General features: G+C 44.5%; 1 protein-coding gene across 1 annotated transcript; it reads left to right on the top strand.

Moving 5' to 3' along the window:
* Positions 1–12,712: 12,712 nt before the first annotated feature.
* LOC114866888 (ephrin-A5-like) lies at positions 12,713–69,423 on the top strand. The gene is made up of 5 exons (XM_029169124.3): positions 12,713–13,526; positions 59,595–59,887; positions 64,718–64,783; positions 64,909–64,989; positions 65,726–69,423. Exons 1-5 carry the CDS (start codon positions 13,399–13,401, stop codon positions 65,848–65,850), a joined length of 693 nt encoding a protein of 230 aa, XP_029024957.1. The 5' UTR covers positions 12,713–13,398; the 3' UTR covers positions 65,851–69,423.
* Positions 69,424–72,089: the final 2,666 nt, after the last annotated feature.

Here is a 72,089-nt window from a genome sequence, read left to right as displayed (position 1 = left end):
GTGGAGGTTACTGAGGGTCCAAAAGTTTAAAAAAGCCATTTGTAAAGCTGATGGCTTGTTCAATCCCAGCCTGTTAGCCGCTAACAGATTGAGAGTAGCATCCTGTGATGAGTGTCGCTCATCAGTATGGAGCAGGTGATCTCTGCCGTCCTGTCTCATTCTCTCACCTTCCATCAATGCAGCGATGGGAACTATTAACTCCGGAGATCAATGTTGGTGTTCATGCTCCAGATGCATCCACTGTGTTGCTATGTGCATGTGATGTTCTGTTCTGGAGAGCAAGCTGAAATCCCCCGTTGTGTGTGTGTGTGTGTGTGTGTGTGTTTGTCATTCGATTACAGTTCACACTAACCTCATCATCCAGCTGTGCGCTGAGAGCCTGGTGGTGGTGAACACAGACCTCGGACTGTCACCACGTTACCTTTTGCTCAATGACAGCCTGTGTCTGGGCTCTGATGGCCTGCGCCTGTTTCCCAGACTGATTACTATGGGAGGGAGCCGCCTTTCAATTCAATTCAGCTGCTCCAGTTTGTATCTGTAAACAAGGGGATCACATCACATGGATCCTGCTGACATGTGGACTGTGTCCATGTTTGATGGAGGACGGAGGTGTCTTGAGGTATAGGTGTTATTAGAGTGACTTCCAGGACCGGGTGGGACACGTGACTCCGCTCCACTCCCTAAAACGATATTGACAGGAAACGTCGCCCCCTCACATGAACTCCCAGGCATTTGGCCTGGTTTATCATTCTTGGGCCCGCTTGTGAGGCCTGGCAGCTGATACAGATTTTCTCAGGTTCAATCAGCTGAGCGGCTTGATGTAAAGAAGATCAATACTTTTCATTTTTAACACAGAAGCAATATCGAGCGTCTGAAACAGGCTCTTCAGTGGCCATGGAGACGCTTTCTGCACTACGATAAGAGGCGTATTATTTTAATCATCATCATCTTTCATCTGCTCCCCCTCTTAACTGTCACCCATACACAGGAAGATGGTTGAAGAGGCGATATGAAAAGCTCCACAGAGCACTGTGCAGTTATAGTGGCAAAACCTGATTGAGTGACTCCTCTCTGAACCAGTGACAACTCTTTTTTTTACAGTGCTGCAATAAAAGGTGCAACTAATAAGATGACATGTGAATGTAAAGCTGTGACAAGCTGCTTTAAATTCTTTCCACCTGACAAATAGTAACACTACTAGTAATGAATTACTGGTGGCGGCAATGATATGATTACTCTCAGTTCACAAAAAGTATCAAAAAAACACCTACAGCAGGAAAATCTACACTAACCCTTGACTATGACAACACTCAAATAAACAACACTGAGTATGTGTGATTAAAAGACACACACAAACTATTCAGTAAAAATTTGATATAATAATGAGATAAAGCCAATAACAATCTGCTGGATGAGCCCTGTCACATACTGTAGGCGACTACACAGGCAGACAGGACTACAACTAGGACAAGACTGGAAGGAAAGACCCCAATGCACGAGCACTTAGACTAATTACGTTAGTAGTTTAAGTTAACTACTTAACTTAATAGTGAACTAATTAACTTAGTTAGTTTGATGAAACACAATTTGAATAACAGGGTACAAAGGATCAGGTAAACAAGTAGAACACAAAAAACAGACAGACAGACAGACAGACACGGCACCAAACACAGGACCTAGAAGACATGAAAGCACAAACTGCAACGCAGACAGACGGCCCCACGACAGACATCGTAACGCATCCAACAGCAGCTCCGTGTGAGAGGGGGCTCAAATAGGAGACTGTGGAACATGTGTCATGTGTGATTTTGTCTTTTGATTAGGACCATAGATGTTGATTATTAGCTCTCTATAGAAAGCTCAAATGTAACCAGAATAGTTTTCAATGGGTTGCAGTTTAACCTAGTTTAGCGTTTACCTTGTGTTTCAGATTCTAACACTAAACTGAACTTTTGTAGCCATCAGTTTCTAAAAGCTTGTGATGTAGTGGTTGTGTAACCTTTGTTTTTCCACAAAATTCAAGAAAATAAGTGGTCAAATGATGAGTGCATTAACTCTACGATGTAAATTGAAAACAAGAAGATCTGGACTTAATTGCATAGCCTTCCTATTACAGTAAGGTTAGCAACGTTGTTGTCATAGCAACAACAATGAATCAATGAATTTTATGCACAATAACTGAGATGCTTCTGGGAAGAAGATTTAGATTTCCTAAATCTAAGTACAGTTTGGTTTGAAGAACTGAAGCACCAACACTGACTGAATACTGATTAAAGTCCAGTTTGGGCACTTACTCTTTCACAGATAAATCTAGAGCTAAAAACTTCTGAACGTAGATATCACAATTCTCAAATGGTCATAAAACAAATGAAAAGCAATCAAATAGTGACACCTGCCCAACTTACACACTGCAGGTTTAGTCATAGATGTGAAGGTAACTTGTTTATAATCCTTTTTTATATTTGCCTTTTAGTTTTAGGTCACTTCAGATGTTAAATCCTACAAGAAACCGAAATCTGTGCTATTTTTTTAAATAAAACACAGAATGTCTCATATTCATTGGTAACCACACACACATCTATACACAATGAAGCAATGTGCCTTCATGCAGCCTGCAGGAGATCACAACAGCTGAGTTCCATCACTGTTTGTCTAGTGGCAGAAAATCAACAGAACTGCTTATTGTAATTTTATTCATTGAGCAAAGTGTCAGATGAAATACAAACCATATTCATAAAGCGGCAATAAGAGGCAGAGGCAATACGAGGCAAATGGCTCTGCCAGCTCAGCAGGGTTTATTGTTTCACCGCAGTAACAGACTCTCAAGGACGAACTACTATTTAGATCTGGCCTTAATGTTTGCAGACAATCACATAATTATTCTGATTTATGAAAGGCTTTGAACTCCAGCACTTGTCTGTAAAGTTTTCAAAGTCTTATAAGTACTACTACAAATACTTCTATGAAACTCATTCAAACCCATAACCTGTATTCAAATCATACCTTGTAAATGCACAAACTGGCCTTCCAAAATAATTCATGTGTCTGCACCAAAAATGTTCATTTTATCTATACTATTCATCTTGATCTGAAAACAAATTTCAAGAATAATTTAGTTATGCTCAGTGATAACTGACGCAGAAATATTTTTTCTACTGAGGACAGCCGACATTAAACATGCATCCATTGTGATAAACACTAATTATACACTTGTGTGTTTCCCTTTAGTCCCTTACAATAATAATACAGAGGAGATGAAAGAAGAAGATGCAAGCAAAGAAAGGAAGACATCAGCCCTGTTCTGAATCATGCATCGGCTGTGAGAAACTCTCAGTTGGACTTTCAAGTTTTCAATTAACATGTTTTTTCTGAATTTTTAATTATTAATATGTGCTGCAGTTTTCAACTCGAACGGCTGAGGCAGATGGTCACCCACCTTGGCTGCCTTGTGTCTGTCTAAAGTTATGCTATATGTGTGAACAGAACTGAACAGAACTAGTTCTTTCTAGCAAATATCCAATTTCTCAAGCTTAACACTTCCTCGGCTTTGGAACATACATGTGACCATGTATATCTTTTTTGTAAATAAATTAATTACATATAACAAAAATTGCTACTGCAATTAATAGTTGTAATCTTTGCAGATGATGATGTTCTGTTCAGCCACAGTATGCTGGTATTCCATGAAAGTAGCCATTTACATCGTTAATGTCTGTTGTGTCTACTCTATATATTATTCATTCTTTTAAAACATTAGCATTTTCAGTATTTTGCTGCTCTGAGGGTCTCATACAGCCAACATTCCTTTGGAGATGGGAAGAATCGTCTCTGTTCTCTTTAATGCAGCTCAGTTCAGTTCATTTTGAGAATCCTTTGTTTTTTCATGACAGGGTTACAATAACCAGGCACCTGAGCGCCACGAAACGCTGATTACCTTGAGCTATCAGCGCTGCTCCCATTCAACCTTTCTATGAATCACTTCAGCCACATCCATTGTGTGACACAAACCAGGGACCGAGAAGAATTTATCCACTTGCGTTCCCTCTGTCAGGTAAATGTCAGAGTGTCACTTTCTTTATAAAATGGAAAATGTGTTTTTATGTCTCTTTGAAAAACACGCTTTCTGGAGTAAGTGTGTGGAAGATACCTTTAACTCTAATGATCCTGTTTACACATGAAAAAACGTAATTACACCAGGAATCCCATCACAGATTTAACCCATAAGTCTTGATGATTGTGAAGGAGACTTACTAAACAAATACATCACCTGTAAAGGCTGAATCTGTCTTCAAGGAGACTGGTGAGGGATGAGGCACCGTGCAGCCGAATAAAGACGATGAATGAGATCAAGGTATCCATTTGTAAGAGCACAGTGATCTAATCGCCACTGAGGCCATCCGGCGGATGGTAAATCACACATTTCATCTATACAGCAGTCAATATATCAGTTACTGCTGAAGTGTCCTTGAGGAATTGTTGAATATTGCCTCCACTCTCTGACCCTCCTTGAGAAAAATATACAAGTCTCCAATTTGCTTTGTTAAGTGGTTTAAAACCACTGACAAATGCAAATAAATACATGTTTATACCTTTACGTTGAAAGGGAGCGCTGAGCTGCAAAGTAAAGACCATTTTGCTTCTGAAGCCTCAGTGACCATTTAGAGGAAGGCTGCTCAACAGGCTCTTGTGTAAATTCTTTAATACAGTCCTGACAGTCTGATCTTGTATTAGATTGGACTGATGGCACATAAAGGCCTGCTTAAATAAATACAGATATGCTGCAGCGTTGGTTATTTGTCTACCTGAACATCTGACCTTGTAACCATGTGTATATTGGTCCACACGTCCCAGTCTGACAATTATAGCACAAATCTGACACAAATGACTGAGGGCTAAATGAATTGACTTTGGTGGGCCAAGGTCAAAAGGTCAGGCTCACTGTACAGTAACATTCATTCAATGAGGTTGTACTGTAGCTCGGAACAGTGTTTTTTTTTTTACTTTAATTTATAAAAATCTTCAGTCTTCTGGCAAAATTTGCTCAATTACACATCTTCTTCCGCTTTGTCCTCATAAGGGCTGTACATACAGTATGCTGGAGCCTACACTCAAAAAATGATTCTTCTCATAAGACATTTTTGCAAATACCCTTTACTTAAAGCTATGAAACCTATTGTTGGTCAGAAAGGTTTTGCCATTATATTACTTAACTTAAGAATAAAGGATTACGTTAAGTTAATGAAATCTTACACATAAACCATATGTTATGTTCAAATATCTGATGTACAGGTAATAAGGAATTTCATATTAACATTAACTATTTTATCAGTTTCTGATTATGTGAAATATCTACATAAAATAGGATAAGACCTACTTTACTGATTTCCATGGGGAAGATTTGTTTCCTGATGGAATCAACTGGGCTCAAACTGACGACCTCATATTTCCCAGACTGAAGCTATCACTACTAAGCCACCATTTACAAAAGTGTGGAAGGAGTCATTATGTTATTGGAAAAGCAATAGTAATAAAGTACTAGCTGTATAAATGTTTATATATTTTATTTCAGTGTTAATAGGTAACCAATAAACCCTATATAGTTTTACTTATATTTACATATATAACATCTTAAAAATATCATGTATAGGTACTGGGAAGCAAGAGGTTGAGGAATGCTACTTCCAACATACATACTTTAACAACTGCCACAGTACATGCTGCATGAGTTGCCAGTCATTTAAAAGTAAATTTAAACAAATTATACTAAATTAAGTACAAGAGTACAATTATAAAAAAAACATTAAACTTTAAAACACTGCACTGTGATGATGTAGCCTTTTTTAAAAATCTTTAGACAATAATTTGTAAGAATCTTCATCTGCATCTGTATATAGAACACACACAGGTTATGAGTAAATTAGCACAATTAATAAAATAAAATAAAATGTGACATTAATTCTAGGTAATCATGATAGACTGTAGCCTTGCTGTTTACGTGTAAAGAGGCATTAAATTAAAAGTGTTTCCTTGCAGTTTGTCTGTTTGTTCCATCTTCACACAGACCTTCCCGGAGGGAGATCACATCTCTCTCTCTCAGAGCAATGGATTCTTTTTTGCGAGGTCAAGATATTGACCTGCTAATGTACTGTATGATTCCTCAGCCCCATACCTCCCACGTGGACACATGATCAGATAAATCACTTCGATCACCTGCGTCTGATCAGTTTTAAAGCTACTGAAGCCATTTTTGTTCTAGCAGTGTGATCCACTCCTCCCCGGCGTCCTGTTATGATCAAGTACCCACTTCAGCCTGAAATGTCTCAGATCAAAGGCTAATGAATAAAAGCTGGCTAAGCTACATTCCAGACCTTTTCATTGTACAAACTAAAAGGTGTAAGTGGTGCATGCATAATTAATCAGCCCGGCTTTAACGTTGTTGCCAGGCTTTTGTTTACCGGCTGCATGTTCAGTACTGTACAGGACGCTCTGTGAACCTGGGCTACATCCACCTCAGCGCAGTGTACAGCAGCTCCGGCAATTTTCCATTTTGTCTTTATTTCTCTCCACAAATCGAATCTCAACTCCAGCTGCTTTAGAAATAAGCTAATTTCAGGCTGACAAAATCATGTTATGAGAGCGAGAGTGAGTGGATTGATTGAGAGGGCAACAAGAGCCAATCAATGAGCAGATGAGTGCTGGACTTTCCGCTCCACCGCGTGTGACTCCCCGAGGCTGAATTGGCTTTGATTTAGTTGACACCCCCTCGTTTAATCTTCAGGCAAATCATCCACAACTGCAACTTTCCCTGACTTTTGAACGAGGCCTGCTGAGACGCGATCCATGCTGGTCCTGGGTGGCCTCTACATGAACTGGATCAGTCAGGGTCGTGCACACATACTGTGAAGGTCGGAGGGTAAAAACAGAGACACCTTGACCTCCTCGGGGTGAGGAGTTATTTTCAGCTCGTTTGAAACAAACACAGACTGAACAGAAGGTTAGCTTGATTTTTCCACAAAGACAATTACATAAAGACAGCAGAACTAAGGGGCACAGTGGTCGTCTAGAGGTGAGACACCTGGGCAGGTAATACTCGCAGAGCTGATCACAAAGTCAACCAATGAGCATTTTAGTCAAGGGGCCACATTTTTGATTCAGAATGGGGCCATGTTTTCTGACCAGAGGGAAACAGAAGCCGTAACCTGGACGCTGGGGGTCATTTGATGAAGCCCAGGAGCACGTTGGCTGAAAGGAAGGCAAAAGTTATGTTGCTTTTCCATTTGAAACAGGTACCGTCCTCCCTCCTGTCAACCCTTATTGTAAATGTACGAATGTGGTGAGAACCTTCCACCCTCCACATTGCTAGCATTCCACTGTCAGCAGGCCTCACTTTGAATGACTTTAAGCAGGGCCGACTCCACGGGTCACAGACATTACTTACCTACACGCAGCGAAACATCGCTGTGAAAACACGGACGGAGACACGTTTTCTTCCCTCCATAGAACCACGCGCAGCGTCCGTGTGCGTCTGTGTCAGCGGCCGCGCGCACACACACTCTCTGGCTCTGTGCGCAAGTGTGAGTTTGTGTATTTGTGTTTGCAGAGGTCATGTATACAGAAAGGGTTCACCCAGGTGCCACACGCGGATCTAAAAGTGCAGATTGGACGGGAATAACTCAGACCTCCCACATCTTGGGCTCTGGGTCGGCCTGTCATCATGCATCTTCCTCACACCCCCCCTCTGTCTCATCTCCTGTTTCACTTTGATTTGTATATATTTCACCGTGGCCAAATCTTTTATTAAAGACTGTTATTCTTCTGAACTCAGCATTCATGTCCTGTACGGGGCTTCACGCGCGGCCAGCTGGGAAGGGTCACACAGGAGTTCTAGACAGAGCGATGAAGAAAGAAGGACAGGGGGATAAACCGCTTCCTTGAGGGAGAGATAAACATTTACTTTTCCACAAGGGGATGGCTATAGCGTTACAGAAGGCTGGAAACGAGGGAAGGAAAAAAGGAGACAGTAAAAGGAAGCCAGAGGAACCGAGAGAATAAAATGCATATATTAAAATAAAAGCACATGACTCATTAACCCCAATGAAAAGCAGAATTTCTTCTAATAACAACATCTGACTTGACCTTTTTCCCCCTAAACCCTCTTGAAAACCTGCAGAGCAACAGCTTGTAGAATGTTAAGTGACCATTAAAGAGTTTGGCAGGTTACCAGCACCAGCTACTAGCTTTGATTAAAGGAGGGAAGAAGCACAGGTTTGATTTCTTTATGTAAAATTTGCTGTGTTACTTGTAATTACTGTGCTTTTTAGATTCAGCACCATTGTAACTATTCCCTGGGTGGTGAGTGTCCGCTTTATTCTTTGGCCTCGGGGACTGTATTTGGTCATGTTGGGTATTTGACAAACTCTTATTATGAAGACAAAACGCTTTGTCATTCATTTGTACTGTTTGCTCAAAAAACATCTTCTAGGGAAGGATTTTACAAAAGACAGTTTATGAGTCTGTGACAACAGGCTGCTCATCTTCATGTTTACGTCAGATGTAGATGACACAAAACAGAACAAACCAGTTCTTTCTGAGCGATGCCCTTCTCTTTTGCCTCTTCACATAGGTTCTCTTTGAGTTCTGGGAATGTGGGTGGTCACTAAAACTGCAGGCCTCTGTCTGTTTTTCCTTTTAAACCGACCTAGTGTAGCTACAGTCTAAGTAACAAACAAAGCATTAAATGCTTTAACACACGTCAAGGTACAGGATACAGGTTTTAGTGTTCGACTATAAAAGGGTCCACGTTTGGGCTCCAAGTTGCCCTGAATCCATCTGAAGCAAGTGGACCAATGTTTAAAACAGTGCACATCATATTAATAGTGTTGGCGTGCGATGTCGCACTAAAAACGCTGGTGGAATATTGATAAAACTTAATCAAACGAAATCCAAACAACTGCAGTGTTTACAGCAGATGTTTAATTTGCATGAGAAGAAGAAACCATTCGTCTAGTTCGCGGCGCAAAACAAGAAATATTAAAATGGATTTTTCTTTGCAGAGCAGAATGTGATTACAGCGTGTTTACCAGCTACTAATGGAAGACGACTGGAGGACTATAATGCCTGTGTCACAACATAAACACAGTGGCCCTTTGATGGCACTCTTTCATTACAGATTACATTCATAAACAATAAAAACCCCAACAATCTGCAGCTCTTGTTGCTGCTTCGCTCTGCACTGCAGCGAACGTGCGGTTCCACATCTCGGGGTAAAATCCACGGCTGATACATACGTCACCTAGAGATCTCATTCCTGTGTGACAGCCCGCTCATAAAGCCATGAGAAACATTAAGATGCAACACCGTGTGCTGTGCTGGCAGCCCCACTGACCCTAATTCATAATGACTCCATTGTCTTGGGGAACACAGACGTATATCAGCCGTAAATGAAGTAGGACAGGCACTTTAGCTGGCGAGATGAGGTGATTATGGCTCATGGATTAGTCTGCCTGGGCGAGGTGGATGATCACCCTGACGGGCACACAAACAGAGGAGATGGAGAACGCTCGCACCTGCAGGGTCGCGTGCACGCGTGGAAACGGCCCCGCGAGCAAACGACGCCCAGACAAAGACGCCAAGTGGATTTACTGTAAATAAAGTGCACAGGAACGTGATCCACATGCTGCGGAGTGTGTAGCGGTCATCTGAGGTCTGCTGGTGTTCCCCAGGTGCATGTCACTGTGATCAACTGTGATCAACTGTGCATGTGATGATCCTGTCAGGTTGCAGGTTGCAGGAGTCTGCTTTGTATTTCCCTAATTTGTATTCAGGTCAAATTATTTCAAGGAAACAAAATCTATTTTAGTTCAAGCTGTGGTTTTATGTGCAGTCTTTGTCACACAGTGAACATATGCTTGTTTGTTCTGAAAACAAACCCCCGCCCCCCCGCGCGACTGCTTGACTGGGGATTGTGTGTCATTGTCTGACAGTGATCCCGTTCAAATGTCGACGCTGTTTATTGCCATGTTGCATTTGTACCATAACGTTTCATGCACGCAGAGTCTGAGTTATTTCCAGCAATAACAGACTGAACATAAATTAGATCACCAATATACGTGTGTCGTAGCCTGACCTCAGAACCTTAAGTTCAGCGGTGCATTGTACATATTGTAGCTGCTCGTGTTTCGTTTTGCAGCTAATTCAACTAATTCTTGATGTTTCAAACTTATGAAGTCAACCATGCTTTGCTCTAGGCTTTTTACTTTCTCTATTTTGTGTATTTTTATTTTGGGGGGGGGGGGGGGGGGGGGGGGGGGGGGGGGGGGGGTGGGGGGGGGGTGGGGGGGGGGGGGGGGTGTGGGGGGGGGGGGGGTGATCAGCTGCCTTTGAGCTAGTCGACCTCTTCAGTGTCAGGAAGCTGACTGGCTCAACTGGAGTGGATCACCGTGGTAACCTGCTCCACAGCAGGTTAACGTGGCAGCATCACATCAAACCCGTCAGCTGTCGGAGCAGTGAGTGGATGTGGACAAGCTGTGGAGGTTCTGTGCAAAGTCCCTCGGAGCTCGGCGTTGTCTGTCTCTGACTGGAGCTCAGAGAAAAAAAAACGGCAAATAGAAAACTCTGAGATAAAAACAAAAACAAATAAACAAAAACAAAAAAAGCCCTGGTGTCTTTTATGGGAAAAATAATCCATGGGCTGTTAATTAGCTCCTGGGATTAGAAATACAACATTGGAGTCAGATAAACCTCATCGGGCTTCTCCTGTTGGCAGCAGACAGTTACTTTTCATTTTTTATGAGTAATTCATAATTGATTACCCGTCATCCATAAAAAGCATAAAACGCACAGGCTTACAACATGTTTATCTTCAGACTTACTTTGGATTTGCATTTATTTAATTCTAGCTCTGTATTGTTTGGTTGATGAATAATTTCATGTTTGGTAGATCAGACTGACATGAACTTCCTTGCATGATCCTCAGCTCTGTAGTGTCTTTGTGAAACCGTTGGATCAGGTTTTGGCTACCAGTCATGTGAGCCAGCTTTAATGGAAACCCCTCAGCGTTTCTTGAAAACCCCAGTTTTTTTGTTTTTCTATTAGCCTCTGTGAACTTTTACTTGCATAGTGAACGTGCAACGAGAGCTCTTGAGAAAACATGAAGATATTGATTTAACTGCTGAAGTCCTTGGATGCGAATTTAGCGAAGTTAGCTGCTGGAGGTGGCTTTGAGGGGCATTAAGCCACTGTGCTGCTCATTCACAGCCAATAAAACATGTGATATGTTGTATAGAAAGGTTCTGGTGTGATGCGATATCTGCACTGTGGCCTTTTCTACTCCCCTTCATTTCGTGGGTGCAGTCCTGCGCCGCTTGCATCATGTGAAAACATATTTCTACATTGATTAAACTGTTAAAGTAAGTGGTTTATCGGGGGTCAAACGGATGGAGAGGACCCCTGAACCGTGGGAGATGGAGGTCATGAGGCCTGTTGGGGAGAAATAAATCAGGCTTTTGGGAACAGAAGCCACCGTCTGAGCGCTGTTCAGTGTCTCTGTGAAGTTTCCAGCCTCCCTCTGAGCCCAGAGGAGCTTCCTCAGTGGTACTGTTGTTCTGAGGAGGATTAGTCCAACGGCCAGACTGAGCTCTGTCTGTCTGTGCTGACTCACTAATGGACGGTCTCCACCCTCCTTCTGCTCGTGTTTATGCAGCCTGGATATCTTGCTCCGCTTCACACAACCTCGTTCCTCCTGCACAGAGTGATAAGAACAATATATTCACGCTGGAGACACAATGGATCCTCCACGCTGGAGTCAACCGTTGTGACCTTCCAGTTTCCGCCACTACGCGGCGCATGCGTCATGCGCTGCGAACATTCAGTACTCGTGCGTTTTATCAGTAAATTGCTGAGAATAAACTGTAAATTCCGAACGCTCACGTGAACGGTGCAAAACAGGAAACCTTGTTGCCCAGAATTTATAGAAAGTCCGGCAGCGGAGGCGTTTCCTCTTTAAAGCAACTGCGCCAGTTCAAAAACTGCCTTGGAACTAGTTTGCGCCCGTTGTGCTGCTGACGAGACAACTCGGCTGAACGTTTGTTGTCGCGAATTTCAATGGATGCGTCGTTTAGCTGCAGGACATGTGTTCGTCAGCGAAACTTGGCCAGACTGACGAGTGCTCGCTGAATATGGTTAAACCTGTGAATGGGGGCTTGTTGAGCAGCATGTTTGCGAACTGATCTGGGACGTGTGTGCCGGCTGCAAGGCACAGATACCCCCCAAGGTGCAGGGATGTTGTTTTTGTAAGCGAAACGCCCGTCATTCAAAATCCGAGCCAATGAGACCGAGCGCGACCGTGAAACTGTAACCTGCGCGCTGCAAGAAATAACGCGACGGGCCGCGGCGGCGCACTGAAGTCGCGGCAGTCAATAACAGCGTGCTCGTGCGTGAGGAAACATGTCGCTTTCTAGTTGAATTCAATAAAGCTGCTGTGGTTTCACATTGTGGTCTGTAGCGAGGAGACTTTTAATAAATCGGAGACGCGGTGAATCCATACGTCCGTTTAAATCAGCTCCACGGATAAAACGGACCCTGATCAGATTCATCAATTTCCAAAAAACACTTGTCGAGACGAACACTTTTTACAGTGTAGCCGGCTGGCACAGTAGGAGGGAGGAAGAGAGAGAGAGAGCGAGAGAGAGAGGGGGGGGGTGGAGGAGTTGGAGGAGGGGGTGTTGGTCCTGGAGAGCATGGCCGCAGGAGCCGCAGCGCCGCTGACTCGCTTCGCTCCCTCCGGATTGATAACACCGCTTCTCGTGCGCTCTCGGCTTGTGCGGCGCGTTTCACCCGGAGGCTGCGAGCGTCCACGCGCGCCGGAGAGCTCCGCTTCAGTCGCGCGCGCTGTCGTTGTTGTCGTCCCGCTGGTCAGAACCGCTCGGGCTGCCGCGGGTCGAGCCGCAGCTGAAGCCGCTGCTTGGAGTCCTGTTCTGGGCGTCTCTTGCTGATTCACGCGGGGACAGGAGAAGAGATCCCGTGGACCGTGGATCCGCTGTCTTCAATTGTGAGTCGCGGGAACGTTCATTGAGCGGTCGCTAGAGTTCCACGCACAGAACTGCCTCCCGTCTGGAAAATCCAAGGCGAGTTGGAGAAAGAGTTGGCTGAGCTGCGCGGAGTTGAGCAGGAGATCGCTGGAGGCTGGAGAAGAAATACTGTGGATTTCAAGTGTTTGTTGCTTCTTGAAATAGAACTTCATTCGATTTGACTGAGAAAAAGTGAACCACCTGACTGTTTAAAACCGCTGACTGAACATAAACGGGAACTGAAACTCTAATTGTTTCAAAGCAACAAAGTTAAAGAGGACGGGCGAACTCTCGCCTTCTTCCCGAACCTTTAACCCGAACCGGAGCGAACATGCCGCAGGTGGAAATGCACCTCCTCTTCCTCATCCTTGTCATCGGGATGTGCGCGTACGGCCAGGACCCGGCTTCCAAGGTGGTGTCGGACCGATACGCCGTCTACTGGAACCGCACCAACCCCAAGTAAGTGCGCAAAGTGGGCCGTCCCCCGTCGTTCCCGCAGCGACGCACCGGCTGCACGCGGGAGCTGCTGCACGCGGGGACTTCACCAAACGCTGCCCGGTTCGAGGTGCGCTCGAAGCGGGCTGCACCTTTAATTATTCTTCCTGCAGTTTGCAGGGAGAATTCAGGCTTATAACCCGTGTAAAGCCTCACACAGTGGACAAAGTGATCAACTTTCTGACGCAAATATAAAACTGTTTATGTATAACAATTAAACCGTAACCGCGCATATTTTGATGGACCTTTTTAACTGAACGCTCATCGCGCTAAATGCAAGGATGACAAACTGAGCGACTGTCATTCTTTTCCTTCTCCTTAATGGATTCCAGCTTTGAATCGTTTTTTTTTACAGTCTGTGCGCAATTAGGCGTCATTACGCGCAGCCACACGTACTATGCCGAGTGTTTTTCGCACGTTCGCGTTGAAAATGAAATAAGCTGAGGAGCGTCACAGGCTCTGCTGACGCTGAGTCGCTCTCAGCCGCCGGCCTCTGACGGGGCTGGACACGGTAATAGTTTGGTCTAAATCAAGATTCACTTAGTTGGAGTTGGGATTTATTTGAAAGTTCTGAGATTTATGTCTTACTGATACATGCGTTGATTTGCTAAAAGTGGCATAAACCTTCATCTGCTGTTTTGGTTGTGATTGTCACAAGTTCTCCAAGCTTTTTCAGCTCTTTCTTGTAGTTTGGAGGTTTCTCTTCCCGTGTGTGTGTCGTGGCACATCCCTTGGTGACTCAGTGCTTCACTCCAGGCACACAAGTGCCCTGTGACATTATGACCTTATGTATCACTTAGTTTCATTCACAATGTTCTCGGCCGCTTCATCCAGCTTTACAGTAGTCAAAAATGATTTCTAACAACACGTACAGTGGGATGAGGAACTGGTTTGTTGGGCTTAGTAGTCCAAACACACAACAGGGCTGCTGTGTGTTTTTTTTTAATTGTTGACCCGGAGCCAAATTGTGTGCGGAGACTTTGGTGGAGAGGAGCTGAACTGACAAGATGTTAACGACACAAATGCAAATGTTGTGGCTGTTACATCAAAGGCCGGTGCAGTTCCTGCTCCTCCAACGCACAGATACCGCGGCCCGATAACAGCTTTACCGTTCAACTCGCAGGCTGCAGGTTGTTTTTTTCTCCTCCTTGGCATCCAAACCGTTCCCAGTTCCCAAAGTCTGGCGTCTTAGCTGCCATGCCCCCCCCCCCCCCCCCTCCCCCCTCCTGTCTTCTCATGCCCTCCTCCTCCTGGCCCACGCTGGGGCGGACAATGGGGGGGTGCACAGGGGTACCTCGGCAGTGGCCAAGACGCAGCGTGGTGCTGGATCTTATGAGAGATCCACACATGCTGAGGTCACACATTCAGCAGTAACCGGGCCATTTGCGGGTTAAGCAGCACAGAGGGGACCGTTGTCAGGGTCAAAACCGGGGCAGTACCGTCGGCAAAGGGGGCCGGTTAGAGCTGTGGCATGGCACCCCGCCTGGGCTTTGTTCTTGCAGAATAGGGGCTAAATAAATGAGTAACTCTAAATGACTGTCTCTTTTTCTCATTCATGACTTTAATCTAAACCTGACCCAGGCAGTATAATGTTGAGCGAGGGCCATGCTCGAAGTAAAGGGGGGCAGACCTGCAGAAAATCCTAAACGTATTCCATACAAGCTCACGGCCCTTGATCCCTGCTGTTTAATGTAACCACACGCAGGATAGGAGCCCTGGGAACCTGCTGAGGAACAGTCCTAACTTCCAGATGAGCTTTCATACCCCCCCGCTCTGCCTTCCCCGCCGCATATTTGACCAAAGTGGGGAAAAATCGCATCCGGAACAGCAGTCCATACTCAGCCATTCATGAAATCCCCTACAGGAGCTCTGCAATTGAAAAGGGAAGTGAGTCGTGAAAAATGGAAATGCGATGACATGATGATGTGTTCCTATTGTTTTAAAGAGGGCAAAAGGAGGCATGTGAGTAATTGGCATAAAGATGAGCTCATGTTTGCTGTGCTTTCATCTCAGAGAAATCTTGCTTCGCCGATGGTTGTTGCTGATTAGGCTCAGACTGCTGGAGGATGGAGTTCGAAGAAGCTTCTACGACGACAGGAGCTGTGCTCGTATGAACCACTTAATGAAATTAAACAAATTCTTAGTATTAGAGAGCTTTGTTAGAAAGACAGTTGTGCGACAGATCTGACGTAATGAGCGCTGCTTGTTTTTTTATGCTAAATCCCCAAATCAGAACCAAAATGGCCCGAGATCATTTGTAAGTAAAGTGTAATTATCCTGCCGTCGAGGCTGCATGAAATATTTTCCACAGTTCGGTCGCTCCATTAATGAGAGGGTGACGTGCGCATGTTGTGCACGTAGCTGCCAGGTCTCAAAATGACGGGAATGATCCTTATTTGGATAAAATACAATTTTGCAAAAAAGGGAGTAATTTCGCATCAATCTGATAAGAATATGCTGCAAAGCACTGATGGCGTTTTCTCTCGGAGTTTCTGTCTGACGAGTTTGAGCCGCAGACTCAAAGTGGTTTCAGATGTTGTCATCAAAGTATCATGACTAATGTCTGTTACCATATCACAATTTCCCTGTCACAATGCCAGCGCATTAGCAGGAGGGTTCCAAAGTTGTTTGCGTTCGGTTTCACTTGGCAGTGAGGCACGCAGCACTTCACAGAGCTTTGTTTATAGTAATTACAGTAAGCGCTTAATAATGCTGGTAGTAACACAGTAACTAGTTGTGTCGGATGCCCGGCTGCATGACGACGGATCCATTGACTTATTACTGTAAAAGACAAACTGGAAATATGTTGAAAATGTTGAAATGCCGGCATGTGTGTAGCAAAACACAGACCAGCATGAGGCGTGTAAATAAATAATGGAGCCTAATGTGTAATTAATGTTATATTACCAGGACATTATCATGTAGTCAGATAAACAAGTTAACAAACCTTTAAAAATAAGCAAACCATACAATCCTTTATACGATCTATAACGCATTAATAACATTAGATTCAGGCGTATAACCTAGAACGGTTCTATTAACAAACATCAGTGATGTCGTTACATAAAAATGCTTGTTGTTTGTACAAAATGGATCAAAACAACCCACTTGTCCTTCCTGTGTGGGCTCATTAATACAGTCCTAGTGACAAGGTATAAATGCGTTTAGTGCACATTGTAAGAAAGTGGAACTAAGACAAAAGCGTCCCAGTGAAGGCGAGGAATCAAAGGCTGGAACAGAAAGGCGGCGTTTCACGGTGGAAAAGGCTCATGTAAGAAAAATGAGCCACAGATGTTCCCTGTCAGCCACGCCGTCTGTGTTGGTAAGCGAATGATGGAATAAAATGTATGAGCGGGGCATTTACTGCTGCTCTGACAAGGAGCTATTAGCAAATTCCCCACTCACGAGCTATTTAGCTGCTTCATTAAAAGCCACCCGGGCCCAGATGGCCCGTGCGCAGGCGCTGCCGCGGCCCTAGGTGTTTATTTGTTGCTGATAGGTGGGATCAGCGGAGAATCAGGGCCGAGTTCCGTCCCTAATCTCCCGAGCTGTTTGTGTCCCCGATGCCATGGAAACCGATACCCCTCGTCATCAAAGAAGCTCATTGGGTGGGACTAACGACCTGACAGCTGGGGAGAGAGGGATTCCAGCGTTCAGGGGGAGCACTGTCACCCCAGGGGTTGCCTTTAATCTCTGATAATGCCTATCTGAAAGCTCTCTGCAGCAGATGCAACATATTTCATAAGACAATCAAAGAATCTCTTCAGTTGCTTGGTATAAGTATAGTGACTGACTTCAAAGAGCTCTCTGATGATCCACATTGTTTCACTTTAGCTTTCTGGACATCTTGGTTGTGTTTAATTGAGGTAAACAGTCGGAGAACCGTTGGATTCAGCCTCATACACTACTTCTCCTCGCAGCAGAATGACCTCCGCTGTTTGCTTTTCTTGCCCCGATCTCTTTTTAATCTCCACTTAATGAAACAATACACTGTTTCCCACTTGATGGCGAGCTGATGTTGTGATAGTTTCCCAGTGGCATTGTGAGTCGCCCCATTTGCATTGTTTCCAGTGTTTACCCTCGCTTTTCCCTTCTCGGCCTCTTCCCGGCTCCCCGCTGCTCGGTTCCGCTCGGATTAAAAACGGACACACAAAAAAAGGCGCCCGCGTCCAAATATTGACTGGGTCGCGGCGTCGCGGCCCTCTAGTGCCCGGCGCGGACTCGCTGAAAGGCCGCTATTGTTCCGCTCGTACTCAGCGGCCCGTAGCTTCAGACTGGGGGTAGGAGGAGACGGGAGAGGGAGACGCGGCCCTCGGACTGTGCATATGTTATGTGAGGTGAGGATTATAACAGGACTACACAGTCCCAGGGTGGGGTCACAGCCTGAGTTTCCACCCTGAGGAGGTGTCAATCTCAAAAGGCATGAAAGAGACCTGACTGATTGTCATTTCCTGAACTGAAGGGAGGGGTTGAGAAAGTGTCAATAAACCCAGGATGAGAGGCTTCTTATCTGAGGTTTCCCTTTCGCTTTATTACAAAGTGCAGGAGCATTAAGCCTCCTCGCAGCACTTCACTCTTCCAGCTGGTGAAATGAAAGCGCATCTCGGACGGGAGATCTGTCGTACGCAGGTTCTCATATGCTGTCAGTTTCCTTCCACTCGCTGTGCTTAAAGAGCGCCAGGCCTCAGGTCAAGCGGGCCGCGCGTTCCGTGCGCTCGGCCCTCGGCGGCGAGGAGGCAGGAGTCCCGCGGAGGCGCCCGTCATTCCTCGCGACCCCTCCTGTGGAGAGGAGCCGTCCCAGCCCTCCCTTCACGCTCCCGCTAATAGGGTGAGGCCCTCGGGCTGCCGGGGCATGATTGACAGGAACTAGTGACGAGAGGTTAAGTGTGGCAGCTTTATTGGTTTTTAGCAGTAATTCTCTCCGGCTCGGCCGTAACTCACACTGAGTTTATAAAACCTGTTAAAATAGGTGCATTTCCTCCTCTTTTGCTAGTTTTATCACAATCATTTCCTCCCTGTTTGGGGGTAAAGAAGCAACGGGTGCAGTGCGATACCAGTATCAGTGTATTATATACTGGAATCATTATAGCGTCACATTGACACAGTAATAATGCAGTGCTGCGCTAAGGTACAGTTAAGCCAGTACTGCATTAGTGCTACACTAAAAATCACTACATCAAAACAGATCCAGTGTGAAATACCTGTAGGACTGGGTTAGATCAACCCAGGTTCACTTCAGTGGACTTTAAGGGTTCTAGTGTTGGTTGTATTTGCCTAAAACAAGGAAATTCTAGAAGAAAATATATGCTTTAATGTAACTAATCAATCAAAAGTATAATAAAAATATAAATTGCATAGTAAAGTACAAAAGTGAAAGTATTTTAAAAATCAAGGGGGTCAAAAAGTAAGTAGCGAGAGTTGTGAAGTAAATGCAGGAGAGTAAATAGTCACTTCTGCTTTGGAGAACTTTAAAAGTAAAAGTAAATGAAATGGAAAAGTATTCTGCACTGGAAAACGTTGAATTCCTAGATGTCAAAATCTGGGAATTGTTCCAGTGCAGTGCGACAGCTTCAGACTCTAATCAACTCAAGTTTCCAGATTTTTATGGAATTAAGTTAGTATCATGGAAGAAGACAGAACACAGGACAGCGTCTGACCTAATCACAATAAAACACATCTTAATATGTGAATCTGGATCAGTTGCAGCATTTGCTACAATAGCACAATCATTGAATAGAGTTGAATCATGGACTGATCTGTTTAGCAGAGATTACAGTAAATGAGTCGATACTGACCCTGAATGCACAGCGTTTCATATAACGCTTCTTCTTCTGCATTGTTTCAAGAGCGCAGCACTGACATGACTCAACAGTAGCCACCAGTGACTTGATAAGATGCATTGTGTGGAGATCAGTAACTGTGTGACTTTGGCTTCTTCTGTTTGATATGCGCCACAGTCAATGGATTAGCGGGGGGACTCTTCGGCCTAATCTCAGTCTCACTCGGCTGCACAGAGGTTCACTTTTCTGCCGTTTTAATCTTAGTGGGGCTTTTTGTGTGTGTGTGTGCTGTTTAAATGTGAGTGGTGAAATGGCATCCCCTGTGTCTTTGTAGGCACCGGTGAGGGTATTAGCAAAGAGGCTCTAAGGGGCTTAAGAGGTCAGCAATCCCTTTGTGTGGAGACACAAAACACTTCCTGTGGGACCCTTCACCCCTCTCTGTTCTTCTTACAGAAAGCCAGGTCCTGCCTGACCATTCACATTAATCAGCCTTAGCTCCTAATGACTGCAGTAAAGCTGAGAAAAAATGCCTCCAAAATGCTCCTAAAGAGCCACTAAGCCGCTAACAGACAGGGCACGGCCGCTTGCAGGGCGTCACGCTGTATCAAAGGTGGCGGCATTTGGTCTTTGCCTCATCTCCATGAAATGTTGAAGTTTGGATTGTTTGTCCAGACCTGCTGCAGTTTTTTTTTTTCATTTTAGACTCATTCTAACCCCTTCCACCTTCATCACCTCGCTTCATCAAGTCTGGTTCAACATATGTGCTTAACGTGACGTTTGTTCTCACTACAACCCTCCTGAAACCGCTTGATTTGTGTTGGAAGCAGTTTGAGAACGTGTTACTTCACCGGTGTCGTTTTTCTACTACTACGGATTTACAGCGCGCCGGTGAAAAGTGCATTTAGGCTCTGAGGAGAGTAAAGGATGAGCTGATTGCACAAGAATTGAAGATTGAAGACAACCCAGTAAGAGAATAAATAGCTCTCACTGGGTGACGTTTAAGTTTAATTTTGGACCCAAAACTGGTCCGTGTCTGCAGCTTTGACTCTTTAGTTGTAACATTGGAGGTTTCATTACTTGGCCTCGATCTCACCACGGTGCTTGGCCGCTTCTCCTCGTTTCAGACAAATGGAGGTAATGAGAAAACTGGCACATCAGTGGATTCAAATCCTATATGATTACAGCTGAAATGCAAATTGGCTTAAAACACAGACTTGATAAAAAGCAAATGTGATCATTTTGACAGTGGAGGCCAAAGCTCCAACTGAATGTTTTTGGAATTATATTTGGGTCACTGTGGCTTTGGAGGGAGGCCTAAAACATAAAGTATGTGTACCTCCTCATCAGGGAAGATTTTATATGGCTGCTGACTTTTAGCTTTGTGTTTATCTTGGAAGAATTGAGACAAAAGCTGGTGTGTGAGCGCACTTTTGGGATGAAGCTCTGTGACGAACATGAACATGAATGTTATGGAGCCAAAATGCTTCCACGAGAAAAACTTACCGCTGTCTAATTACTTTTGTTTCACGAGTTCATGTCTCGTGTAATTATTTAGGAAGGAGAGTTTATCTGATGATGCTCTGAAGCTGCGTCTTTCACCACCACATCGGATTGGAAGTTTAGGTTCGCTCGACCATCTTCAGACTCTGCTGATGCTAAATATTGAGAGCAGAAATGCTATTTATCCCCGCGTGAAGAACAGTTGTTGTGGCATGAACTTGGTGTGACTTTTCGGGGACCTTTTGTGTGGCTTTCTGGTCTGTTAGGACTCAGAAGTGTTTCCTCCTGTTGGATTTTAGCAGACATGGCGCTTTGGGAGCCATGAAATATTAAAAAAGCTGTTTGTGATCTCACGATAAGGTCTGGACCTTCACACGCAACCCGGAGAAATCCAGGTCAGGAGCACCACGACCACCAAACAGACTGGTCGGCGTTTCGGTCGACATTATGTTGACTTTTTTTTTTTTTTCCTGGCCCGTGTTATTTTGGTGATGAATGACCGTGATTAAATTGTTGTTGGTATTTTATCATCGCACAACTTGAGTTGCAGGGTCATTAATGGAAATCTCAGACTGCCAACATCTGTACACTTTCCATATACGTGTCTGACTCCTCTTCGCCTCGTCTCTGTGGTGTGTGGCGAGGGGGGGGGGGGTTGGCGCAGGCAGCCATTTTCTTAATTCAACTCCATTTTGTTTCAGAGAATAAAAGTAGGTTACGAATCCTGAGGACGTCACTTGAGCATTATCAGATCTTTGTGATACGATATTCAAACTACTACAGAAACTGCTTGTTTTTAATGCGTTGATTTCTTGATTGTCACATTCAGAGTTTTCTAAATGAAACCCCTCAAAGAAAGACGAAGGTTATCGACTATTTTGCTTCATAATTCTTGTGTTTTAACACAGTTTATGATACATTTGTAATCTAAATGAATTGTTTTTCACAAACAAAGCCGTTGTTGTCTGTGTTGTTTCGAGGAAATATGTTTCAGTTTAGCAAGTTAGTAAATACCTCTAATTTACTAACTAATGATGTAATCACATTGCTAAAAATGTATATGAATTTGAATTGATCTTCATGACATGACTTCATTTTAGAATTCAGCATCAGTTTCCAAGTTTTTAGTCAAAACAATCATCAGTCATATACACAGCAGTCAGAGAAGCGTCTCATCAGTGGAGGCAACATTATTTGATCTTTTAAACCATCGGACAAATCAGGCTGTTTCCAATCGCACCCTCACAGGTTTGGCTAAATGCTCTCGACGCTACATTGTTTCTTACTTTCACTCACGTCAACTCAGATTATTGATGTAATTGTGCTTTTCTTGTCTTGTTTTAATTTTGATGGATTGCTGGAATCAGGAAAACCAAATAATTCCCTTTTCAACGTGCCTTTTGTGCTTCCCATCTGAGAACTAAACAAAAAAATCAAGACCAATTACCTCGAAACAAGTGTAATAATGCAGCGCAGATGTGACAAGCTTATTTATTTAAGGAACTAATCATCCAAAAACAAGCTTTTATGACTCTGTTGAATCATCCTTTCTCCGGGGAGGCCTATCTCCTACTTGAATGACCTACTAACACAATGATGTTCATCCAGGCTGTGGTGCTGGCTGCTGTGGGCCTTTGCAGACGCCCTCCATGCGTTTGTACCTTGGCGCTCGTATCACTGCATGCAGCGGCAGCACGGCGGGAGCACGCGGGCTGACGCCGCGAGAGCTTGTGCCGATGATCCCCTTTTATGTCTTGGCTCCATCAGGGCCCTGAGTTATTCTAGTGCATAATTGATAGAGGAGTTAGAAAAGCAGAAGTAATGCGATGAGAGGGTGCAGCCAAGCGGAGCGAGGGATCGCGTGCGTGGGGCTGCAAACATTGCAGGGGACGAGAGGAGGGCATCTGGCGTAACAGGTCCCAGCGCTGAGTCGGCACAGAAGACGCGGCCGTCTCAGCCAATCGCAGCTCTTCGTTTCCCACCAATAGCATGCTTCCACTCCAGCAGAGTACTACGTCCTCATCATCTGGAGAGGCTCTTTAGTTGCTAGCACTGTTTCTTTTCTGTGGTTTTAAAACTATTAAGTTGAAACTTCTCCGACTACTGAGACGTGTGTCTTTGTGTCATTGAGGTGTATTCCTATTAGTACTTTGCAGTATCAGTAAAGCCAGGTTGGATATCACACCTAGACACGGACCTACAAAGAAAAGCTAATGGCCCAACAAGCCTTCATTGTGTGTTTAACAAAAGAAACAAGGTCACGTATCCCAACCTGTCCCGTCGCGCTGCAGAGGCTGCTTTAATATAACATTGTTACAAGAATACCATTTAATACATAAATGACTGAATATAAAAACAAATAAACTGAATAAATGTTGAAAATATTTAAACGATAAGAATGCTTCTTAAAAAATAAATATAAGGTGAACCAAAAAACATTTTCCTTTGTATCTTGTATGTACTTTAAATAAAAAACATGCTATTTGTGCTCAATATGAAATAATTCCTTGCACACATTTTTAATGCTTTAGGTAAACACACTTTTAAAATAAATTGGATAATTATTTTTTGTAGTGTAATCAACAAAAGTGATGGAGAACCTCTTTTGTTTTCTTCACATTATCTTCTAATACACAGACTCTATGACTCCTTCATTCAGTGTTTGTTGTGTTTTACTTCGTTTCATATTCATGGTCTTAATGTGCAAAATGTGCATTAGACTCAGCTAATGGGAATTTATTGTAATTTCACGGGCAGGGAAAGTGTTCTTTTAATTACCCAGCAGCCCGGCGTAATGAAACAGTAAGTTGTGCAGTTCTGTGTGTGGCTGTGCAGGCGGTGGCTGATGTCTGAACCCAGTTCTGAAGCACAGACTTGTCCAGAGGAGCACTTAGAGGCCACTGGACCAGGACTGTGCCTATTAAGATCATAAAACCCGGCTCATAAAGATGTTTTATTTGTTTCCTGAGTGTGTCGGCCGCTTAGGTTTCCATCAGAAGTCTTTATGGCTCAGTGCTCATATTTCTGTCTCTGGACGAAGGCGACTATTAAGTTTTAGTGGACTTTTGTAGGTAGCAAAACCATGGTCACCGAAAGTTCACTAATTATTTTTTCGTTATTTGAATTTTTTTTTCACAACTGTAACAAGATACTTTGTGAGTAGCTCTGTAAATTATATCTAAATATTTGAATCGATAGTTAGTTTTTATGAGCAACTACACAAGATTTATATTTTTATTCTATGCACTTACATTTTTAGTTATTATGAACTTATATTGTTTTGAACATTTAGTTTAAACTGTACATTGAAAACTGAAAATCGATATATAAATTTGACCAAAAATTGTATCATTTGAAATATGCTTCACTATAAAATAAAAACATAAAATAAATGTATATGTATAGATATGCAATGTAACAAAAATATACAACTAAAATTGTAGGCTTTATAACAATACAGTTCTTCCAGTATGTGTGTTTGTGCAATTTATTTATTAAATTAAAATTGTAATTTTGCAACTAAAGCAAACATTGTTTAATCTGACTAATAATATTTGCATTATATATTCTAATGTATAGAATTTATTAAATAAATAGCTATTTACATTAGGCAAAAAAAGTAATAAAAAAATTATTGTACATTTACGAAAATTTCATCTGTCGCCGTTTTAGCAAAACTTTGAAAAAATGTAAAATGTAGTAGGCGCGCTTTTGAAAATTAATCTGATTGTAAGTTTAATGACTGGAAATTCATAGGAATGACAGGAAATCTATTTTCAAAGGCAAGCTGGCATTTGCAGGGCTGAACCTGGCTTTGATGCAGCCATGTGTCGTTGGCGCTGGGCTCCACTTCTGTCACCTTGCCTCAGTTTCAGCCGTGTCAGCCTGCTTGATTATAGGCTGCAATAACTTTATGGGGAAGAAGAATAATGGGCCTGATGTGTAGATGCTGAAGTCCTGTGACTGCTCCTGCGGGTCACATGGTCGTTCCAGAAGTAGTGCTGAAGAGGTCTAGACACGCGATACACAGGGGGGCTAAAGAAACATGCGGGCTAAGACGTCACACGCGTTTACCATCCACCGAGCCACTCCTGGATGGAGGCAGGCCCGCTCTAAGTTTTGCCCAGCAACCCAGCAATGTAGTGGGTGATGTGGTGCAGTGGCGTAGCACCGCGGCTTGATGCAGTTCTTGGCGTTTCCACTCAGAAGTCATGTTATTTCTGGATAATGGTATTACTATGAATGTACATGTTTCTTGTACTCAATCAGTTAAGTAATAAAACCATTTGAATAACTTTAGGTTTGAACTGCGACTCTTCAGCCTGATGCATCAGCTAAGTGGCCTTTTTATGTTTACATTTGGCGATGTCGCGTTTTTGTCGTCTGGCTGTCGAAAGTGTCCAAAATTAGGTTCCAAATCTTCCCCACTACAGTCAAACTGGATAATTATGCAAATTTCATCCAAACCCCCTCCTAAAAAACCTGGGGACGTGTCCTCTCAGTAAATCACCAATCAGCGCTACCCAATATGTCTGCGGCAGCCAATGAGCCGTAGAGCAGCTGTGCTTTCATTGGCCCGTTGAGCACAGATAACCAAAAACTGTGCCAGATACACCAGGGCAGAAATAACCCAGAATTCCTGTTGCCTGAAGGGAGCAACACACTTAATGCAGCATGTTGAATTCATGCTGCAGCAACCTGCCTCCTTCTGAGAGATGGAAACTCAAATGCCAGCTACTACAGTTTCAGAATGAATCTGTATGGTCTCTATGCATTGTGGAAAGACCCCCCCCCCCCCCCCCCTGCAGTGAAAATGTTAGAGTGTTACACAGAGCTGAGTTTGCCTTCTCTTTTCATGTTGGTTCATTATCTCTACTATTGAATCTCATTCCTTTCCTCGTTTTACAACTTTCCTTTTCCTTCTAGGAAGTTAACAAACATGTATGTAAGATTTATGACAATTCGAATGACCGATTTGAATTGAAATTGAAGTTATTTACCTGGTCGAAGATAAAACATCTAAATTAGAGAATTTAGAGAATCTCTAAACCGAACTATACACAAACACAAAAAAGGTGTTTACTAATATTTTTAAGGATAAGAATACCTGTATTAATCCCACGGCCGGCAAGCTGCAAATTTGGTTTACAGGAAGGAGTATTCTATGTTTAATATAAACAAACTAAAGATGTGATTCCTGCAACAACGCGTCATCCTGCCATTCCTTAAAAAATCAAACATCACAATGATCCACTAGTCCCAAAACAAAACATGAAGCTCCCAAGTTGTTATATTTGTGTTTAAATACATTTCACAACTTCAAAATATTTTTGTTACTGTATCAGAATTTTTTTTTCACTTTTTTACATTTTAAAAAAGCTAAATCCAAATAATGCAAATAAATATTTAAATTTAGCAGCATATAAAATATAATAATAAAAAATATAAAATATAAAATTCAAAACCAATTGTAGTGAATTTAAATTTCATATATATGTTAATGATATATTACAATTAAAACAACAATACAAAAATAATAGGTGCATGTGATTAAGACAAATGGTCTTATATTGGTAAAATGAAATATTTTACTAACATTTAGTAGTGTAGTGTAACATTTTAAACAAGCTGACAGTACACAAACAAATTTGTCAAAATAGATTTTTTTTTCCGTCAAATTTGCAGCATAACGGACACAAATTTAAAATATTAGGAAATTTGTATTGATGAAATGCTTCTATTTAAAATACGCATGTTTAGAACGCAGGATCATACAAAAATACTGTACAACAGAAAATAAAAGCATATTTTTGTATAAAATTTACGTATAACTCAAAACTTTTTACAGTGTTATAATGACTTTGAAGAGAATAATTTTTAGCAGTCCAGGGCTTTGTTTTTACGTCTTTATTGAAGAAAAGCAGAATGTTAGTGTTCTCAGAAGCTGCTGTCCAGCTCGGCTAACCCTGATATCCAGATGTGCGTTATCCAGCTGCTTCCCGCCACAGTTTAAGCTATCTCACACACTTTATCCAAGCAGTTGTGTCTAATTGCACTCCACTACTTGCATTGGTAGTTCAGCAGTGTGCAGACACACATTCAAGGTACTCTGAAAAATGATTCTTTGGACACACACTCTTACACACCAACCCAGGCCACGCATGCCTGCACACAAAAGCAAGCACAGACGCAAACCTGTGAGCGGGGGTGTCATATATTTATACTGTAAGTCAGCTGTTTGATCGTAATTTGTGATTAATCAGCCATAAGAGCTTTACAATTAAGTGCAGCTTTTCATGTTGGAGTAACTGCAGCCTAATCCGTCTGGTCTTTCCCAAATGCTTTAAGGTTCAGCAGAGCAGATGACACAGAGCGAGGTGGCTGGGGGCTTGTGCTGGTTAGAGACTATCTCAAGACTGAGTCACAGGTTTTAGTTCCACTTGCGTCTTAGCGGCATAAATCCCCACTCGTGCAATTAAACGTGTATCTTGGTGGATTTTTTTTAACAGCACCTGCTTTTAAATAGTAGATATGTAGATTGCAACTAGGTGAGGAATCTGCAAGTTGTTGGACTAAAATGCCTCTGGTGATGCTCAAATATGCAACACATTGAATAACAAGAAATTAAATGTCCCAAACGATGGTGTGATGTCACTCAGGGTTGGTCACTGATTGGCCAGTGTGAACAAATCAGAGCATGCAGTCAGTTGCCACACCCTTTTTCTTCTGATTTACAGTTCACCTCCAGCTCAAAGCTTTTATTGTTCATTTCATAGGATTTTATGAGTTTTTTTTTTTAAAATATGAAATATGCAGAACCAAATTCAGTATGTGTGGCAGGTTTGGTGTATGGTGAGAAGTGCTGTAAAAGCAGAAGTAAAAATTATTGATCCATCATATAAACATTTAATAAAAAAATATGTCTTAATTTTTATCCTAATCTTAAAAAAAATTGGTAGAGCTATTTTGAACTCTTCTTTCATTGTGTGCTTGACTGAGTTGTTTCACAATGTTGGACCTCACCTCTTCGTGCCAGTGTGTCCTTCACTGCCATTCCCATCCCTTAACATGCACCAGCCTCACCCTGCATGGCATGGCCCTGGGCACACTGGTTCCTCCCCACAAATGTTTCTCCTACTGCCCTTTTGTTCCACTCGCGAATGGAGTTGATGCGTGTGAACCCGAACGTGATATCAGGGGCCCGAGAGTTCATTATTCGCCGCTGTTCTCACGGGGCGAGTGAAAAATCACCCCTTTGTGCCAAGGAAGAAAGAGCCTTCCTCTGACCTCATGGTTGCACAGTGTAATGTCAAAAGGCCTCAAGGTTTGTGCGGTGTAGCCACACCCACTCTGTTGTGGACCCACTGTGGAATCCAACTGGGGTCCCTCAATGCTGAGAGAGAGAGCTTAGGGAAAAAAACAGCCTCTTGTAAACAAATGTTTGGCTCCCACATTGTGAAGACCACTAATTGGACCTTGGCTGCTCAGAAGCTCTTTTTTCCTCCAAATTCAAGTTGTGCATTCTCTGCATTCTCTATATATTTTCCACTTGAGATGAAACTTACATTCTAATTAAATATGTTTAAGATCTTGATGTTTAGTTGACTGAATGACTGTCCTGTGTTTGTCACTGGAGAGTTGACCCATTGCTTTCATCAAAGCCAGCTGGTGTATGATAGTGACTCCAGTGTGAAAGTCAACAGATGATGAAGTATCTCACAGGAGGCTGCTTTGCCACATGTTCACCTCTACATACAGAAAATAAACTGTTGTAAAAAAGCAGCTGTACCCTATGTTTTAACTGTTGAACACCTGCAAATAAAATCTAATCTTATTTTAGTGCTGGAACAATCATCGAGGTCTTGATATGTTTCTAGAAATTTTAACAAAACAACATTAACAAAACTCAAGGTCAAATTACCCTTGGATCGTGGAGGCTACTAAATTATCAGCACTTCAATAATTGACCAGTGAGTGACTGACTTCAGCTGCTAAACCTTACAGTAGACTTTCATTGCTGTCAGATTCAATTATTACACTCTCTTTTCTTTATTTTTCCAGATGCTCATTCCTCACGATCGTTAGTCATTTCTGAAAAAGGGCGACTTTTTGAGCTCAGCAATTTAGCAAAATGTCATAATGAGGAGGAAACGTTTTTTGACTTGGTTGCAAATGTCTTTTGATCCGTTTTATTATGAAAACCTTGGGACATATGGGCTCAGTAACACACACCCTCTCTTGACCAAGGCAGGCTTAACTCAGGTTGCAGGCAATGATGGAACCTTCATAACATATCCCGGCGACCGTGTGATATACGATAGTGTTCTTTAATCACTCGTAATTATAACACCACTCAACCAAATGGGGCGTTCGCATGAGGTTGATTTTGGATGCAGCTGCGATCTTCCATCCAGCGACTCCATTTTTCCCTTGTCTCCCGCCTCCCTAGATAGCGCTGCCTTGTTAGCCAGGAATGTGGAAATGGCACATTTCTCCCGAACTAAACCTTCATGGGAAAACGCTGGTTCCTCTGTGGAGGAGGAACTGCTAATGGATTAAGTGGCTGTAGGGGCCAAGCCTTGATCGGACCCTGGTTCATTCAAGCTCCACGCCCCCCTCCTCTATCTTCACACAGGCTAATAGGCATGGCCGGCGCAGCTCAGCTTTAGACCCCGTTCCTCCGCCATGAACTTGGCTTTGCTGCCCCTCTTCACCCCATTCATGTCAGCGGGTCCTGGCATTCTTGTCGGGCTCTTTAAGTGTGTTCACTTTGGACAGCGATGAAAGGAGCCGGGGTAACATGGAACGTTAAATCACTTAATGAGGGGAGACAGGCAATGCTTTTGTCCGGCTTGTTCTGTAGCTGTGTCCGGCCAAAGGCCTCTAACGGGCTCTGACACCTCGCTCTGTTGCAGACCCTAGCGTGGGTGCGTGCGTCTTGTGTGTGTTGGTGCATTGCCAGGATGGGTTTTCTCCTACGTCTCAGCATTTATTTGCATTTCCTCACCAGCTCAGGGTGTTTATTTGGTCTCGGCATATTTCCCGTGTCTCCGTGTGGCGGGAAGCATATTTGTGCGTGTGGTGAGGGTTAATGGGGAGAAGCCGCGTAATGTGTTGTGTGGCCGTGACGGGGACAGGGCCGCTCCTCGCGGGACCCTGGCCTCTGCCGACGGTTAGCGTGCATTGAGTGTGGTGGAGCGTTGAGCCGAGAAAGAAAGAAATAAACAAGTGGCAGCAGTTGCACTCGGTTGTATTTGGTCATTGCTTCAACCCGAAAATGTCTTGCCCACACATTTGCTGATCCAATGAACTAAGCACACAAGTATGTCAATGATGGGTGTGTTGGATTGGTAAAACTTCTTAACAACTACCATCAGTACCTGATCCCGTTCTTAAGTTTATTGTTTTATAGTTATAGAAAGTAACACACCCTCGGCTACACAACGCTCAGTGAACACCTGCTTTATAGCTAAATTTGAGCTACAGATCTTTACTGGTCCTTGAAATGATGACCACGCTGCTGTTGAATTAGCAGATGCTATTAAAAGTAACGCGCGTTCAATGCACATCCCACCCACCGCCACTGGCATTGTTTCCCCGCAACGTCTTGACGTATGTGACACTGTGGGTTGATGCATAACGGCACAATAAGACAGGATGTTGCCCTGTTTTCCTATGTTGGCGTGTTTTAGCTCTACCTCGTGCCCACAGCATGCCCAGTGTGCAACAGCTAATTGTTCTGTGACTAGCTGTGTTGCTACGCTTCCTGAGCCTGTATCTGGTACCTCAGTGGAAAAACTCTAAACTCTATGAATTTACTGTGAACTGAAGGAGCGAGCGTCGTGGCACCAGTGGGTTGATAAGGATCAAGCCGAGGTCAGTCAGAGGTTCGGTTTGGTCGGTTGGGCCTCCACCCTGTGACATCACAACCTGGTAAATCCCCTTTTCTTCCCGTCCACCAGCCTCCTGTATCCTTAAATCAGCTGCTGCCCCCCCCCCCTCCTCCAACACTCTCAGCTCCACACTCCTCCAGTCAAGAGATGAGCTGCTGTCTCCTCCACTGCTAGTTAAGTCTCTCCACCCCACTCAGTCCATTTTCACCCATAGTCCTACTCTTCAACACTCTCCCCACTTTCACCCGCACACCCTCCCTCCCCCATTGTACTCTGACATTTCTGCCCAAGGTGTGCATTAGTGCTGGGATGACTGTTTGACTTTGACACTTGCACTGCTCTCTCTCTCTCCCGCTCGCTGTCATTGTCTCTCACTGTCTACCACCGTCTTTCTCTTTCACACGGGCTGGACACGCATTTCACACATGCAGCGCACACTGACTAGCTGGCAGGCTACTCTCCAGCTACAGGATATCCTTCAGTGTTTCTTTTCTGTGTAAATGTGTTTTTGTGAACTCTTCTTCATTAGAACCGGGCCTTTCCGGAGGCCAGTTCAGGCACCCTGGCTGCAAAGCTGCCTGGGATGAATCATTAACATATCAGCTATAAACAGTCGTTGCTGCAGAGCTGCTGTGCAAGCGTGCATCTGCATGTGTGTGTATGTGGGTTTGTGTAATTGTGTGTTGATGCTGCTCTCTTAAAATCCCAAGATTTATGTGGTGCTCTCAATTTAGCTTCACTGCAGCCGCTTCTTGGCTGTTAGGCCTCACTGTTCTTTTTACTTGGCTCAAGTTCGCTTCCTTTCACAGTCCTCCAAAACGAGAAGAATGCCATGAAGTTCCCATGGTAAATCACAATCACATTTACATTTAAGAAAGCAACAAATGCTACGGGAGAAGCCCACAAGTAGTGCAGTGCATTAAAAAAACATAACAGTCACTGTAAGCAGCAGTGAAAACATCAGAAATCATCAGTAAAACCTGAATAAGTTTAAATAAAAAAATGAAACACTACCTGGAGTTAATTATTTTGACTTGCCACTGCAGTCAGCTTCCATATAACGATATGATATGATATAACTGATCTACCCTAATTTACGGGCTTTAGAGCGCAGCTGAATTTAAGCCACACCCATTCAATTTACATTTAATTTTTTTTTTCATATATGGACTACACCAATCTACATGCCGCAGGTGCCCACGTTGGAAAGTCAGATATTTACACAGGATGCCTGTAATGTGGCTGGTTGAAATAAATAAAAGGTACAGCAGCGTACCACAAAAATAACTGACCACTATTTACTGCTGCCTCCTGCGCATTGAAACCACTAAAGTCGTCGTCGTCTTCAGTGTCATAATTACGCGGCCTCACAATTACTTCGTCTCACAGCTAATCTGTCTTTCTATCACTGTTTTGTTGACTTTTGAGTCCTCCATTTATTTCCAGCCATTTATTTAAGGCCGTTGGCTCCGTCCGTCCGACGTGGTCAGAAAGTCAAGCACATACAGTTGTTCCTTAAAGAAAAAAATAGAGATTCTCAACTGTAACACATAACAATGACTAAGGGCACATACAACACGCAACAGTCTTAACAGCGTTCAGTCAGATTTGCACAGAGTAAACATCTCAGTTGTGTTCAGTGGCATGAAGCCTGTAAGTTGGTAAAAATCCACACATTCGCCGCACTGTTGTTTAAGACGCAGGATCCAAAGATCGGTAAAAAAGTAGCGGCTTATAGTCCGGAAAATATGATATGTTATGGGTTTAGCCTGCGTTTGTTGCTATTGTGGCTTCCTGCTCTGCCAACAGTCATTTCGCAAACATAAATTATGTTGAAACTATTACAGATCAACATTCAAGGTGCCAATATGGGTCACGGCATATTTCTAGAAACAGTCTAAATCACCATGTAACTTGGAAGTATGGAAGTTTAGCAACTGTGTTTGACTGAGTAGCGTGAGTGGCTTGTGAGGACTGATTAATGTAACAATTCAGTTAGGCATCATTTTGTATTTGGCACCAATCAGCACAGACTCTTAAGAATTTGGTAGCAGAACACAAAACGCTTTGACAGGACACGAAAGAAACAAACAGTTTTGTCTTGAAGAGCCAATCTTCAAGCAACACCAGCAATTACAATCACTTGTGCAGGTGAAGGATAGTGAGTGCGGCTTCATGAGCCCTGCAGGGACACAGCTTCTCATGTTTACTGCACTTTAATGAGAAGTTTTATGTAAAACACAAAGCACATACCGACCAAACTACAGTCCACCCAAGTTGTGGCTCAGGAACAAAATCCTGTTTCCAGAGGCTCTGCATCGTGGCCAAACAGCCTCCTGCCAGTCCTGCCACATCTGTGTCTGCTCACGTCTTCTGCTACATTCCTCTCCCCAAAATATGTAAATGTGTTCTCAATGAAGGTCGCTGAAGCTGAAACACAATGAGACTGATTTTATCAGTGCTAAGGTTTGAAGCTGAGATTGTGCCTTCTAATTTTTCCAGTCGTGTGGCTGCTGTATGTGAAATACACCGTTTTGACTTTTTAATCACTTAGGGTTTAAATTAAAAGTTTATTGTTGGCGTCTGACAACAGGAAGTCCTGCAGTGAGCGTTCGGGGACAAATATGGATTCGTGCTTTTGCGACTTGACTACAAAAACAGACACCGTGTACTTTGCTCTGCGCCGGCTTTGTATGGACTTTGAATGGGCAGTTCGATAGGCCATGAGACCATGAGAAACCCCCCGACATGAAAAGCGTTGTCTGCGCACCAAGGAAATTCTTCTGACACCTAATCACAAAAAGAGAAGGGTGAAAAAATCCCGGCGAGCCCGGGGCGATCTCGGCGGGTTATCGTGAGGGAGCGTAACCTTTGTGACACTGATAGGATTGTACACAAAGGCAGGCGCTTTGCTTGTGCGTGCACCGGCACACACAGCCGTTTCATTGGCTCTCTTTGCTGCGTTGTTGTGCTCTAAACCAGCAGAGGTGACAAATGTCGGTTGCCCTCTTTCGATGTTTTACCCGACTCACCTTGATGGGAAAACTAACATCCAAGCCACAACCCACTGCCTGCTTTTTCTCAGGCTGCGTGCAGCTTTATCAGCACCCAATATTTTACAGACAGTAAAACCTCCCATGAAAATCTGTTTCTCTTTACTTCCTGTAGTTGGTCAGAGCTGGAAGTTGATGTCGGCCTGGAAGGCAACCAGTAAAACCAGTCCCTCCTCTTCTCAGGCACATATGTCTTCTTTTCTCCCCATCTGATGGGTTTTTCTCATGTCAGGCCAGACGTGATTTTCTTTAAGTGCTGCGCTGGAGCAGCTCATAGGCCGGGATGCTTGTCTCTGGGCAACAGAGGGGGACACAAATGTTTAGTTTATTCACTATTTATGGAAAGCATCTATTTGTGATGGAGGTGTGGCCGCTTTGATGATGTGTTTAAATGAGAAGGAATCGAGCTTAGAGCTGTGCGATACCCTCTCACTGCCTTAATGCACTGCCTTCACTGAGAGTCAGGTGTATTTTTGGGACACAGGTACTGTGCTATTAAGGGAAAATGTCGTGGTCCATTTTTTTAGTTCAACATAATATATATAAAACAAATTCAACATAACTTGCTATTTTTAAACGAAACAGTTTGGCTTTGGAGGATTATCAGATTGTATTTTCTAAAGCCCAGGGTGAACATTAAAAAATGTAAAATTTAAAACCAAAGAAATTTAAAAAGTTTTAACATGATAGAGCGTAGAGCATTTGTATCATTCTATTTAAAAATATTTAGGCCTGAATTTGTCATCACATAAGCTGCAGCTGCAACGTTACACCAAGACAGATAAATGATTGAAATGAGCTATGTGCCATTTTATTGGATGCAAGTATAAATAAATTGATACAGATGAAAAAGAACAGAGGGAAGCGGCACTGGAACAGAAACACCTGACTCATGAATCCACTCACATCTCCATCTTTATCTTCAACACCTAATCTCCTGCCTGGCACCACTTCCCTCACGCTGATCACTGGGGACCTGCTGGACGATGCGACTCTGAAGGGCCTTTGATGATCTCAGTGTCGGGTCCACCTGTGGCACAACCAGCTCTAATAGACGCTAGCTAGTGTTTGTGTGACACATTGATGTGTGTTTATCACAGAGATCAGGTTTGGAGATAAGAGGACACACGAGCAACAGGAAGTCACTCAGTACGCACAGCCACAGAATGGTAGTTTCTGGTTTCTTATGCTGATGATTCTGCATATGGCAACAAAGTTGTGATTTGTTTGTCACAGTTGCTGGCGTATATTCTTTCAAATATTTCGGTGCTTGTGCAGGTTCGATGGTGTTCCGGTTGGACCCCGTTTCCGCTTCTCTCACACGTTTATTCACAGGGAGCTGAAGTGATGCTTCCTGTTGTTTGTGTTAAACGTTGGCTTGGTAACACCCTCCGTAATTGAGTTCAGCCCCACAGCATCCACCATTCACCGCCGCCACAACTACCCAGAACAGGACAGCTTCAGCATAATGCAGTGACGGCGCCAGCGGTGTGTTTTGCATAGGTCAGAGTCGCAATGACAGGAGGAAATGTGGCCTTTTTTAACGGCAACACTGATGCTGATGTTAGCTCACAATGGCCGTCTGTGTAAAACCGCCAGTCCGGGTTACTCTGCGCTGACCTTGCGACCCTTGTGTTCCTCAGGAGTTTCAGACGTCTCTCATACGATCACTGCTAACAACATACCCCCCCCCCCCTCCTTCTCCTCCACCCATCCAGCCACCTATTGTCTAAATGTCACCCTGCAAACAAATGCCTGTTCATATGGAGCCGGAACAAAACACAGCATCTCGCCTCATTCACGCTGTCACACAGCTTAAGAAACGCTGCCACCTTCTCAAAGTTTAAAAAAAAGACTCCGACTGTCGTTTCTTTTTCTTCCTTTATTATGGAGGGCAGGGAACGTCTCACCTCAGATCAAAGAGGATAGCATGGCAAACATGGCACACATCCCAAGCCTGATAACCATCCTGGATGTGTGTGTGTGTGTGTGTGTGTGTGTGTGTGTGTGTGTGTGTGTGTGTGTGTCGTTTGTGCTTGCTAGCTATGGAAAAGCCCTTTGTGGTCATGATGGTGTGCCTAATTAGTGTGTACACAGCTACGTCAGTGGTCCTGTGATCTCCTCTTGTTCCCCGGCTTGGGGGGCTCCATTGTGCACAAAGTGGGAATGCTGTGGGGCAACGCAGCGTTCCCACGTGCACAGACGGACGCGCGTGCGCACTCTATATGAGTGTGCGTTATCAGAGACGCACATCAGCGTTCCTGTCTGTCTGCTTGTGGTCTCCTCTTCGTCTCACCCGCAAGCTCAGCGTCTCGGATCCCTCTTGATTTACGGCGACGGGGCCCTGCGGCTCCAGGATCGGGTGGCGATGCTGCCGATGTGCCAGCCAGGAGCAGGAGGAGTGGAGCTCATATAAGATGATTATTTTATGCTCTTTAATAACCAAAGTTTATGCCCTTATCAAATGGCCTAGGGCCATTTTTTATTATAGCACCTAGGGTCAGGTTGCTTAATAGTACCTGAAGGTCCCTCTCTGGACTGTTACTGAAAAAATTGCTTATAATAGAGGTTTTGTGGAAAGATAATTTAATCTAAGTGAAGAATCAGGGAAATTGTAAAAACAAGTAGAGAAACTTGACAGATAAAAGGAAACTTGCTGCTTTTACACAGAAGGGATTTATTGTCCTTTTAAAGTCGAGATGCAGTGACAACACTGGGCCAATTTACCGTCGCATTTAACAGCGCAGAGCTTTTCCCGAGGGCTCTCGTGGGTTGAATTGTAACGATAGTAAGAAATTCAAACCGTTGGAAGCTTAACTTTGACTTGATCAAATGTTTTGCGTTGCCTCTGCCCTGTTTGTGCAGATGGAAGAGGCATCTGAATGGCCTTTGTACTGGGTGAGGGACAAGGCTATTGTCTGGGTTCACCTTATGCCAGAATTCCTAAGGATTTTCAGTTCATCTTATAGAGCTTTTAACCACAGAGACACAAAGCCTGACTTCCTATTCCTTGGATTTCTTTTGGTTTTAGTATTTCTTGGAACAAAGAATCAGCTGCAAAGGCATTCGAAAACCTAATAATATACTGCATTTTACATAAGGGTTAAATTAGAAAATTAAGGTAAAGTTCTTTGAGAAGCACTGTTATGTTTCCTCTCTGCAGCTCAGCTATCAGCGATCAGTGTGATCCTGTGTCTTCAGTTGATCCCAATCTTGTTTCTGAGCGAGCCATTCCGTGTGTTTCATCTCTTGTAAACTCTTTGAGATAGATTTGCCCTGTTGAAGCCCGGCGCTGTGCTCTGGTAATAATAAAAAACAGGTTGTGTGTGGGGTTGTAGCTGGAGACAAAACCATAGGAAGATAACAGCGAGGTGTGTTATCAGTCTTTGATGCTTTGCTATGGCTGCCTGAGTGTGTTTGAGTGTGTGTCCTGCCTTATCAGCACACAGAGATGTAAGAGGGCCTGACCTTATCACAGAGCCTCTGCCTCCTCCTGCATCCCATCCTCCCCTTCTGCTCTCGAGATCGTCAATATAAACAACACACACACACACACACACACACACACACACACACACACACACACGCACAGCTGAACAAAGCAGATCAGAGGAAATGCTCCAAAAACAGTTCAATACATCCGTCAGTGACGCTCTTTGAGGGGACAGCAGTGTGTGGTGATATGTCCGGGCAGTAGATATAGATAAAATCCTTGATGTCAATACAGTGGAGGGTGGGAGGGCTCCGGTATTGACAGAGAGGATGGTGGGATAGTTGAGGTCCTGCCCATGCAACAGACAGGAGGTGAGGCTAAGGGATGCACTGCATCATCCCATGGCCTGTGTCTGTGTGAATCCCTTGTAAATCTACACTTTTGGTTGACTCCAATCCTCGCCCTGGGATTTGTTGTGCGTGAGATTCCCAGCTTGTGTCTGGTGTGAATCTCTGCGCCGAAACGAGAGGGTTTTTTGAGGTTTTGCTTCCCACGAAGGCTGCTGGAGGTGCACGCTCCTCCACCAGCAGAGGAGAAGAAGGCCGTAATTTACATCCTGTGCGACTGCGGTCGCAGTTCTCATCTCTTTCAAAGCGCGGAGAGGAAGTCATTCTGGAACCCCTACGCACGTGCAACTCGTTAGCTCCCGCGGCTATCGGCCGCAGCTAATTTATTTCCTTTTATTGCTGTAAAAACTACGGCGAGAGGCACTAAAAACGAAGACACACAGCCACTTCCTGACCACCGGCCGCCTAAATGAGCACAAAATCACTGTCATACCTTATGGCCAACGGCACCACTTCACCACAGAGAAGAAACATGTTCCCACGTGCCGCTTGGTCTTGATCAGTGCAGATTTATGGCGACTTGACCCGGGGAAGGCCATCTCTGGGTGTCTGGAATTATCCCAGGTTGACTCCTCCAGGGAGCCGCCTGCAGAGGTCATGGTGAGGGATGCAGATTTATATAGCTCCATGCTGCACATGCTCTTTCTCCATTTAGCTAATGGGCCTGCTGTCATAATAACTCTGCTTTCAGGGAGGAAGAGTTATAGCTTCATTGTCTTCCTGCTTTGTGTTTTTCTTCTTGGAGAGCCGGGAGGTTTGGTGCTTATGCAAGGAGTGTGGAGATGGACGGACGGATCATGTGGGTTGTTTCCTGCAGGAGCTACTGTGGTTCCCACCAAACTCTAAAACAATATGCTGCTTAAATGAAGTTTCAGTAGGAATGGATGTGTACTTCTCTTGCACTTGTCTTTTGCTGTTATCATTTAGTTTTCTAGCTTTAGTTTTATATATATATATATATATATATATATATATATATATATATATATATATAAACAGCGTTGCTCATGGCGTTGTGCGTTTGTGAGCGCAGCTTCATGCTTCATGTCCACGTGTGCTGGAACAGGGCGCGCCGCCAACTGCCGCTGATTCCTCGGTGCGTATGAGTGGCATTTTGTTGTTGGAGACAAAGCCGCCATGTGTGCGTCGATGCCAGCGAAGCGCTGGCACGCCGGCGACGCCGGCTTCGCAGCGGTAAACAGTCGCACGGCGGCGGATTTGTCACCGTGCAGGACAGTGTTAACATAAACAACAAGGAATAAACATGAAGAAGCAAATGTGCTGCTTGCAACGCGGATTGTAATATATGACAGTATATTAAAATAATAAAAAAAATGATCATGAATAATTAACATTTTGATATTCACAAGCTGCCGGCTCGTGTTTTTACAGGTCAAATCTGTAACTTTTAGATTATTTGTAATCTAAAAAAATACCTCATCAATGTCACTTACTATTATAGAAAATGATGGCTAGCATCAGCAGCTACAGTGCCACTAACTGAAGGGCAACACACAGTAGTTTCATGTCATTTGACACCAACACGTGTCACACACATGCAAAACGTAGTCAGCTCTCATGTGATTCATGCCCTACATTGCTGCTGTGTGTTGCCCTTAAGTCATGCTGGTGATGATGTTGATGAAAGCTCACAACAGAGTCAGTCTTTCATCGTGGCTGAAATGACTGTTTTGCTGTCGAGTAGTGGATCGGCGCTGGAAACGTGCTTGTCTCCGGTTTAAATGCTCCTCGGGAGGTTCAGGAGGTCCGATCTGAAACGTCACATCTCCGTCTGACGGCCCGAGCCAAGTGCGCCCAGGTCTGAACATCTGAACATCTGTAGCACATTCCTGCCTCCGTTCACACAGGCGGGCGGTACCCTCCAGCTCACCCCCAACGCTGAGGATTAGCCACGCCATGCTGGCTAACGGCACAATGGCGCGTTGAGAGGAGCTAACAGGCCGTGCACTCGCTGTATGTGGAGCAGGTGTGCCCGACACACACACACACACACACACACACACACACACACACACACACACACACACACACACACACACACACACGTAGCGTCCGATTCACCATGGGCTCCTCACGTTCACACACAGACAGCACATGCACGCCAGATGGGTGGTTATAGATCCACGCTGGCCGTGTGCCAGGAAGCGGCGCGGCCATTAGAATGAAAAGGGCAGGCGAAAAAGGACGAGGGAGGAAGGAGGAATTAAGAATGCGAGGGGAACCTAAAGCTCCAGGGGGCTATTTGTCTTCCCATATCTGCGCATCGCACATAAAACTTTATATTGTCTTAGATGAGATTTGAACTTTGCTTCAGACCAGGTCTCGCAGAAGGAATAACGCTGGCCCCTGGACAAGCACTGAGCTGATGCATCTCTAAAAACCTCCACAGAGACCGATTCTAATTAAATCCTTTCAGGCAGTGACATCCCAGGTACAGACTGCTAAACGCTCAGGGAAGCAGGAGTGAAGGCCAGATCCCTGCAAAGGTCCACTTAACCTGTACGAATAATGGATAGAGTTGAACCTCCGCCCTTTGTTGCTGCTCTTTGTTTGAACAGGGTTCCAATAATCTTCATGCGTTGTCTTGGGATTAGCATTTGTTTAATCCGTATATTGATATGATATGCGTGACAAGCTCATGTGAGGAGCTAATGCTAGGCAACTTTTAATCACATGAAAGGGAACTATTAGAGAGTGATCTGTTGCACCCGAATCCCAGGTATCAGCGCTAGAATCAGGCAATTTGCAAACACTATCCAGCCCTAGCAACAGATGACAGTGGGAATTTATTGCTTCAATTTAGTTTTTATGCGTGTGTGCGTGTGTGTGTGTGTGTGTGTGTGCAGTGTTTATTTGGCTAGTAAATCCCCAGCAGGCAGGGCCGAGTCTGGCGCTGTGGCTGTGTGTCAGGACTTACTCATCTGTGTTTGTGGAAAGGATTATGAGGGATGAGAGACCTACATCCATACAAAACAGGATGAAGGAAGCGCGCGGAGTGAGAGAGTCAATTTACTAACAGCAGGCGTTGCTCTCCTGTCTCCGCTTGCTTTTTGTTCTCCTGCGCTATTAGCGAGCGCCTTTCTCCAAAATACCTCAGTGTGACGTGATGCGCACGTTCATTTTTAGCATCGGCGGTTCCGCGGGGGCTGCATCAACATGGCGCCTATGAGGCTTCGCCTTATGAGCTATGCAGGACCACACACGTCTGCCGCTCGATCGTCTTTCTCACCTTTAGATGCTTTTATACTTGATACAATTAAGTATTTTCTCGACAAGTGTCACAAATAAGGTTGAGCCTAGAAAGAATGATCACACTGCAGTTTAATTCATCTCTCTCTCTCTCTCTCCCTCTCTCTCACTTGGTCGAAGTCGGCCTTCCAAACTGGGAAAACTTATTTTCCTGAATCCTTATGATGTCCTCCCATCCACGTTCTGTCAGTGGTAGATGTGTATAGTGTCACCACGGACAGGAAGTGAAATGTATACATTCCTCCATCCTCCACGTCTTCCTGGTTTTATTTGGCCGTCTACCCCTCCATCACCCTGTCACTGGTCCTCCCTAAGCTGTCACCTCCACATCTCGGGACGAGATGACAAACAAATGGATTTTGTCTGGCCTACATGAGCACAGATACGCTTATCAGGGCTGCAGCGTGGGCCGTACCCACGGCTGCCCTGAGCCACAGCTGCCATCCCTTCCACTTCCCCCTCCCCCCTTCCTCTCTACCTGACATTTTATCAGAGGAATGTGGGAATGCAGCGGGACCAGGGATGGATGGATGAAAGGAAGGATAAAGGGTAAAAGATGGAGACCCCGGGTGTTGACAGGACCACTCTCCATCCGACACCTACTCCTGAGCCACGGCAGATTAGAGCCTCTGAGATTGGCCACAGAGTTCCCTCCTACACGACTCCCCCACATCCTCCCTCACCAGTCCCCCCAGTCCTCTCCCACCTTAATCCAGTCACCTTTCAGTAGGAATACAGCGAGTCTTATGGCTGTCACATAAAAATAAAACAAGTCTGGTGATTTTCAACTGAATGGAAGCTGAAGCTCGACAGTGAAAGGGCTGAAATCTGATAAGCATCAGTTTTCTGTCCCTGAACGACCAGAGATGTGCAGAATAGGTTTGGGAAATGAGACTGTTGATTTGACGCATGTAATGTTTGAAATCTTAACATTAGAATGATTTGAAGTTTTAACTTAAGTAAAAAGGTTGATCCCCAGCTTCCTGGAAACGGCCTCTACAGGTCATTCAAGTGCTTTTCAGTGCCTGCTTTCAGTACGTGATATCACACTTTACATTGAGATAAATCACACTTTACTTTATCACCCTGTTCCTTTCTTTGAAGCCGCCATACTGCCAGAGCAACCTCTGGACAGACTCTGATGCTCTGTGCGGCAAAATCCACCCGGGGCCATTTAAAAACTCATCGACTGTAATATCATCCTATTGTGCAGTGTTCACTGTCAACACCATCCACTTAGCCTGGCCACAGATGCGCATATTGGCCATGGTTGGCACCAAATCTGTGACATGTCATTTGTGGGCCGGTCCCGCTGACCGCCGGGCCACCCCGATGCTCTCATCCATTTACAGGGAGGCAGTGAGTGCTTCAGTCATGACGAGAGGCCCAGAGGCAGAGCTGGCAGAGCCCAGGAGTGTTTGTGAGAGTAGGTTAGTGAGTGATTGAACGCAGCACTCTGTGATGTGTGTGTCAGAAACACAGAACTATGTCAAACAGTGGACCGTGCGCACGCTCACTCTGCTGAAAGAAGGAGCGTTTGAGTCTGTGTGTGTGTGTGTGTGTGTGTGTGTGTGTGTGTGTGTGTGTGTGTGTGTGTGTGTGTGTGTGTGTGCGTGCATACCTGTGTGCGTGTGCATGTGTGGAGTTTTCATACATCTGTGAACTTCCATGCAGTGTTAAGGAGAAGCAGAGCAGCCTGAAGGTGTGTGTGTGTGTGTGTGTGTGTGTGTGTGTGTGTGTGTGTGTGTGTGTGTGTGTGTGTTGTGTGTGTGTGTGTGTGTGTGTGTGTGTGTGTGTGTGTGTGTGTATAAGTAAAGTACAAGTTCTCATCTCCAAAGTCAGATCGTCACCACGAAGAGAGGAAGCAGAGGTGAAGATTCCTCCCAAACGGGAAATTCCTCCTCATGAAGATGAATCCAGGATGAAACCACTCCAGGGGGAAAAAAAACAGAATTAAAGATGACGATCTCAAAGATTCATTAAAACTTATGAAGATGAGCCACTTGTCCCGATTTAATCATCTGTGTCGGAATCATCTATCTCATTTATCTCGCGCTACAGTACATTTGAGAACAATAAATGGCAAACAGACTGAGTGACAAGTGAGTGTTTAATGCTTAAGAAAGTGAATAATTAAATAGACAAGAGTTTGTCTTAATGATGCTGCAACGGAGGCTTTCTGACAGTTTATACCCAAACATGTGGCAAAGCATAAACAGGGCCTTGAGTGTGATATACAAAGTCTGTTCAAACTAGACTATACATACACATAAATGTTCCACAACCCACTATGTGGGTTTTGCATTCATCCAGATTGTATTAGTACTTTAGTTGACAAAGGTTGACAGGTGTGTGTGTGTGTGTGTGTGTGTGTGTGTGTGTGTGTGTGTGTGTGTGTGTGTGTGTGTGTGTGTGAGTGAGTGTGTGTGTGTGCGTGCGTGCGTGCGTGCGTGCGTGCGTGCGTGCGTGCGTGCGTGCGTGCGTGCGTGTGTGTGTGTGTGTGTGTGTGTGTGTGTGTGTGGATGTGTGTGTGTGTGTGTGTGTGAAGCACCAAGGAGGCAGTTATCTCTGCTTCCCCGTCTGTTGTCTCCTGTCATTTCTTCCTCCTTCACTCCCTCTGTTCTCTTGAGTGAAATTGAGCCAAGTGAGCCGAGCACAGCTGCTTTGTGACCCTTCAGTGGGGTCTCGGTCCTCTCCTTTAAATCCCCCAGACTCTTCTCTGATCGTCTGCTCCAGGTCCCACCCTGAACGCACAGTACTTGAGCATAATGTGTAGGTGACTTCTAGAAGATTGGATTTAAACAGATGCAGCAAAACTAGCATAATAACAATCCGGTTTCAGTATATTATTGAAATGTTCTTTAGAAGTGATGCTCTGTGAATGTATGCAGAGACCAGATCAGTGCGATAGGTGATAAAGGGCATTCACATTCTCTGCGTGCGCCGTCTGTCAGAAACCTGCTTCACATCTGCTGCTGGGATGAAAAGAGCAATGTTGTTCCTTTCAATTAAGGCTCCCAACACACGCATCAGCAGCAGATCGGCTCCCGCTGACCGCTGCGTGTCCGTCTGTGTACCGCGGGTGTCAGCCTTCGTCTGTCTGAGCTACTAAACGGTCCCCTCCGCACTGAGATACAGAAAACATGAAACATGAAACGGCTGTGAATGCAGTGAATTTCCTTCAATGAGGGCGGTTGTTTCTAAAATCACATTGTTCCTAATATTGATTGATTCTGCAGTGCAGGGGTTATGGTGTGTATGGTTCTACCACATAGGAAAGAGAAACAATAATACTTTAAAACAGAAGCTGTGACTTATACGTTTATTTTTTTGTATTTTCTATCTAAAGGAACATTTTGAAACCTGAGAAGGATGGTGGCGTTCATGGTTGACTGACAATCTTCAACCACACACGCTTTTACAACTGACATTGACCTACATATTAGAAAGAAATTTAAAATAATGAATAAAATAAAATAAATAATATAATATATTTATATATAATAGTATTCTGTTTCTGTGGAGTTATTGTATTATAGGTTTGCTGAAATGTTCAGCAGATCACTGTAGTTTAATCAAGGCCTGCCTCGACTATTTGAAGACAAATCCTGGTTTTCCTTCTCCCCGTTGATTGTTGAATGCAGCCCTCAGGATGCTGAGGCTGCATTCTTGGAGCAGCGGCGGCCACCGGCCTCCATCTGCATCCTGCAGCTCCGACTCCTGTCACCTGACACCTCCTGCATGCTAACAGGCCTGCGAGAGCCTCTTCAGGCCGCGCGGCGCGCACTGTGGGCCACTGTGCTGTCCGGTGACAAGTGTGGAGGGACAGGAGCCAGGAGGCGCATAGGAATGCAGCAGGGAGCGTGTGTGTAGCGCTCGCTCCCAGCGCCAGCTCAGAACGGAGGAGCGGCTCTCTCAGGCTCATTGAGGCGAGCGCTTGTTTTCTGAGCTTGTTTGCTCATGGCTAACTCGCTTCTCTCAGAGGATCTCAAATCTTTTCACTTCGTTGCTGTCACTTTCCTAATTATTCTTTAAGCATCACCGGAAGATGTGAGTTAAATCTGCTGCTTAACTCAAGGAGAGCCCAGTTAAGTACAGTCTGTGTTAGGCATGTAAATATCATTAAAGTCATAAATAATGCAGAATATGGGAAGTTAAGGTTTTCATCGTCATCATCATCATCATCTACATTAGAACACCTAGTGTATTAAAAGGCTGTGGACACGAATCACACACATAAGAGCAAGAACCACAGGCAGCAGCAGAACCCAGACGGGTCGGTTGGTCCAGCGACTGGAGGCCTGCAGCTCCAACGAGACCTGCAGAAAGCTGCAAAAAGCAGCTTAACTGAGAGATGATTCAGTGACCTGAGCCCAGCCTCAGCAAAAACAAGTTTTATATGAATGAACTGCAAAACCCATCCCCTAGATCTTTATACAGGGTATGTTTTTTGGGTGTCGCAGCTTAATCAGTTGACAGATTATGGGGATTTGAGTCTTTACCTGCTGGGTGAAAAGCAGCCCCCCATCCATCTATTTGCCTGTGATCACTGCAGCCTCTGAATCACGCAAAAGACAAGTATACAAAGACAAGCACAGACCCACTGTTTATCGTGTGCTTCCTGTGACCTCATGCACATGAAGTTATAAATACACACACACCTACTTGAACACACAGCGCGGTCAGCAAAGGCACCTGTGTGCATAGCTGCTCCGTTGTAAGCGTTTGCTTTACCTGACTGATGATCGCTCAGGCTGTCGGAGCAGCACAGAGGCTTTGTTGAGGCGGATTAGCCGCCTGCAGAGCCGGGGCTCGGGTTACGCTCTGGTTTGGGCTCAGCCGGGGTTTCGCGGCGCACTCGCTGACCCGCAGGTGTTAAACCGGGACCTTTTCTCAGCTAACAGCGACCCGGTTGCGGGAACGGACAGGTTGAAGGTGCGAGGAGACAGCTTCACTCTCAGCACATGGTTTCCCGCGTAAAAGAGCCCACGGTGACGTGAAAGTCAGTGCAGAAAGCCACAGTTTGTCATAGTTCAACTAAAACTCTGGAGTTTCTGCCTTTCAGTCGATTTCTCAACTAATTGGTCATTAGGATGCTCATCTGACGGAAACCTTCCCCCAATTAGCCACCTTTTATGGGAAGTGGGCTGTTAGTGCCCAGTTGTTACAGGAGAGCATAAGTTAATTGTGCCAAAGTTATCTAAGTAAATGATATGTTAATTATTATGGTAGTTGCTGCCATGGATGATATAATTTCACACCAATTACAGGAGACGAGTCACGCTGGTTCCAGTTTATTGCCATTACTACTATTCAGCGTGGAGTCACAGCTCAGGGTGCAGCCGTTCATCTGACCATTCAAGTATCATAAATTAGTCTTGTGGCAAACATGCAACAAATACAAGGATTGGACCATATGTGTTTTGATGTAAATCGGTTTAAATGAAATAATTTGTGCAATTAGTCCCCTTTGAAAATGATCCTGGAAATCAGCACGTGCTGCCTCAATTCAGTGGTTCAATAATACGTACTGTAGCTTCGCTCGGGCAAGAAGTGAATATGAGCATGTTTCCAACAAAGTGCTGTTTTTGTGGAATCTGATAGATGATAAGACTGACTGAGTTCAGGATGTTGAACAGTTACTGTTTGAAGGGCTCTGCTGATAAATGTTTTCACTAGTGTATTTATTTCTGTACTGACTTATGTGGTTAACTCTGATTTTATTTAATTTAACTCAGACACTGTTGTGTAGAATAACATGAAATATGTCCAAATGTTTGTGTCTGGGTGATTATAATGGCCCTGGTTCGGCCGCTGAAAGCCTCCCCGGCCACGTAATTGGCTGTTGTTCGGAGAGTAAACACCCGGAGAAGTGTTGAGCCTGTGAAGGGTCGTGTGTTAACATGGCGAGTGCTGAGTGCACTGTGCTTCTGAGTGACTTTAAGTCTGGTCTAACCCTAACCCTAACCCTACCAAAGCGCTATCTTTCAGCTGTTGTGGTTCACGTTTGGAGAAGAAGAGAAAGTTGACCAATCAGCAGAAGCATTTTAGTTTCAGGAAGAAGTGGGAATGAAATAATACTGCAGAAAAGTACCTGTGACTTTTCTACATTATTTTTGACTTTCAGTGAATTGTAAACATAGAAAGGTTGTCCAGACTTGTTGTGATATTTTCTCAGCTCTGAAGTGGATTTCTCTTTTTAATGGTTGCTGGACAGTTTAGTTTATCGTCATCATTTATTTATTTCATCCTAATGAAACATGCTCATCAGTCTGATACTGCTGGCGCTGACGCAGCTTAAAAACAGAGCTCTGCTAATTGGTGCAGAGATTGAGCCTGCTTTGAAAACACTAATCTGCCCCTCCTCTCCGTTCAAACCCTGAAGGACAGGAAGGATGTACATTAAGGGCCAAAGTACTCAAAGTCGTAAAAAGTAATGACAGCGTCTGCTGATGCTGGTGAGCTGCTCCGGTCCAACCGTGTGCCGGGAGTCCATTATTTGAAGACACTGTGTGAGTGGTCATATTTTTTTTTACAACATTCTTAATGGTTATGGATGAAAATGATGGCACACATGATGATGCCGCTCTTTCCACGAGGCGATAATGGCGGTCACATGCCATTTAGGATAGAAGAGAGGGACTGGTAATAGCGGGGAAAGTGCAGCGCGAGAGAGAGAGTGGGGCCGTATTAAGACGATTAGAGACAAGGGGTTAAGAAGGATATCATGAGCGCGAGAGGAAGAGGAGCAGGCGAGAGATGAGGGGAGAAGTGGTGGGTTAAGATGGCAGGTCCAGCCCTGCTCTTCCCTTCCTCCCTCCCCAGGGGGCAGATGAGAGATGAGAATGCCTGTCATTCAGTGTAGTTTTCCAGCCCTCCACCCCAACGCTGGCGCTCAATGCGCTGCTTCCCCAGTTTAAGCTCATTCTTTTCCTCTCGTTCTCCTTCTAAATCTTTCATTTTCAATTTTCTTCTCTTTCTCTCGAAACAGCTTCTGTCCTATTTCAGGTTTTTTCAAGTATAATGAAATGAGTGTTTTATGTCTTCAGCCCATTTGCCTGATATGAACTCTGCGGGTGTTTATCAACTGAGCTTTAGCAAAAAAACACTGCTAGTCTAAAAAATGGACTGTACTGAAAACCAGGCGTGTCCAGCTCAAACAGACTCATTCAAACTAATCAGATGCAAAGTGGAAGCAGGTAGACACAAACTCACACCCAAAATGATTGAATCGCAAAGCACAATAATAAGCACAATAAAAGCCACAGTGCATGGAACAAACCCAGAGAAACAAACAGGGATAAAACTGAACAAAGCTGTTAATGTAAATGAAACTGAAAATCATATATACAGAAACACGTGAGTAGTCAAACAATGTCAGAAGTAAAATCACGGGTAAATCAGCCAGAAACAAGGGAGGAAGGAGAAAGCGAGGCGCAAACTCAGTAACATGACGTGAGCAAAGCCATGTTTATGTGGCAGCAGCAAAACCAGGAAGAGTTACATCACAGTGACCACAGCGGCCGAGAAAATGAAGGAATCGACAGAAGCAAACAGACTGTTACAGGACGCAGCATAAAAACGTTTAGGTGACCAAAAACATGAATCACTACGAATACTGTATATACAATAGAAATATATACACTAGATTGAGTGGCTGTGAGTCTACGTCTAATCAAAACCTTGTGTTTGGTAAAAAACTTTCAATCGTACATTGCATCATGTAGTTTTGCAATACGATATTTCAACTGTATATTTAGTGAGATAAATCCCCTTCAAGCCCCAGGAATTCGGATTTGTTCAGTAACAGTAGCTTTTTACTTCAGCCAGTCTCCTCATATGTTTCCTTCCTCCTCGCTCGTCTTTCTCTGTTTCCTCCGCTCTCCAACGAGGGCGGTCGCCGGCAACTGTGAGCGAGCGAGAGGAGATCAGCGTTGCTGTCTGAGCAGCAGGCTGGTATCTCCACTCCAATAACAATTACATCAAGTGGTGTGTTAAATGAGGTGACCCACAGTTCAGTGGCTGGTGCTAATCACTGCAGTCTGCTGCCTAAACACAGCGATAATGACCGGCAGAGGGGAGGATTCAGCTGTCTCCCAATGCTTAATTTAACCCAGGCCCCGACTGTACACGTAGACACGCACATGGTGGCCGATGGGGAACCAGATGAACCGGAGCAGCAGTGAAGGAGATACACGTGTGTCTCATGTGTCCGTCCTTGGCGATCGAGCGGCCTGGTTGTATGGAAACGGGCCGGCGTGTGCTGATCTATCAGCCGCGGCTCTACAGCATCTCTCCGTTATGACCCTGCCCATCATCGCATCCCCGCAGTAAATCTGTCCTCAGACCCACACATGCTGACATGCGGTTCTGATCCAGAGACTCCACAACTGGCCCACGTTGAGTGGAATCGGCCGCGTCCCTCCCGTCCAGGTCGACCAGCGACGCTTTCCTCGCCGCCGCGTCAGATGTGGGAGGAGGACGTGAGCGGGTTCAAGCAGCTGAAGGACGCGTTTCCGGACGTGAGCGGCACTGTCAACGGGAAGCGGCCTTTTAGTCCTGGGCCAAACATCGCCTCCTCTCTGTGGCCTTTTGCTCTGAATAATATGAACTGTGCCTGCGAATTGCATGTGGGTGGATTATTTATCCAGAATATCAGAATATTTTCTGGGCAACACCCTGTTCTGGATTCAGTTACACATTTACTGGATCTGATCCCAAATTAAGAAAAAACTAATGACTCATTTGTAAGGAAACCGTTGCTGAGAATCTCTTATTATGGAAACGGAGAAAAGGTTTTTTGTTGTTTTACTGCAGGCTCCGCTCCAGTGTTGTGGATGCAAAGGAAATTTCACCGGGGTGCTAAAGTTAAGTGTTATTTCAAAATCTCTGAAGATTTCTGTATCCAAGAACAATATCACAGCCTCGCTATCGCATATAGATTAGCCACAGCGCAAACTGTGAGCAGATGTTTAAAGAACGGCTTTATAGTCAATAAAAATTATTGCGAGGAGAGAAAGAAGATTTGTTTGGACGCAGATTGACAGTGACTGTTTCTCCAAGCCAAACAATATAAAAACATTCTTCTCATGCTGTAAAACCGCTATAAATATTTTCTAATGAAGGGTGTTACTTATATTGACTTTAACTCAGATTTAGAATAATTAGAATTTGCTAAATTCATTTTGTGCTGGATTTTATCTCATTTATTTTGGATGTGTTCGGTGCGTCGTGTTTCCCGTGGCCTCTGCGTGTCTGCCTGCTTTATATACTCACGTGTGCGTAACATTGTGAAGTACGCTTGCGCTTCGTCGTGGTAGGGAACCATTTCACATGCACGGACGGTGTGGCTGGAAGCGCGGCGTCCGCAGGCGTTGACAATGGTGCGTCTCAGAGGGCGCGAATATGACATACGGCCTCTTAAGTTGGAGCGGGCGAATCTGAGCCGGGGAACTTCTAAAGCGGGCGCGTGTGAACCCAAGCTAGAACCCCCCCCCCCCCCAACCCCCCCGCACCCACCACCCCCTCAGCCGGTATGCGCGGATCAGAGATAGTCGCCCGTTTGCAGGCTGATGGACGACACTTTGACAGACACTCGGTGTCAAGGAGAAGTGGGGTGGGGGAGGCGAGGGGGAGGCGTGGGGGAGGCGGGGGGCAGATTGAGTGGGCCAGGTGCAGCGGCTGGGCGCTGGCATGCGGGGCACTCGCAGGGTGCGTCTATGTTTAGTCCTTACATGATGTTACATGTGCTGTTTTTTCTGGGCCTGCAGTCGGTCGCGAGGGGGGCAGAGCGGTGCCTCTCAGGCCCTTCTCCAACCGTGGCCATTCACAATGGACACAATGGACTGCTTTTGTTTTGTTGTTTTTTTTTAATATGCAAAAAATGAGAAACGTGAATATGAAAATACAGTAATGTTGGTTGGATTGAACATAGTGGACGAGGGGAGTGGCCGCAGTCCTTGATTCATAATTAGCTAAATCCAGTTAAAAAAAAAACGTGGACCAGTTAGTTTCCACTTGAGACCCGTCGACAACTGTTCACGTCGCACAAATTCGCCACTGCAGAAATCACGACACACGTTTAGTTCACGGCACATCGGTGATTGATGTGTTAGGTTCATATGTAGGTGACTACGCGTCCACACAGCGAATGATTCCCACTGTGGATTTGGCAGGTTTTCTTCCTGACGCAACCGCTCACTGAGGGAATTGAACCCGCGCCCTCTTCCCTAACCAGCGTTGGCATCACAGATTGTGGTGCTGCTGAAGGTAACAGCTTGCTCTCTGTGTATTTTCCCACCAATTAAGAGCCGTGTTCACACATGGAGTCAATTGGACATTCCTCAGGCTTTGTATTAGGCAGCTGGAAGGATAATGTCCATTTAACGTGTGGGCCGACTGGCGCTCGCGTTGCCGGAGTTCAGGTTTCCAATCTGAAAACAGCCTCGGTTGTGCACATTTTTTACTGTCTTTGATCCAATTAGCCCCCAGTGTTTGACAGCGTACGTTGTTGTATGAGTTTCAACACAGGCGCAGCAGCGTTAGCACCAGGCTCCGTCACGTGAGCGGTCCCTGCAGCCACATGCCCAGTTGAACCCCGCTGGCTTATTTCAACACGTTCTATTGTCAGCAGTATGTGTGGGTGGGGGTGTTGGGTGGGGGTGGGGGGGGGGGGGGGGTAACAGCAGTACAGTCAGGTCTCTGATCTCTTGTCACTCAGCTGGCAACTTGTCAGGGGATCTGCGCCGCATTTCCTAAATAGTTAAAAAGATTCCGACCTATTTTCACGGGGCGACTCCTGAAGGACCACCGTGATGTGGACGTTAGGGTCATTTCAGTAAATTACAGACGTAAACGCGCCTTTCTCTTATTCTGCCCTTGTTGGGAACGCAGATAGTGCTTAACGAAATGTTTACCCCCTGCGCTGATTGCATTTACATAATACAAGTAGTGCCCCCGAGCGGATGGGGGATCACGTGACCCCCACCCCGTGACCCCTGGCGTCGTTGCCACCCACCGTTGTGCGTCTCTGAGCGTTCCTCCTGAGAGACGCACCTTTTGTGTGGAGGGAGTCTCTCCCGAGTGTCGTTTTGAGAAGCCGTGCAGCCCGTCGAGACGCCGCATGTGTAATTGTGCCAAACAAATAAACTCTTTCTCTCACACACACACACACACACACACACACACACACACACACACACACACAGACCTCCGAGCTCTAACACAGGACCTGTGGGACTTTTAAATCAGCGTGTGCTCTTCCCCACTCCCCTCTTTCACATCCCTTCAATTTTCTCACATCATTTTGGCTTCTTCTTCCACATATTTCTAGCCCTTCACTGTGTGTCACTCTTACCCCCCCCCCCCTCTCTTTCCAAACCTTGTATAACCCCACCCCCCTTTTTTTCAGAACCTTAAACACTACAAGCTTTCCAAGCCTGAGTTTTTAGCATTTCTCCATCTTCCCACAAAACGCCTATTACTCAAGCAAGTCAACTCCGCCGCACTTTGATGTGTGTGAGACCTCACTGGTGGATAAATGCTGGTGTTGGTGTGCGTGTGTGTGTGCCTGGGTGCAGTGGCGGTGTGTGAGAGAGCTTTGCAGGCTTGTCATGGGCGGGTGATTGAGTCCAGACGTCGCGGGTTTGTCCTCACCCCCTCCTTCCCAGTCTCTGGTTGTGGGTTCAGAGTGTAGTGGGTCCTAAACGGGTGGGGCCACCGCTCCCCGGGGTGCAGTAAAGTGATAGGGCAGCACAGGAGGTTCAGATCGCCCCTGGGGAGGCGGGTCAGAGGTGAGAGTCTCGGGCTGCCAAGTGAGGATCAGGGCCGTGTTAGTTAAACATGCTTCAGGTGGGGCCGCGCTGCAGCCGTGGCTGCTTGGACTGGGCCACATCTGGCTTTTCTGTGTGTGTGTGTGTGTGTGTGTGTGTGTGTGTGTGTGTGTGTGTGTGTGTGTGTGTGTGTGTGTGTGTCAGCATATTCCTCTGTGTATTCCTTTTAAAGAGCAGATTTATTATGTTTTTTATGAATACATACATTTAAACATCCATTGATGCCATATTCATTATTATTTAAATAATCCGTGCTAAATCCTGCTTGTGTGTTAACACTCTTGACTTTACCTTCTAACAGTATCAAACTTAGGAATGATACATGCAAAATGCTGGCATGCAGTAAATAACAGACAGTGATGGCTTCAGACGATGCTTTCTGTCTTTACACGGCACATGTGACACAGCATTTGTCATCACCATGTGCTGCAGCCATGTACATTCTCAACCAACTGCACTTGTAGGAGCTGCTGTTTGTGTCCGCACCACGCTATGTTTAGGCATTTGCTCTTTGTGAGAGACTTCTAAAGAAAGATTTAGAAAATACCTTGTTGTCCTGATGGGCTTCTTCGCCCGGGGCCTCCTGGATCCAAGTGTCCCTACACGCTGAGGTCATTTAACCTCACACTAGTACAGCAAGAACCAGCTGAGCGCGGTCGGACTCACGGTCGGGAACGGCGTGAAGACAAAATAACAGCAAGACGTGATTTCCAACAGGAGCGTCCTGCGCTTCCACATCTGCCACGGATCTCACTTTCCAAGCTCACTTTCTATTGCATGCAGCAATTTATTAATTATCTGCAATTGTTGCACTGAAACATAATATTTAGATGACAGGTATGGATAAAAAGAGACAAAGTCACATTTAAAAATAAATTTTAAATGTAAAATGTCACTTGTTTTTTTTTTGTCTCATGCTGGAATCAGGACTCGTTATTTAATTGTTTTATAGGAACTCTGAAACCTTTTTAAGGAGGTGATAGAGTCTTTATTTAATTGTCACAATAAGATCATTATGTTGACATATCTTGTTTGACTACACCATTAATTAAAGTGTTTAAAGTGTCAACCAAGAGCAGCAGGCAGGTTTTTGTAAATGATGGAGACGAGCGAGATGAGAGCCTTCTTGAGCAGGAAGTCGGAGAGAACCCAGGAATCCAGCAAACAGGGATAAAATACGGCCACGCTAAATGAAGCGTGCAGCACTTGATGGAGAATTGAGGTTTTTTTAACGGACCTTTTAAACTTCACCTTCCATCCCTCATCAGCTCCTAAGATAGACGGGAGCGAGGTCAGCCCGTCACCCGGGCTCAGACACTGACCAAACACTGGCTCTGCGGCTGAATAATGGCGCTGCCGCTGACCTCTGACCCCGGCCGCATTCATATCAGCGCAATCCTGGGACCTCTTTGTGCCGCGGTTAAAATAAAAGTCATCAGAAGCTCCATCGCACGGATGCGAAGAGACTCACATCGCAGCCAATTCCTCGGTGCACTTGTTCAGCAGGTGCTCTTGGAAAATATGTGTGTGAGGTTATTTTAACAGAAGCGCTCTCCTGGACTCATGTGGCGTTCGAGGTTCTGAACGGGTTTGTGTTGTGTTCTAAGTCAGAACACTGTTGCTGAACACGGGCGCCGTGGTAACGTGAACAGCCATCTTGGCCACAGAGGGGGTTTATGAGCGGGCCTGTCGGCCCCTCGGGGTTTTACGCTGACTGAGTGATGGAGCCCCGCTGTGTGTGTGTCTGCGTGCGTGTGCGCGTGTGTTGAGTGACACTCACCCCATGCTGGCGTTGCTGCTTTGACCTCCGTGACACCAGAATAGCGTTGTCAGTAATTAACCTGCCTCATTCATGTAGGACAGGCGGAGAATCACTCGTCTCACTCAGTCTGCTCGCTGTCAGGAATATTCGCAGTAAAGGGTCAGTTCACTCAAACCAGGCCACGCTGGGTCCAATTACCTGCTGGGCTTTTGTGGGAAAATGCAGGTGTCAGCAGCTAATAACAGCTCAGTTCACTGAATTAGTATCTTAACACAGTAGGATGCACCGACATATAATTTACACATTAGTGGTAAAACCCAGTAACCAGTGCTGTTTTTGCTCTTTTTCCTCACACCGTAACATAAGGAACAAAGCCAGCAGACGTCAGAATACACATAACATGTGTATGTGTGCGTGTGTGTGTTTGTGTGTGTGTGCGTGTGTGTGTGTGTGTGTTTGTGTGTGTGTGTTTGTGTGCATGTGTGTGTGTGCGTGCGTGTGTGTGTGTGTGTGTGTGTGTGTGTGTGTGTGTGTGTGTGCGTGCGTGCGTGCGTGCGTGCTTGTGTGTGTGTGTGTGTGTTAGCCTGGCACACAGTGCGTCAGCAGCTGACTGAAGGACGGGTAGCGATTGGCACCAAACAAGACCACCAGGACCCACAAGCAGGCTGCTCTTCCTGCCTCTGCTTCCTCGCGCTCTCCCCAGCATTCGCGTTGCTCGTTAACTATCCGAGGTGCCTTCCCACGAGCAGCAATGTGTTTTCAATCTGAGGCCAATTATTCATCTCCCCTGCTTTGTTCCCAGCGAGGGGAGAAAATGGCAAACTGTCTGTGCTTTACAGGCTCCGATTTTGCAAACCCTCTGCTGTCAACGCCCGGTCTGACCAAGCCCCCTGGCAGACACATCATCTGTTCAAATACACTGTGTGTGTGTGTGTGTGTGTGTGTGTGTGTGTGTGTGTGTGTGTGTGTGTGTGTGTGTGTGTGTGTGTGTGTGTGGTGTGTGAGTTCCTGAACATATGTGTATACATATGTGCGTGTGTATAATTAGCCAGCTAAGTAATAATGGCTTTAACTTCCCTGTGGCAAAACGCTGTGAATGATGGGACAGGTGGGAGAGACCTCCCAACCCCGAGGGCGAGTGGATGGACAGACTCCATTTAAGTGACGTCACATCACATCACATGACCAGGGCGTTATTACTCACTGCTGGGCCCATAAACAGTTCCCCCTAGAGGCTGCAGCCAGCAACTGCGGATGTCCTCGGCGGCGGCTTTAATCGTTCTCTGGGTTTGTGGAGGAGTAAAGTGAGGAACTTGATATAGAAGCAGCGTCAGGTCTGCAGTTTGCGGTTTGTGTGTGTATGTGACAAGATCTCGGTGTGTTCCTGTGGCTGAAAGCATCCGTTCCTTTGTGTCTTTGTGGACTAACCCTGGGAAGCTGCCCCTCATCTGACCCAACTGTGTTCATAGTGAAAACAACAGGAGCACTTTATCCTCTTCTTCTCCCCCTCCTTCGTACTTTCTTCCCCCTCTCGACTGCATTCTTCTTCTTCCGCCGTGCTCCTCATTTACTTCCTGTCACTCCCACACTCTCCTGTTTTATCATTGCCCCTCACTTCTTACGTCTGACTACTGATTTGCTCTTTTCTGTTCACATACAGGCTATTTTCTACCCTCTTCCTGCTCCCTCCTTCTCTTCAGGACTTATCCATGAACTTTTCCGAGGAAGTCAGAGGTTTTTGGTCACGCAGACCAAAAACGCTAAATAAATAAATGCACCAGCCTAGCAAGACCGTGTGCTTTTCTATTCATGCCAATTAAATGAAAGTGTAAACAAAGTGTTAGCATTTCTTTGTCAAACTTTATTCTGGCCAGCACGAAAGTGGCTTTACTGTTATACAGTGTGTAGATATCATGTTGGTTTATGGTTTCATATTTTCCTTCCACACTATCTTGGAACAATCTTTGTAATCTGGCACTAAATACAATAAAGGCAGTGTTATTTTAGTCAGAGTTTTGGTAAGTTAGTGATATTTATAAGATGGAATAGAGAAGAAAATATTTCAAAATAAAATAATTTCCTGTTCATTAGTTATTTTCTTTTATCCTTGCTGTTTTTTTATTGTTTCCTTCCCTCTACATCTTCATCACTTACTCTAAATGCACACAAACCTACCAACCCAACTTCTGCTCCACCTTTATTATGGCGGGCCAAACACAGCAGAAGGGGATAAAGAAAGCAAACAATGTGAGGAGGGAGGGGGTCTGATTGAAAAGTGGGGGATTATCTGTAGATGTGTGCTTTGTTAAGAGCTCCAGTTACTGATTCATCGATAAGTCCCTCTAACTGGCTGTGAGTAATTGAGCCAATCAGGGATCATTAATCCCCAAGACAAATAGATTTAGGATTTAGGTGCTTTTATTTTGTTAAGGACTCATTATGGCACATTTATAACTAATGGTGAACTGAAACCAGGTTTTTACTTTTAATTTTGTGCCAAAATCTACTGATGCTTTTTGGCTCCAGCTATGAAAACCCACAGCTGTGGATGAGCCCTTTTAGCCTCCTGCTGCTTTGAACGATGCCAGAAGGAAAACACAACTGTTGAAATCAACCCTGTGAATGCTTAAGTACGCATTAAACGGCTAATAACAACAAAACCATTTAGGAAAATCAGAGGAATGAATCTTAGTGGTAATGAAATGGAGGAAAGAATGATGCAGAGGTTCCCAATGAATGAAAGGTTCTCAGTGTTTAGTCCACTCCACAGCAGGTGGGGCTGAAATGAAACGTTCTCACAGTTTCATAGTGGAGATAGTAAAGATCAGCAGGAGAAAGTCCCACCAGCTTCCTCTAAAGAAAAAAAAGAAGAGTTAGAGTTGAAATATCATCCACTCGACTGCGTCTTCTGGCTCTGGGTTTTATCAATATTTCATTTCTGCCAGTCAAAAACCTCCATATTGCCTCAATCTGGCAAACATCTGGTTCACGCGCTGTGCTGCATTTTATGGCCTTCTGTACTGAACATAAGCTGTATGCAGCTTCTTCGCTGGATACGTTTGGCACCATTTGACCATGTTCATGCAAATCCAGGTTTATTTGTCTGAATGTAAACATGTAACAAATAATAACACCAATAACAAGACCAAAATTTACACTCACACTCAGCTTCTGGGGCTTTTCAAGATGGGGGAAAGCTTCCTGTTCAAGGGGATTGTTTTAGTATTTATATTGCTTATATTATTATAGTATTTATTTTATAATTATTTAATATATAACTCATAATTTTAGTTAATTTTAGTATTTCCTTTAATAATATTTAATTTTTATTTATTTAACACTTTTAATATTTTTCCAACTGTCATGTATGCACCCTAAATGTGGTAGTACTGTGGTATGAATGAAGTATGAATGGAACAGATTAAATAGACTCTGTTGCTAATTTCTTACTGTGTAGAAGTGAAATCCAACCAGAAGTGGTCACTGGGACTTATTGTCTTAAAGAGTGGAGCACGTTTTTGTTCCCATTTCAGCTGCATTCCTAATGTATTTCAACACCAAGTGTCCAGGTGTGAGCAGGGTCACTGTCGCTTCCTCAAACCTTTTCTCACTTTGCTTAATTCTAAGTAACCCCATATGCTTTTCCGGGGTCAGGTTTGATTGACAGCTGGGGGACGCTTGTGAGCGTGAAGCTATCATTTTGGGCTTAACAAAGACACCAGTGGACAAAGCACGAGCATTTCACGGCGCTTCTGGCCGAGGATGTGATACCGTGGAGCCGCTTGACCCCTGGTAGTCAAAATAACAGCCAGCACCTCTGAAACCGAGGCCATGCTGTGACTGTGTGGAATTAAAGCTCTCAGCTGGTGCTGGAGGGGGAAAAGGCCGAGAGAGAAAACAAGGGCTTTGGTTTCTCGTTCGTCCGGGCTATAATTAGAGAGAAAGAAAGATTGGAATATGGCAGACAATGCCACAGGAGCCCGAACCCTGCTATCATGCACAGAAGCACATCCGCCCGTTTGTGGCCCCTGCAGGCCCAGGAGGACGGCCACTAATCCTGCAGCACGTTTCCAATCTGTGTAATGACAACCTGATACCCCCTGCAGACTGCGGCGTGCACACGCCTCCCATCGTTCCTCTCACGCTTCCCACAGCCCCAGCATGTAGATGCATGTCGGCCCCTCCCCTTCCTGTTTCACCTGGCTGCCGATCAGCTGACTGGTGTTTAGTCCCTAAGTGAAGGGTAAGAGTAGATCTAATATCGGACTTGTGCCGTTGTGTAAGTCTGACCCGTTTCCCCCGATGGTCCTCACTGTGTGAAGATACAGAGCTGGAGCATTGAAGACATACGCTGCACGTCAGTGATACGGCACCGCCGGCCATTAGCAGCTACAGATTCACGGAGCAGCCAAATGTGTCTCGGTTAAAAGCCTCAGAAATGCAACCTTATACGACGCCTGTGGGAATATACGTTTCCAATCACTGTCAGGAATGAATACCTGGCATATCTCCCCGGTGCGATTCTCACCCCCAATTCTCCCGTCCGCTCAGTTTACAGTCAACAGCAGGCGTAAACGTCGGCCGCATCATGGCGAGGCCTGAGCTCACACTTCATTTTCCAAGACTCGGCGATTCCACCAGGGGCTTCTCCATCACACTGTCACACTGGGCTAATGAAAATCTCATTTTACAGAGGGATCCTCCTAGAGCTGCTAAAGGCACATGCTAACCAGGGGATTAGCCCTGTAATGTTAGGGGACTTTAATTTCAGCAGCAGCATAAGTCATCACTGCTGAGCAGTAACATTGATATATGGCTTAGGCCTGAGCAGCGTGTGTCACAGAGGGTTGCTCCTGCAGCGGCCGAGCTCCGGGACGATTCAGTGGATTCTCACAATAGCTTTGAGATGACGTGATGAGATCTGGTGAACAAAACTAGCCACTAGTGTCATTAGCTGTCACTCCTCAAACAACCTAATGAACGGGCTCCTTTTCACTTAAACAGCTGCAGTTGATCTACCTGAAATGCAAACCAGGAGGCGAGCTGCAAACAGAGCCCACGCGCGTCCTATCATTTTCACTACATCGAACCTTGTTTTTGCAGGTTTTACCGGGGCGATTACCACATCGACGTCTGCATCAACGACTACCTTGACGTGTACTGTCCGCACTACATCGGCCCCGTGTCGGACGAGCGGGCCGAGCGCTACGTCCTCTACATGGTGAACTACGACGGCTACAGCTCCTGCGACCACACTGCCAAGGGCTTCAAGCGCTGGGAGTGCAACCGGCCGCTGTCGCCCAACGGACCGCTCAAGTTCTCCGAGAAGTTCCAGCTCTTCACACCCTTCTCCTTGGGCTTCGAGTTTCGCCCCGGCAGAGAGTATTATTACATTTGTGAGTATGCGCCTTTTCCCTGTATTATTTACCCTTACAGTACCATCGATTGAAACATTAAAACCTGTATCATTTTACCAGAAATAATCTTTATTACCAGTTGGAATTGAAATTTAGTTTGCTCCTTTTCATTCCTGATTCAAATCAAACTTCATCGGGTAGATATTTTTGTTGCACTAAATGTATATATTACTACTGTACAGTAGAGTTAAAATCTGACATTAACACAGAAGATCAGCATAACTTTTTTTTTTACTTTGAATCTTTTGACAAACGCAGCAGCAACTTTCAGTTATGCATGTGAAATGAGGGTCGAGACAAAACACGAGGCCGAGGGAGGAAAACATTTTTGCTGCGGAGTGTTGATTGTTGCCGACTGGCTGAGCTCAGCTTTCTCGCCCTCGTGAGACAACGAGCAGCTGGAAAGTGGTGTTTTCCTAAGTGGAGTCAGAGTCGTGGATGGGCAGAAGGTGGAACTACATGTGATACTGTAGAGCTCCACGCTGGGGTTAAGGTATTTAGCTGGACTCGCTGATGACGGAAGCATTAGGAAATAGGAAGAAGCAAATAATATCAGTGGAAATGGAAGTTGAATGGAGGTTAACACTAATGTCTAACATTCAGGAAAAATCTGTGCAACAGGTCTTTCTATAAAGTGTTTGAAAGCAAGAATGTTTTTAAATTACTGTAGTAAAAGAAAAAACACAAACAAAATAATGTAATTTTCAGGATTTACAAACTGCGCTCCAAGCAAAGCATCTGGGGCAGAACCACTGAGACAGTCCACATGCTGCCAACCCAAACTACTTGTCTATTTTCATTGCAGAATTGTATTTTGTGATTTATTACCCTTTGCCTGATGTTTCTGTTTGTTGGCGAAGCTTCTTGACTCCGCTGTTCAGAGGATTTTGGTGGTGGTGTAAAGTTAACCATGCCAGAGAACTGTTGATATTATTGCTCCTTGGGTGTTGATAATAAAAAGCGTAGACTGACTAAAGAAAAGAAGCACAATTGGGACTTCACTGTGATTGATGAGACTGAGTAAAGATGAGGTTCCTGTAGAAAGGCAGAATCCAAATGGCTCCAAGCGGTTTTAGGCTCGATGGACTATTTGACTATGACTCATTTGTCAGATCCTCAATCACCAAAGACCCTTTTGGGATCAGAGGAGCTGAGTACGGAGTGAAATAACAAAAGACAACAATACCTCTGGGAACATACCAAGACATTTAGTCAGAACACTTCACATAATACACGTGTGTTGAGTTAAAACTCTAAACAATTGGCTAAAAGAGACCAAAATGCCCTGTAGGCCAGCTGTGTGGTTGTAAGAGTGACCGCTTACATAACAATCAATAAAATTAGCAAAACTGCTGAATGTTTTCAGGTTTTACACAAGGTAGACATGCAGAGACAGAATATAGCATTTAGACATTACCTCCACAGCATTCAAACCTCACACTGCCCTCAAAGAAGAAACAACAAAAACAACAAAACAAACAACAAAAGTTCTGACTTTTGAGCATTGTACATTTTGATGAATTTCTATTTATGATTCTAAATGCTGACTCTCTGCCATATAGGTTTTTGCTAAGGCTCAGTACAGTACATGCTGGTGAGAAAATCTGTCTTCCTTAACCACATTAAACGCATACTTTTTCAAATGGATACTTTTTGCCCTGTAGCAACATCCACGTCCACAAAGTGCAGTTGCATTAAACTACTTGATGTTTTATCAGCTGCTGGTATCAGTGTCGGATTGCTCAAACAAAGTCTAACAATAGATGATAGTTAATACCGGTGTTGTACATCTAATATGCTTTGGGATTCTGTTAAGTGTCCGTGTAAGTGACATTGAAGGGTGGTTTGTGCTCGCTTGTCTCAGTGAAGACAGGCGCTCCTTTGTCCTCCTTTGTGGTGATGCTCACTGGCCCCAGGCAGGGGAAAGGGTTGGGCCATGTCAAGAAGATGACACCTGCTCAGGCCCTGTCTGCCTGGCAGACAGATAGACAGACGCCCGAGGGCGAGCTGCCCCGGGTTGGGGATCAGTGTCGTGACTAGTCCTTGAAGGTCAAAGGTCACGGGGATGACGAAGAGGTCTGAGCTTCCAGCTTCTCATGGCCTCAGAAGGCGGCGTGTTTTTCTAGTAGAGCCCCGTTGCAACGGGAGAAAGCCTGATCCTAATCTCAGGGGATAGAAATCCAATTTTCAGAGGAGACAGTTTAGAGTCTGGCTTTGCCTGTGTGAGAGGCACGACTGTCTCACAGTAAAACCCCAGCTCTTCAAACGCCCAGGTCCCGCTCTGTACAGTCACAGAGATCTACATCGATAATGACAGGAACTGGGGCTGCGTAACAGTTTCCCTTTAGCTTTTTGAAGCTGTCGCAGAGACAAAGAGCTTTGTTGCCCGTGATCAACCAGTCATCACAAGAAAGAACACTTTTTGATCCCGCAGCATTCATATCATGATCTGTCTAATTCAGCCAATCAGAGTTAGCGACAGGGAGCTTTAGCGTCATCCCTCCCCGATGGCGAGGCAGTGGACAGATGACCTGCCCAATGCTGGGCTTCTAAGGTTTCAGGCAGAGCTGGAGTTACAGTCAAGATGAAGCATGGCCACGTAGCTTGAGGACAGAAAAAACAAACCGGACTGTGACTCCAGTGGCAGACATGAGAAAGAGACAGAGAGACAGATGGGCAATTCTGTGTGAAGAGAGTGAGGGAGAGAGAGAGAGAGAGAGAGTGAGAGAGAGAGAGAGAGACTGACAGAACTGGAGGAAAAGATGGAGGAGAGTGAGACAGGGACGGGTCCAGCTGCATTAGACCCATTTTACCTCTGGAGTAATGAAATAGTAATGAATAAATCTGTTATTGTTTTGTTTTGTTTTGTTTTTTATCAATGCTGCTTCGTTGTTTATCTCATTTAGTTTCGGTCATCTGTGTCCTAAATGTGCATCATCTTATACAGTACATAACACACCTCACTGAACTCTCAGCTGTTGTGTTTACCTGTGTATTTTTGCTTCGTGAGGACAAACACATAATGAGATGTTTGTAATTGTGGCTGTTAGCTGTGCTGCCATTTAAACGCAGGTCTCAGCGGGGACATTAATTGGAAACACATATGCATCGTTACTATGGTTACCTGATGTTTAACGCACTAAATCTTACTTTTAAGTGAATGTGGAAAAAAACAAACTAGCAAAAACCTGGACAGAGACTTTGCTGTTGATTGTTAAGTCGGCATCTTGAGGTTTGGTAACATTTTTTTTTAACCTTTTTAAGTATGTAATGTTCTAAGTATAATAAATAGGGGATGATGTCCTGATACGTGTAATGCAGGAGTGCAGAGGTTCACCAAGAAAAAGTTTAGACTAATGACAGCAGAGGCAGCATGGACAGAAGGAGCGTGAGAAATGAAAGAAAGGAGTTGTGCCCAGTCGAGTTCAGGGACAGAAACTGAGCCGGCGAGTTTTCTCGTCTGTTCCAGTGGAGGGTGTGAGGTGAGACACTCGACACCCGCTGACACAGACAGAAGCAGCGTGAATGACACCGCGTCTCTCTCATTTATTTCCTCCCTCTGCCGCTTCTCTTCCAATATTCCTCTCACGACAAACTTTTAAAGATGATTCTTTTTTCCTCCTTTTCACAGTCACAAGACATCTGATAAACAGCCTTTTGAAACAGGAGCCAGAGTCATTGGCAGCAGTGGAAACACTGACACCGTATACTTTTATCAGGAATTTACCACCGGGTCAGAGTCCGTCGCACGCGGAGCGTCTGGGTGAACGGGTGTCCGTGGACAAACTATGAACACGGCCGCTCACACACGCACATAGTTGAGAGACCGCAGCCACATATGTGCATGCACACAAACCCAGCACATGGTTATGAATATCCACACGCGCTCAAGAGATGTTTGGGGAAATGACAGAGGTCAGAAAACTCAGGCACGAGGAGAAGTCTGGAAAAGAGAGGAGAAGATGTGCTGCGGGATAAAGATGCAGGCAGACAAAACATGAACATGTTCCTGCGCAGTGTGCGCAGCTGGAGACTCCCTCAGTTCTCTGTCAGACGCTGGGGGCCCAGCACCACTTGGAAAGTAATTAGTTTTGTTACCAATCACAGCAACGCCAAAAAAAAGTTGAATCTTCTACAATAAGGAAACAGAGGAAATGAGATTTTTGTAGCAGAGCATGACAGCGTGCCACGCACCTGCAGAAATGAGTGCCCGTGGCCAAATTAGACTTGGAAATCCGAGGGTGACATTGAGTTGTTTCACATCATAAAATATGGAGCAGGAAGCTTTTTTACATGAGGATGAGAGAGGGGGGGGGTTCAGGTGGCGCGATGGAGCTCTTCAGACTGTATTTAAAAGGGATAAGTGTGGAACACCTCTGATGAAGAAACAAATCGACCTTGTCGGATCGTGCGTTCCTGCTGCCGAGCTGATGTTTATGAATGAAGGTAGATTTCAGAGTGTGAAGAGGTCTCGGGTGAAGCTGTGGAGAGAATGTTGAGTGGGTTTGTTCATAGTTTGTTCTTGCTTAACGTGCAGATTGGTCACTTTCAGCAACATGTTCGGTGTATGATGGTTAAAAGGAGCATTGATGTGATAAAACGTCCGTGTTTATAATGTTGTTTGAACACAAGCAGCCATGTTCCTCTTTCTACCATGTGAAGTAAAAGATTTCCAAAGACAGACCATTCATCCCAGTGTCATTGTAAAGTTCAGTTCATTTCAATTGACATTTGTCCAAGTCTAGATTAGATTGAGAACATGTTAATGTGCATTGTTCTTATTTTACTATTGCTTTTTATTCTCTGCAGCTTCGCTCACTGACAGCAAGGGGAGAAGGAGCTGCCTCCGGCTCAAAGTCTTCGTCAGGCCTCACAGTGAGTCGCACATTGTTGTGTCTACTGCGTCCAGTTGCTCATTCCTCGATGATCGAGCCGTGAACAGCGTGACGCGCGACTTCTCTAATCTTCGTATCTCTGTTTCTTCTCTTTGTGTTTTAAAGACAATTGTGTGAAAAGCCCTGGGACTGTGCAGGAAGGGGTCGAGTTTGAGGACAACAGTCACAACTCTCTAGAACCGAGAGGTTGGTGGGAACATGCAGCTTCTATGTACAATAATGCTCGTATGCTAGAATTATGCTTGTTTATATATATTGATTTTTGTGAAACAACCAAAGTGACATATTATCTGAATATTTATTGGACCACAAGGTGACACCAAAACATGTCATTGCCTTTGGGTCCTTATGCTAAGCTAAACTAGCATAAAAGCGATACTTTATACTTGACACATAAAGTGAGTCTCATTTTTCAGTCACTGTCATTTTAAAAACAATTTTTGATGTTTGATGTAATATATTGTAACAAAAAATTAAAGTTAGTGCGATATCCCAGCAGGCATTTCAGCATATAATCATAGTTGAAGGTCATAATTATGGCTCAATGACCAGTGGATTATGTGTTATTTCTGTCAACGTTGTAGCATTACATGTTAGTATTAAACGTTGATTCAACGTTACATCAATATCACAAAAACTACTGACTTTATTTCAATGTCAAGTTGTAGGTATTTTGTTAGTTCTTTTACATCCTTTGGCATTGAATGGTTCAATGTTGCATTAAGTAACAACAATAACTGACCTGATTTCATCACATTTTAACACTGTTAAAATGTTATGTGCCTGCTGGGACAGCGAGTGCTACGTGTTGCTACATGTCAGTAATATGCTTAAGTAACTCTTTACCCCCAAACTAATTCACGCGACTAGATGGAAAGCGTACACCTTCGCCTTTGTTAATGACGCCGCTTCGTTCTTTCAGACGGTATCGGCCACGAGTCCCCGGAGCCGTCGAGGAGGGACGTGAACGCGGCCGTCCGGCCCCAGAGCGCGGCGCTGCTGCTCAGCTCAGCTCTCATCCTGCTGGCCGCCATCCTGTCCTCATAGCGCCCAACGTGAGGATTCCCCCCCCCCCGGAACGGGACCGCCCTGCCCTGCAACCCCTCCCCTCAAGGAGCACTTTTTTAGACAAAAGACAAACACTGACAATCTCTCTTAGTGGGCACAGAGAGAAAGAGACTTCAGCAGCGAGCGAAGCCTTGGTTGTTGCTTGACTTTGACAAAAGCCAACTAGTGTGATTTTGGACTTTCCACTGGGTGCTGATGGCCGAGGCACCCTGGGGCGTCTGTTCGCCTCGCTACCACTCACAGTATGCAGATATTTCACATTACTTTGTGTTATAGACAAGCACATGTACATGCTTTTTAACATATACACCCCATTAAACACAAACTGCACAATCACTCGGCGAAGAAGCACAGCAGGATCCCTCAAACGTTTACAGACTTTTAACATGTTAACTTGTTTTGGTTTTTATTCTGGAGCATCATGTAACCACTCCTCACATCATGTAACATGATTAAATCAAAGAGGATCCGGGAGTGACACATCACATGCAGGCCAACAAGAAGGATGTTGTTGCTAGGACACTGTTGCCAAGGGCAAATATGGGTTCAGGACGGGCCTTTGATGACTTAACCTGGATCTTAGGTTAAAAAAGATGTGTTGTTTCAGACTGTGGAGGACCCACTGGAGAGGAAAAGAAAAGTTAAAGATGCACTCATCTTCTAGTGGTTGGATCGGGGTGATTTAACGATTAACATTTTTGTTTTTACAAATCGTGTAATTCAAAATAGCAGCCAACTCTGGTGTACAGTAAAATATTTGAAAGGAGCTTAGATGTCGATTTGGTATTTTGCCAGGCAAAATGTATTTTCCTATTTATTGTGAAGTCCTTGTGCTTTTTTCTGTTCTGGATTAGTCTGTAAGTACAGTAGTAAGGCAATAAAAAACTAACACTTACCCCACACATTAGTTCATATTTCACACTGTTCCTTTGACACAATCATACAAAAACACTGAGAGCGGTTCATGTATTGCTTAGCTTGATTGTTGATGATGAGTAATTGTTTTATAAGAAAGTCCAGAAAAAAAAATGTCTGATGTGTTATCAGGGTGTAGAACTAGTGGAGTATTTGTGTTTCAGTTATGTTAAAGGAATGTCACAGATGTAGGTTTACTATTACACTATTGCTTTTGTGGATCACTGTCGTAACACGACTATTGTAAATAGAGGCGAATGTCCTACAGAGTTCAGGGATGTGTCCATGCACAACAATGAATAATTTGAATTGTTTTATCAGGACCTGGGCTGGGATTACTTTTCTCTAAATAAAGCAGCACAAGCTTCCTGTGGATGCTTTCACTGAGACAGTGGCACAGTTGCAGAGCAGGTGCTGGTGGAGTGTGCAGGGTGGAGTCAAGGGTCGCGTGTGATTCGATTGCATTCTTTGATGGTGTGTAAAGTGGCGTCTGCACAGAAAATGCACCGGGGGCACCCTCGTACCGGCTATTTCTGGAATGAAACATCGACCACCAGTAGAGATGGAATAGACTGGGCTGAGACGAGGTGTCCTGTTCTCTCAGAGCCGAACTGAAACTCTAGCACCTGAGAAGGAACAGAGAGACAGAGGGAAGAGAGCGAGACGTGACGCTTCACGCTGCTCCTGCTGAGATCAATACTCCTCTTCCCCCCCCCCCCCCCCACCCACCCCTTTTTCAAAGCAGGAACATGCTGTAAACATATCTTCTCCACTCATCACTCTCAGCAGCACCGTTACCTTCACACGCAGCCACTGCCAAAATAAACTGCAGCCCTCTTCAAACAGAAACTCGGTAGGACCTGCTCACAAAACCATGCAGAGGTCACTCTGGGGTGAAGAATAGACTGAAATGAGATTCATCACTTTGGTAGAAAGTGTAGAAGGAGACTCATGGTCATGATAAACTCAGAGTTAAATGAAGACAAAATAATATTATTATTAATTCATTAATTATTAATATTATTTATGGAGAATAACGTTGAAAATATAGAACAAACAAGAAGAAAATAGCAAAACAATATACATCCAGGTTTGTCCCATATAGAAATAATGTCTTTTTTACAATATCAATGCTAATAAAAGAATAAAAATGTAAATTTAATAGAAAGTGAAATTATTATGTAATAAATCATGTTTTACTGAAATATCACATGAATAAAAAAAGTTTAATAGCAGTAAATATCATAAAAATGTCATAAGTTTATTCTTTTATTCAGAGCCGTATCCTCCAAGTCTCAGATATTTATTATATTTGACAGTGGATTTAACCCTCGTAGTCATAGAAGAGACTGTTCATGAGACCGTCCATCGTCATAAACAGCACAGGATTTAGAAAGGGCGACAGATTGGATTTTAATGTAGTATTAAACACTATTCACCTTTCATTTTATAATGGTAGATAAATTGGTTGTCATTATTGATAAAAGTAATCCTCCTCCTCATCATCGTGTTATCTAAGCAATTTGTTAGACTTTCAACAGAATTCAATACTTCTCATTTTCCAACATCTCAAGTCTACTGAACCATGACTGAACCTGTAGCCATGTCACAATGAGACAAAGCAAGCAGTTTGTGGATACTGTGTATCCAACACGTTGTAACAGTGTTAGGTACTCCTCTTTTTTCACACCTCTTCTGAAGGGCAATTTAACTGACATTAATGTTGTTAGTAAGGCAGAAGTCAATGTTTGATATAAAAATGCTTTATTTCATTTTTTATGTCTTTTATATGAAACAGAAGAACAAACAGGTTCAATATTCTCCTCCTTTATCTGTAAATGTTTCTGTGTGAACATGGCGCATATCAGACATGTGTGGTCAGGTTAACAATCATGAATCAAAAGGCCTGAAGAAAGAACAGACAACACTCCAAGAGCTGGACTTTTTTTTTCTCCCCTGCTTTTTTAAAAATGATTAACTCAATTTTGTTCCTTGTGTTGTTGCATCCAAAGGATTTTCACAGTGCAGGATGTTCTTTCCTTCTGCGTGTGCTTTTCTCGCTGAGCTTCACCTCCAGCTGTTTCCCATCCGGGCGAAGGTATCCGCGGCTACCATCGCCATGACAGCAAATGTTGCAAGATTCAGGAGATGCGATTGACTTTTCCAAGTGTAGCAGCGCGATGTGTTTGTGGCAGCATGGGAAAATTTGATTTTCCACCTCAAATTGTACATGTTTCATGTTTTCTGAACAAGCTGAGCATCGTGGAGGGAAAGTAATGTGTTCTATGGATTACTTCTGCACCTGAGTTTAGTACAGTACTATGTAGCCTGAAGCTAACACCACTGTGTCAATGGTTTGCAATGTCTGTATCTAAAAAGGATGTGCACTTTTGTCAGCACGTCTATTGGGAACTTCGACAAAACTGCACATCTTTTCATTGTAGTAACTGTACCTTGTGCCTATATGAGCCCCATCCTCATCTGTACTCATCTGAACTACGCTCTTTCCTGCTCAGTCTCTCACCACAATTTTCTACAAAAAGACAATTTCTTTGTAAATACACGTGTTGGAGCAGCTCTGACTAACTAAAACAACAAAAAAAAAAGGATTTAATAAATACTTCTTTGTCGTTGTAATTATTGTGTGTGATTTGTTTCCATCCATCGGCGTGTAAATGAGTGGCAGCTTGTGAAATGGAAGGAGCGCTGACGAGGCGTGAAGGCTTTGTCGGAGCGGCTAGCGCCGGGTGTTTGTCTTGGTTGTCAAACGACGCACAATCGCACGGAGTCCGGGGGAAGTGGGTGAACAGCTGTTTCTCTATAATCTAGAGGTAATTCGCAGGCTGGAAAAACAAAAACTGCAACGGCTTCGATTAATCTTGGGGGGAATGTGCAGCGCTTCAGGGAGCTCTGCCAAGAAAAGTCCATCTCACACGCTCTTTGCTCCTCGCTGTGCGCCGCTTCTCCTGCCGTCTGCTGAAATTTCTCCCTTTTTTTTGTCCCGCCCTTCCTTTTTCTCCCTCTGTCTCTCTCCTGACACCCGCACCTGATGCAAGCTGTGTCAGATGTTATACAGGCCAATTGTATGTAGACCATGTTGTCATTAAGTCTGAGTCAAAGTGTATCAAACGTCAAAGTTGACAGTAAGAATAAGTTTTATCTTAAAAAAAGCACAGGAAAGAATAGAAAGAAGGAAACACCCTAATGCTGTACAACTTCCAGTATGGAGAGTCATTGTGATGTCAGGAAGTCTGACTGTCACAACAAGGGAGAGTGTGGGACAGAAGCCACTGTGACCTTCTCTTCACCTCCACAACCGCTAGTGATGCTGTCCACGTCCAGCGCCACACTTCATCCCCGTCCCCAGGGGGCGGTCACATGTGTCTGTTGTCAGACGCTCCCTGGGGTCGCGCGCTAACAGAAGTACTCACTTGAGTTTATCCTCACAAGGAGCAACAGTTACAGGTGAGGATTTGTCCTTGTTTAAAGGTACTGAGGGTTAGTGATTCAGTGGAAAGTTGGGTTTAGGATCTGACATTTTGAAAACTAAACAGCCACACCTCCACTGCTTGTTCCTGCACCTACAATAATTTGCTGATTCAGCATGGGGACATCAGAATTGCTTGTCTCTTTGCACATCCTGTGCATTTGTTTGCAGCACTCAGACTGTAACCTTCAGTTTGAAGCTTGGTGTGACACATCTGGAGCAGTGAGCAGAAATGATTTCTCTCATTTTACCAGGTAGAGAGAGAAAACATTGCAGGAGAGTCGAACAGTGCATCTACAGTACACCCACATGTTGAACCTGAATTTTAATTTAATTTTCTCTGGGCATTTACAGGATTATTCTTTTCCTTCATAGTATCTGGACCATAGTATCTGGACCAAAAGTACGTACTCTACTGTGCGAAAAATCCACAACATGTTGATTTTCAAACCTCAACTAAAGTATTTATATTTTGTTTTTGCCAGAACATCAACCACACAGTGTTTGAACTTGGGTCTGTGGTGTGACACTCATGTTTTGTGCACATCACTATTAAACTCAACACAAATGAGCGCACTGTATTTTTAGGCAACATATCTTTGAATGTGACTCCTTAAAGTGAGTTTATGTGTTAGTGTTAGTAACAGTAAACTGTTTCCAGTTATGCTGTAATGAAATTCTCCTTGTGGTCACTGGACAGTCCCACCAGCGTCTGGAGTTCACATTCCCCATCCTGTCTGTGGTTTGGTTTAACCAAAGATTAAAGAGCATGACATCAGTTAAACACTACATGAATATCTTGTGTGTCAAGTCAGAACAGAGTTGTTTCTCTATGATAGACTGAAATTGAATTACATAAATAAAACTGAGGAACAATATCCCTCGGTTCATCATCTTTATCAGGTGCAGACCTAGAATGTTACAGCTACTGAATCAGCAACACTGATTTCTTGCTAATTAGCTAATTAACATACAATACATTAGTTATGCAATAATTGCAAATGCTATATTTATATTCATAAATTAAGGTTAATGAGGTAGAAGTCTTATTTTGTGCTACTGTACACGGTCTGATCCTTTACACCTGTGTGTACATGTGTCCTGTGGTAAATCAATGATGGCCGTCACAGCTTCTCTAAATATAATTCACAACAACAACCTGCCACACAAATCTGTTTGCAGCTACCTAATTTTGGCCACGTCTCGTCCATGCTTCTTGTTGACAGATGCTGGATTGTGGGAATGTCTCAACCTGGACTTCCCACTGATAAGCAGTCTCCTCTTATCTGTGTTTGGGTTGTGAGGAAAATGAGCCAAGACAGACGCATCCTGTTCCACCTGCTCCAGTCCCTGATTGCTTGGCCTCATCTGCGCTTCAGTCGGCGATAGTTTCAGTGGAACTTTGTCAATGCAGCGTCAATGTACTTTTGCTGCAGCACATTTATCTCTGAGTGTTTGGGATTAAGATAGTCCTGTAATGTCTCTTTATAGAAGATTAAGGAGAATAAATACAGAGACATTTTCACGGCAGCAGGATAAGCAGCAGACAGACTGAGCTAAATATCACGAAATGCGTCTCTTTTTCAGCAGTTTATGTTCCTAAGTAGACATTTCTATAAAATGAACACCAAAACACTGGTGTAATCATGTCCACATGCATCTCCTCTGGACAAATGCTTGCCTCCCAGGACGTCGCGGTGACATCATGGGAGCTTTATGCTCTATCATCTGTGTGTAATCCTGTATTAAACCACCTGAGAGCTCAACGGCGAGGAGGAGCCCGGCATCATTTTCTTTGAAACGGTCAAAGCCCAGA

This window comes from Betta splendens, chromosome 12 (assembly GCF_900634795.4).
Source record: "Betta splendens chromosome 12, fBetSpl5.4, whole genome shotgun sequence".
Lineage (NCBI taxonomy): Eukaryota > Metazoa > Chordata > Actinopteri > Anabantiformes > Osphronemidae > Betta > Betta splendens.
The sequence above is the reverse complement of the archived record's forward strand: the minus strand, read 5'-3'. Positions and strand labels throughout refer to the sequence as shown.

Excerpts from the sequence above, each read along its gene's own strand:
- LOC114866888 (XM_029169124.3), top strand. The coding sequence starts at position 13,399 with ATGCCGCAGGTGGAAATGCACCTCCTCTTCCTCATCCTTGTCATCGGG. Across the intron at positions 13,527-59,594 it reads TGGAACCGCACCAACCCCAA|GTTTTACCGGGGCGATTACC; the intron begins GTAAGTGCGCAA and ends TTGTTTTTGCAG. Across the intron at positions 64,784-64,908 it reads AGTCTTCGTCAGGCCTCACA|ACAATTGTGTGAAAAGCCCT; the intron begins GTGAGTCGCACA and ends TGTGTTTTAAAG.